This window comes from Mandrillus leucophaeus, unplaced genomic scaffold (genome assembly GCF_000951045.1).
Source record: "Mandrillus leucophaeus isolate KB7577 unplaced genomic scaffold, Mleu.le_1.0 Scaffold210, whole genome shotgun sequence".
Lineage (NCBI taxonomy): Eukaryota > Metazoa > Chordata > Mammalia > Primates > Cercopithecidae > Mandrillus > Mandrillus leucophaeus.
The window spans coordinates 818,938-891,026 of record NW_012102144.1 but is presented as its reverse complement, the minus strand read 5'-3'; the positions used below and the strand labels follow the sequence as shown (position 1 = coordinate 891,026).

At 40.2% G+C, this 72,089-nt stretch overlaps 2 protein-coding genes and 1 long non-coding RNA gene across 3 annotated transcripts; 1 reads left to right on the top strand and 2 right to left on the bottom strand.

Annotated features, from left to right (window-relative positions):
• Nucleotides 1–13,611: 13,611 nt before the first annotated feature.
• On the top strand, nt 13,612–26,205 carry PSMD6 (proteasome (prosome, macropain) 26S subunit, non-ATPase, 6). The gene is given in 10 exon segments (XM_011980345.1): nt 13,612–13,936; nt 14,413–14,528; nt 14,530–14,572; nt 14,692–14,897; nt 17,767–17,912; nt 18,171–18,390; nt 18,503–18,611; nt 23,214–23,382; nt 25,769–25,846; nt 25,997–26,205. Coding segments are annotated over 10 exon segments (1,329 nt in total). The 5' UTR covers nt 13,612–13,791; the 3' UTR covers nt 26,094–26,205.
• On the bottom strand, nt 24,555–32,981 carry LOC105539887. Its single transcript, XR_001006115.1, has 3 exons — nt 30,566–32,981; nt 26,926–26,981; nt 24,555–24,962 (listed from the first exon to the last, which is right to left on the bottom strand). It is a non-coding gene; the product is annotated as an uncharacterized LOC105539887 (long non-coding RNA).
• Nucleotides 32,982–33,167: 186 nt separating this feature from the next.
• ATXN7 (ataxin 7) lies at nt 33,168–68,970 on the bottom strand. Its single transcript, XM_011980344.1, has 9 exons — nt 68,739–68,970; nt 56,525–56,777; nt 54,241–54,500; nt 53,684–53,766; nt 48,326–48,591; nt 46,281–46,479; nt 45,795–45,916; nt 40,234–41,212; nt 33,168–37,184 (listed from the first exon to the last, which is right to left on the bottom strand). Exons 1-9 carry the CDS (start codon nt 68,800–68,802, stop codon nt 37,167–37,169), a joined length of 2,244 nt encoding a protein of 747 aa, XP_011835734.1. The 5' UTR covers nt 68,803–68,970; the 3' UTR covers nt 33,168–37,166.
• Between the last annotated feature and the right edge of the window lie 3,119 nt (nt 68,971–72,089).

Here is a 72,089-nt window from a genome sequence, read left to right as displayed (position 1 = left end):
TTAATACTGCTTTCCCACCCAAGCTTGTTAAATGGAACTCAAGTAGGATCACACCCTCTAAGGAAGAATTAATCACCCAGTTGTGCAAAGACTCCAAGCAGAACACTGACAGCGGTGATCACAGTCGTTCTTCCCTGGCCAGCATCACCCCTTCTTTTTCTGGCCACACACCCTGATACCTTTAGAAGCAATGACCTTCCTCCCTAAAGTGCATGCTCCTGGAGGATTGTCAGTCAGGGGGCTTGCCTTGCCAAGGACAAGCATGGGACCCAAATGGACCAATTGGATTCTCTCTCCCGACTCTGAATCTTGAAGGGGGTGGTATAAGGTAGAACAAATGCTAGAATTAATTCATCTCAACTTTGGCTCCCTAAAGTGGCCAAATTGCTAGAGTTCCTTGGAGATATCATAATAAAACTGGTTCTCCAGGCTTGACTTGCATCCTGTAGGCATCCATATCTCCCTTGAATAAATTTCCTTTTGCCTTCAGTCTGCCAGAGTCTATTTCTGTGGCTTTCAACCACAAAAGAGCCCTAGGTAATATAATGCCTGCGGAAGCAGACTCTGAAAACTAAGATGGAAGCAGCAAATATGGTACATTGGTTCTCACTCTTTTGGAAAGGTGTGTGTGCCTGTTGTGTGTTGAGATTTTGAGCCACCCATTTTGATATCCATTTGTTCCAGTACCATTTATTGAAAAGTGACTCATGTCCTTCATACGTAGCCTTTTCACCCTTGTCAAAAATCAGTTGTCTATATCTAGTTTCTTTCTGGACTCTCTAGTCGGCTTCACTGAACACTTTGTCTTCACACTAATATTACGCTGTTTTGATCACTATAGTTTTATAATGATATTGTTATATTTGGGGGTGTGTGTGTGGATATGTGGGTGTGGGGGAGAAGAAAGTTGCAGTCATCAGGACATTTCTTCCTTAAATGCTTTAGTATGCAAGTTTTAAGAATAAGGGCTTTGTCATACTTAACTTGTCACAGCAAAGAAAATTAGTAATAATCCCCAAATATCATTTAACATACAGTCCATATTCAAATATCTCTAATGTCTCCAAAACATCTATGGCTGTTTTTAAAAAAATATATGATAGATCTTTTATTAATATCTCTAGTTTGTCTTTGATGATTTAGAATTTTAAACTTTTTTCCTTGGGTCAATTTTCATAATTTATAATATTACTAGGAATTAATCCTTCCAAGTTTTGAAAACTGTTACATAGAGTTGCTTATCATAGTCTCTTAAATGATTTTAATCACTTCTATATCTATGGTTATTTCTCCTTTCACATTTCTAATCTAGCCTGTTTTTGTTCACACTTACTGTCTTTATCTCTCTTGCTCACTCTTTCCTTAACCAGGATTTGAAGCGGCTTATCTGTAGATGTCACTGGTCTTTGCCAAGAAGCAATATTTGAGTTTATTTTTCCTCTTTGTAGATATGCTATTTTATTACCTTTGTATTTTATTTTTATTTCATCCCCCTTCTTAGTTCCTTTGGGTTTAGTATGTTGTTCTTTCTAAAAAACTATAGAAGTGAGTCTTTAGCACCTTTTTGGTTGTTCTTTGGCAGTGAAGGCATTTAAGGCTGTAAACTCTCGTCCAGGCTGGGTCTCATTATGTCTGACGGACTTTGTATGTTGTGCACACCTTTTCATAGCTTTTTAGAAAGCTGGTGATTTTTCTTTTGATTTTCTTTTTAATCCAAAGGTTATCAACAGCTACCTTTAGTTTCCAAATGGGTAAAATGCTTGGCTATTTTTAAATTGCTTATGTCTTATTTTGTTAGACTGTGTATTGGAAAATCATGTCTTATAAAATCTCAATGTTTTTGAATTTTTAAGGTTTTATTTGTGGATTTACATCACTTCTTATGATCACTTTTTATAGATATTCCTGGACATTTGAAATAATGGAGAAATATACTGCTATTCAATGGATGTAAGGTTCTATAGTACAAGTTACATTTAGTTTACTGATTATATTTTTAAATCCTCTATGTTCTTGCTTACTTTTTTTTCTGCTGCATGTGCTAAGGGAACTATATAGCAGCCCCTGATTACAATAGTACTTTCATCAAGTTATCCTTGGATTTATAATAGTTTTGCTTGAGACATTGGGCTTCTACAGTTTGGTACATAAATGTTTTGTTGGTTGCATTGTTTTAATAAATGTCAGTATTGTGGTTCCACAATGGCCCTCTACACCCTGTTGAGTGATTTTACCTCTTCTGTTCATCTTCTTCCATCTTCAGATGCCTCTTCTGGTTCACCTGTGGTTGGTTTTCAGTCTTAATTATTACCTTGGAAAGGGGTTTTGGAGTGCTATAGTTTCTATTTGCTTATCTTCAAATGTCTTTCAGCCTGACAGATGGAAGATATCTTAGCTGGGTATAGGATTTCTAGGTTGCTGTCCTTCTCCCTTTGATGTGACTCCATCACGTTTTAGCTGTCAGTATTGCAGTTGAGAAATCTTAGGCCACTCCCATGAGTTTTTTGCTGTATGTATATGTCTGTTGCGGATGAGAGGAGTGGTTTGAAGGATGGGAAAACAATGTCAACCAGGTGTCACTACACACAATTTCAGGAGGCACCATCAACATCAACTTTCATCATGAGTCGTGGATGACTGCAGGTCAAATTCTTTCCAGCATCTTCCACTGTCTTGTGCTCATCCTAGGCTATTGGAAGCCTGGTCTCCAGGTACTTCCCCAGCCTATAGGGAAAAAATACTTCCACCAGTTTTCAGTTTTCTCCACCTGGGCTTCCAGAGAGTTAAAGGTCTCCCCTGAACCTCACTTCCCTTAGGCCTCAGTAGAAAGACTTCATGAGATGCAGAGGCAGAACTGAGCATGGAGGTAAAGAGGGTTGCTTTCGGGCAGCCATGGCCCCAGAATGCCCCTCATCCCTCTCTTAGAGCGGAATTCTTTAAGCAAGTCTTGCTTATAACTGTTCCTCTAGAGACGTGAGCTCTTCAAATTGAGATCTCTCTCAGTGACAACGAAGTGGCTATACAATAACTATAACATCATTTTAAACAGATTAGGCACTAAATTAGGCCAGGCACCATGGCTCACACCTGTAATCCCAGCATTTTGGGAGGCCGAGATGGGTGGATCACTTGAGGTCAGGCATTCTAGACCAACGTTGTGAACTCTGTCTCTACTAAAAATACAAAAATTAGCCAGGCATGGTGGCATGTGCCTGTAATCCCCACTACTCAGGAGGCTGAGACAGGAGAATGGCTTGAACCCGGGAGGCGGAGGCTGCAATGAGCCAAGATCACACCACTGCCTGGGCCACAGAGCAAGACTCTGTCTCTAAATCAATAAATAAAATAAAAATAACAGGGTAGGTGCTAAATTATTTCTTCCTAAAATGAAGCTGAATGTGTGGGAATCAGTGTTCTCTATTAATAAAAAAGAAGAATATTAAACATTTTAAACAAAAATTTGGCTTGTACAAGGTTTAGGAAACCTACCAGGCAGACTGCTTTTGAAAAGAAGATAAGGCTTCACAGCACATGGTGTGACAACCATTTATGACCTCCCCAGAGACAACATTCCATAAGAGACCATCTGATTAGAAAGCAGAGTCCATGAAATAGACTTGTCTTTCTATTTCTGTGTGCTTTTAGGAAGCCTATGCTCACTGAGAAGAAAGAAAAGAATGTTCCTATAAACTTGCGATGGAAAAGCAATAAAAGTCACCAGAGATATTCTGAAATTTTTATTCTGATATTTCACTGACCAGAAGGAAGAAGCAGGAAACCTTGCAAGGTTCGAGAAATAGTTGTCAGCAATAAGGAGAGACCATATTTTCCTGCCTCATATAAAGCTTAAAAAGCAGGGGAATGGGGTTCAGAGAGAATAGAGCAATTGATCGAATTGGGCTAGAATAAAGTATACTTTTTAAACTTTTTATTATGGTAAAAATGCACAAAATTTGGCATTTTAACCATTTTCTTATTTCTTATTTTTTACAGACAGGGTGTTGCTCTGTCACCCAGGCTGGAGTACCGTGGTACAATCATGGCTCACTGCAGTCTCAACTTTCTGGGTTCAAGCCATTCTCCTCCCTTGGCCTCCAGTGTAGCTAGGACTACAGGTGCAAGCCACCACGCCTGGCTAATTTTATTTTTACCATTTTCAAGCATATAATTCACAGGGATTAATTGCAACCATCACTACTATCTTTCTGCAAAACATTCTCATCACTCCCCACAGAAACTCTGTACCCGTTAAGCACTAACTCCTTGTTCTCCTTTCCCCAGCCGCTGGTAACCTCTGTTCTACTTTTGTGTGTGTGTCTTTATGAATTTACCTATAGAAGGAAGTATTTTTGTGTACCAGGGAGCAGTAAAACTAAGTCAGTGAAAAGACTACCTCTTAATTGATTCAGTACTGAATTCCATAGACAAGCGAAGCCATGCAAGGTTTCAGAGCATAAAATACAACCCGGCCGCAGCACTGCTTTCAGAAACTTCATCTGGCAGTGGTTTGTAGGATGGATCGGGGTCTGGAGACCAGTTGAGAGGTTGTTATAAAAGCCCAGGCTGGGGGTAAGAAGCACTTGGAGTCACTACTGAAATAGGAAAGAAGATTTAGGAGACATTTTAGGGAATATACAGGATGAAGCAGCCACAGGACCTGGAAAAATTACCTCGGGGAAAAAAGGGAGGGAGGATGACAGATGTTTTGAGTCTGGGTGACTTGGGTGATTAATTTTTAAACTATGCATTTTTAATTAGGCTTCTATAAAAAGTCACAAAGTAGTCATTTAAATTATCAACAAAGGGTTCCAAAAAAAGATCAGAATCGAGTGTGATGTTCCTTGAGCAAAAAGACTTGAATCAAACAAAAGAATTCTATCTTCTAAATGTCAAGGTTCATGTGACACGGCATGGCATTTCATAGGAAAGGAGGGAGGTAGGGAGGACCAGGGTAATCAATCAATCTAGAATGCTCGAAAGTAGGAATTCAAGGGAGGGAGAAGGAACTGACTCTATATGGAAGGCCATTATTCGTGGAGAGCATGTTGTGGCTAATATTTAATAATAAGAATACAATATCATGTCTAGAAACATGAAGTCTGAATCCAGACTTTTTGAGTTCAAATCCTACTCTGTCATGAACTAGCTGTGTGACCTTGGTCAAATTGCTTAACCTCTCTGAACCTCTGTAATATGGGGTAATATAATATCTATCTGATCCAGTTGTTAAATTTATTAAATGACTTAATATACAAGGAAAGCTTAAGTACCTAGCACATAGCAAGTGCTATACAAGATTTTGGCACCATTACTATTATTAGGCTAATTTAAAAGAGCAAAGTAAAATTTAAAAAGTTTCCCTGTAAGGTTGAATAACTTACTAAGGAAATCGGAAATAAAGAAATCACAAAGTCCTACATACAGCCACAGTCGAAATATGTTTTCTGTGATTTAAAAACATTGCCTTCTTAGGCCAATGCTAATTATTCACCTGCTTATTAAACATTATTTTAAAAATATCTACATTGGTATGATACTAACTCACTTTTTAAAACTCATTGACTTGGAATTTTTCAAACCAAGTGTAAATTTATTTGTTTCAATGGTCGGGGTCCATTCGCTTTTTTTGCCCACGACAAGGGATGCTGAGTTGAGCAGGAAGTAGGGGTTAAATCAATAGGTAGTTGACTAAATGAAGGAAATAATGATTTTCATGTTTTCCGAGGCGATCGTCGAGGTCAAGGTCTAAATTTAGGAACATAGATCATTAAGGATTTTTTGCTTCATTTGTAACTAAAATCGGGGCAGGAGTTCAAAGGATAGACTCAGCTTTTACACTAGTGATTTTTCTCCTGTGAGATTTAGAAAATACTGTGCTTACCATCCAGTGCCTCTGTCGTGCGCCCCTGTCCTTTGCTAGGGCTGCATGTCCCCGCACCCACCTGGCCTAGAATTCCCGAAGCCCGGTGGGCCGGGAAGACAATCTACACCAGCACGTCGTGCTCTGCGGGAAGCGGTGGATACTGCTGCCCTCTGCTGGTCACCACTTAAAACACTTCTCTTGGGCTTTTCCGAGGAAAAGGACTGTGAATAAGCAAAAATCGCAGCTCGAGAAGAGGGATGGATTCCAAACCTCTGTAACCCGAAACCCTCCGCTCACCCACCCACCAACCTCCTGTGCGCCTGGCCAAAAAAAAAAAAAAAAATTCAAAATAAAAACAGGCCAGGCGCAGTGGCTCACACCTATAATCCCAGAACTTTGTGGGGCAGAGGCAGGTGGGTTGCTTGAGCCTGGGAGTTCCAGACCGGCCTAGGCAATATAGCGAGACCTCGTCTTTACAAAACCTACCCAAAAAAGCCAGGTGTGGTGGCAAACCCCGTAAGCCCAGTTACTAGGGAGCTGACGTGGAAGAATAATTTGATCCCAGGAGGTCGAGGCTGCAGTGAGTTGAGATTGCCCCGCTGCACTCCAGCCTGGGCGACAGAGGAAAACCCTATCTCCAGAAAAGTATTAATTAATTAGTTAAAATAAAAACAGTACTAAGTAGTACAGATGAGTGATAGGAAGTCCAATACGGTTCCGATTCGTCCCATGATTAGACCACACCTCTTGGTGAAATGTTTACTAGTTCATTCTTTCCCAATGTTCACTTTCTTGTTCCTATGCTTTGCTGCATCAGCGGGTGGTTGAGACAGCGCTGTTTCAATGCATGCAGGGTAGTTTCTTCAAGTTTATCTTAAGAAATTGCAAGGTACTTACTGCGTGTGTTACCATAGCGCTCTGTGGTTGTGTCGTAGTTTCACTTGTTTACTTACACAAATCAGAGACTCACTCTTCTTTTTTGTTTTTCTTTCAATATTCCATATTCCAGTGGTTACTTTTGAATTTACGCTTTTTATAGTGTCTCTCCTCTAGTCCTCTTTATCATTTTTTGTTGTTAAATAATTGCATTTGATTTCTGGAAATTGCTCCATATCAGCTCATAAAGATTTTCTCTTTCTTTCTTTCTTTCTTTCTTTCTTTCTTTCTTTCTTTTTTTTTAACAGCTGCATAATACCCCATCGTGTGTTAAGTACCATCGTCTATACAAACATTTTCCTATATTTGGGCATTTACATTGCTTCCAATATTTTACAATTTTAAACAATGCTGCAATGAATAACTTTGTGCATGTATATTTTTGAATTTTTGGAGGTGAAGCTTCAGGATAAGTTACCAGAAGCAGGATTGCTGGGTCAAAGGGTGAATGCATGGGTACTGTTGTTAAATTGCAGAAAATTGTTCTTCTTAGGAGCAGAGACCCCCTAGGCGACTGTAAGTGACTAGTATTTATTGTGAGTATAATTTAACAAGTTCTTAAAATTACTGGAATATTAGTACTCAAGAAAATAGGGTGGTCAGCGAAGGCAAGAGGTATAAACTGAAAGCATTGGGAAGAGCAGGAATAGGAGCATGGATTGGTGTTGTAAAGATGGTTTCGCTGCTGGATTTGCACGTAAGGTTGACTTAAGTTCTTTTGCCACATAGGCTGATGATGATCCACCCGGGTTTGCCATCATTTTCTGTGGCTAGGCTCTTTTCTGTCTGTCTGCTTCTCCTCAGATCCCCTCTGGGCTCCCTTTGCTCAGTAAGGCGTACCTCTGTTTCTCCTGCCCCTCCTTGCCCATGATTTCAGCCTGCTATTCCATCTCTGACATATCCCGGGCTGCTCTCCTCGAACATCTTCCCCTCTATTTCACGACCCTATGGTGTCTACACCCACTACTAACTGGTGATTCTAGCCACAGTTTCTAATTCAAATTCTGAAAAGTAAAAGTCTGAGTGTCCCCGATCTTCCCTTTGGAACAACACTTCTCATGCCAAGACCCTTCGTAGGCTTCAGGTAGATGGTTACTTGCAGTTCAAACTGCTTCCTTGGGTGTCATGTGTCTACCTAGGACGAGCCCTACAGATGGGCTGTGGGTGGAACTAGAGGTATGACAGGTTAACATGATTGATATGTACATTTTAGGCAATTTACCAGAAATGGGAGGATGGCCGCTTCTCAATGGCTGCCCTGGTTCAGCTGCAAGTTCCTGATTTTTCACATCGTGTTCCCAGGATCATTGTATCCTTAGCACCCTGCAGATGACTATGTGCTGATTTTCAAAACACAAAGAGGAAAACGAGCTAGAAAAACCTCTTCATCACCACTTATTTTATACACAAAGTGGGGTAATTATTAAACGAACTAAGGAAATTGGCACAAAGTAACTGTCTTTAAAAATGACCCTAACCCAAGCCCATCATTTTCATCTAATCTCAAATACCACCTCATAAAAAAAAAAAAAAAAAACCTTTCCTATTCCATTCATGCGTTCATGTCTTCACTAATTTTGCCACTCACTGAATAATTTAGTTAATGGTGTATTGCTTCTCTGTCTTTTTCTACCCTTTCCCCGCCAGAATGTGAACCCCATAAATTTTGTGACCACTGCTCTGTCTGGTACCCCCAGCACGTAGTAAGAGGTCTACGCTGATGGTGGGGTTGCATGAAGTGTGTCATCCTGGGGGACACATTTCACTCTCCCTGCCTTGTGCAACTGTCTTCTCATCATGGAAAAAGAAAACTGACACTGCTTACAGCAATTACCCAGACTGCTCCAGAAACAACAGTGTTCGTAAGCACTCTTTTTCCTTCAAAATACTCTCTTGGAAAGGAGTAATTTAGTGAGGAAGAAATGAGCGTGCTACATCAATTGATCATTATGCTACAATCACCCTGAAATTTCTGTGCGTTCCAAGCAGATGCTCTATGGAAAGTTTCCATCCAGTGTGGTGTGATCAATAACTGCCTAACAGGAAGGATGCTGGCAGCAGCAGAGATAACTCTGCCTGCACGAACCCATCTTGGACATATACAGGGAAGCTATCATCAGGGCCGGGCACATAAAGTATTTGAAATTCAATGAAAAAGCTGAAAGTGCATGTAATTAAAAGTGAGCAAAGCAGATAAAGTTAATTATACACTCAGAGGAACATTTTTTTTATGCAGTGGGCATGGTAGTCATCACAATCAACAGCCCGTGGGGCTTGTACAGAGAGCTGACGACGCTCTGCTCACAATGAAGGAATCCAGTGCCCTAAATCAGAGCAGCCTTTTCAGAGCCATATAATCTCACATAAAGGAAAAGTACAAAGGCTGAAAAGGAGGAGGGCCCTGCTTGGTGAGATCTCAAAATAAAACCAGGTTCTAATAGCAAAGGGCTTGTAACACAGATTTTAAAAAATGAGGAAAAAGTGATTTTTAAAATAAACCCTAGAACCAGAGCAAAAAAGAAAACTATGTCCTTAGCTCATGATAGCCTGTTTCCATTAAACATTTTAATTTCCATGGGGCAGGATATATATCTACCAAGAAGATACATATTTGTTTTTCCTCCCTGAGATTACAAAAACCTCAGATTTCAAGCTATAAGAAGGGTCTTTGTAAAACTAGTTAATCCAGTCAAATTGAGTTAATGGCTACAAAGAGATTGATGGAATGGGCAATTTACTGTTCAATAATGAGTTGTCAATATGGGGCAAAGAGCTGCTTTGATCAGCTGGGCAATCAAATCACAGCAACAGTTCAGGGTTCGATTGATGCCTCAGCAATTAATGGTTACGACAGTAAAAAGAGAAGAAGAAGACAGATCTGACCGGGAATTTGTCTCCTCTGTGCTGAGTGGAGGGACCGACAGCAGGGCATTGTGCGCCTTGAAGCTCATTTGCACCTGGAATAATGATGAGTCACAGAATCCCCTGCAATTGAGATCTTCTGGCAATTGCAACCTTAATTTGATGATGCATCTATACTAGGACAAACTGGAAACCAGAACATACCAGTCACATACACTTTAAACTACGAGCCAACTTTTACAGGTTTCCCCCTAAACTTCAACATGAGTTTTGGATCATATATCCAACTCTTGTCACAAATATTAACAGGCTGATACATTTAACTATTTAAACATTGTAAGCTTTTATGTTGAAGAAAAACCCCTAAAAATGTAGAAAAATAAATGAGGGGGGAAGCTGTGATACTTAACAAAGTTAATTTCCTTAAAATATGAAGATTGCTTACTAGTCAGTGAGGAAAGATTACATAGAGAATTGACAAAGCCAAACGAGAATTTCATAAAACAGGAAATATATCTGGTCAGTAAAATGTGAAAAAAAAAATTAACCTCACTAATCATAAAAGGAATGCAAAGGAAAAGCAACTGTTAGCAAAGCTTAAAATGGTCGATGAAAGTACACTGGGAGACAGGTCTGATGGGGTTCAGGACACGCAACCTCAAAATATCACACCTTGTGCTTTGAGGAAGTGGTAGAAGCACGAAGGTCACTCTCACCTTCTCTGGGCCCTTCTCGCTTGAAGCCAGTTATAAAAGAATTCCCTGAACTTCCTATAAGGTAGGTCGTAAGACTCTCATTCCAAAGATATTATCCCTATGCTCAAAGGAAAGAAATACCCTTATTTATGAAGATACAGGGACACAGAGAAGAATCCGAAAAAACAGACCTTACTAAGTCCCCCTAATTTATTACCATCACATCACACTCCCTTTGACCAATCATACTCCTACACAACTGTCCACTCTTCATCAAACTTACCTTACAAATATACAGATGTCTTCATTTCTTTGGGTCTTCATTTCCAAAGGCTCTCATGTCACCTAAAATTTATATTAAATATATTTGTGTGCTTTTCTCCTGTTATTTTATTTTTATTTATTTATTTTTTTGAGACAAAGTCTTGCTGCACTTGCACCCAGGCTGGAGTGCAGTGGTGCAGTCTCAGCTCACTGCAACCTCCTCCTGCTGGGTTCAAGCAATTCTCCTGCCTCAGCCTCCTAAGTAACTGGGATTACAGGTGTGCGCCACCATGCCTGGCTAATGGGGTTTCACCATGCTGACCAGGCTGGTCTCAAATTCCTGACCTGGTGATCTGCCTGCCTCAGCCTCCTAAAATGCTGGGATTACAGGTGTGAGACACCTCTCCTCGCCCTGTTATTCTGTCTTTTATTATAGGTGCCTCAGCCATGAACCTTGCAGTAGGTGAGGAAAAGATACTACTTTTTCTCCCCTGCAGGCTCTCTGTTCACTATTAGTGGGAATGTAAATAGATTTATCATTTGTGGAAAATAATTCATAAAATCCTTACAGAATATATCAAAATATAAAATATTAATGCCCTCTTATTCAGCAATTGCACGTCTAGAGATTTAGATTGAGAAATAACTATGTAAGTGTGAAAATATATATGCACACAGATAACTGACACTGTAATATTAATAAGAGTGAAAAAAACAAAAATAACCCAAATCAGTTAGCAGTTAAGGATTCATGAGGAAAAAGTTGGTATATAAATACAATGGACTGGGTGTGGTGGCTCACACTGTAATCTCAGCATTTTGGGAGGCTGAGGCAGGCAGATCTCCTGAGGTCAGGAGTTTGAGACTAGCCTGGCCAACATGGTGAAACCCCATCTCTACTAAAAATACAAAAATTAGCCAGGCTTGGTGGCACATGCCTGTAATCCCAGCTACTAAGGAGGCCAACGCAGGAGAATCGCTTGAACCTGGGAGGCGGAGGTTGCAGTGAGCCAAGATCACCCCACTGTACTCCAGCCTGGGTAATAGAGTGATATCTGTCTCAAAAATAACCAACAAACAAACAAATAAATATAATGGAATCCTATATGGTCAATCCATTGTCATCCAAGATATCCACAATACATGGTAGAATGAACAAAACACAGTTTAAAATGTGCGAGTATAGGCTGGGCGCGGTGGCTCACGCCTGTAATCCCAGCACTTTGGGAGGCTGAGGCGGCCGGATCACAAAGTCAGGAGCTCAAGACCAGCCTGGCCAATGTGGTGAAACCCCGCCTCTACTAAACATGCAAAAATTAGCTGGGTGTGGTGGCGGGCGCCTGTAGTCCCAGCTACTTGGGAGGTTGAAGCAGGAGAATTGCTTGAATCCAGGAGGCAGAGGTTGCAGTGAGCCAAGATCACACCACTGCACTCCAGCCTGGGTGACAGAGGGAGACTCCATCCCAAAAAAAATAAATAAATAAAATAAAATGTGAGAGTATAGAATTATCATGTTAATATACTCAGGTGAGTTTTAAAGAAGCTATGCTTCTCTAGAATGTAAGTTTCAAAGACAGGGCTTTGTGCTCTTCACTGCTGAGTCCTTGAGGCCTAAGCCAGTGCCTGGTACTTTGTAACCATGCAACCATGTTTGTTGAATGACTAAATGAAAGATGTTTAGAAAGTTTTTCACCAAAAGTTTAGCAGTGGTGGAGAGCTATTTAATAGTAATTTTTTTTACTCTTCATATATTCTCTATCATTTGAGTTGTCTTCAAAATGCTTGTTTCATTTTTATAGAAACAAATAATACATTTAAATCATGTGATGATGCCTGCTGCCTTTGAGATGTGGCAGTCTCACCTGTTTCGGAGGCTATGTAAACTGGTTCAGCTCTTTTGGAAAACCATTTAACATTAAATATCCCCAAGTCACAAAATCCTTCTTTCCTTAGTCCATTATTCCTTCTTGGGAATTTATGTTAAGGAAAAAGATGCAAAACATGAAGTGATCTAGACATCCAAAGTCTTCATCTAAGTTTTTATATTACGTAAGTAAAAACTCTGGTCAACCTAAAGATACCTCTAAGAGAGGGAAGAGTGAAAGTAAATTACGGTAAATCCATTAGATGGAATTTAGGCCAGGCAGGGTGGCTCACACCTGTAATCCCAGCACTTTGGGAGGCTGAGGCGGGCGGATCATTTAAGGTCAGAAGGTCAAGACCAGCCTGACCAACATGGTGAAACCCCGTCTCTATTAAAAATACAAAAATTAGCCAGGCGTGGTGGTGCTGGCAGGCAGCACCTCGATTGAAGCTGGGAGGCAGAGGTTGCAGTGAGCCAAGATTGTGCCACTGCACTCCAGCCTGGGTGACAGAGCAAGACTCCGTTTCAAAAAAACAAAACAAAACAAAACGGAATTTAATGTAACCATGACCAACTCTGAAGATCTACAGCAATATAAACAAAAGGAGGCTGAAAATGCAGGCATGTATTGATTTGATTTAATTTATATGTAAACAAAACGACCATGCTGTTGTACTATGACGCAGAATCCTGGGTGCAGTTTTTTTCTTCTAAAAACTGCAGAAAGAATGTGGATTTTAGAGTTCTAGATAGGGGTTTTCATTTAGGCCTTGCATCACGGCTGTTACATGACCTTGGTTGATCAGTTTCCCTAACCTCTTTGTGCCTCAGTTGTCTTACCTACTAAATAGGCTAATAGTACTACCTCGTAGCATGAAGATGATTTTAATGAGATGCATAAGAGTAACGACTCGACAAACTATGGTGATTTTTTATCGATGCTGTTATTACATTTTCAGTTTTCAAAAAATTTTAAGGTCCCATCAGTTACAAACAGAAAGTAAAATAGCTAAAAAGGGAGTGAGAAAGAGATTCAAGAAATTGGGCTTTTGAGTTGGACCGCACCCACTCTGCGACTCCGCCGGGGCCTTGAGCGTGGAAAAGCCCGCGGTGACCACACTGGGGCGCAGGCGCCCAGGCCGGGCGAGGCGTTCCCGGAGGTGTCCAGCAGAGGACGCTGCCGGCGGAGACGGAGCCGGAAGTCGGACCGGAGGCGGCCGGGCGTATTCGCCGACTCCTCCCGCTTCCGCTGCCGTAGCCGGTCGGAACCGAGTTGTCTCCTGTCAGCCGCTGTCCCCATCGCCGCGATGCCGCTGGAGAACCTGGAGGAGGAGGGTCTGCCCAAGAACCCCGACTTGCGCATCGCGCAGCTGCGCTTCCTACTCAGCCTGCCCGAGCACCGCGGAGACGCTGCCGTGCGCGACGAGCTGATGGCGGCCGTCCGCGATAACAGTGAGGCCCGCACGAGCGCCGAGTCAGCGGCCTAGGCCTGGGCCGTCCCCGCGTTCCGGAGCCTGCGGGGACTTTTTTTGATGGAGCTCCAGACCCCGGGGCGTCCCTCTGACGGGGTCTCCGAGACCAGGCCTGGCTTCTCCGGTCCTTAGGGTTTTGCTTTGGTTTGGGGATACCCTGGGGGACCTCGCCTTATCTCGGAGCGGTTGGCATCTCTGTGCGGCCTTCCCCTGTAAGGGCAGCTTGGAGGAGAGTCGTGAGGCATTAATATTTATCCCTGTGCTAGGCACAGAGTAAAGGCCCCGTGACTTACTGTCATTCGGGACTGCTCCCGGGCGCGGGGTATTCCAGCAGGAGAGTTCAGCTTGCCTGTGGAAGGAAATTTGGGTTCGGTTCTTTTTGGCCCTTCTATAGTGAATGTGAGTGTTTGAACATATGTGTGTATGTGTGTATAAAAAGTCTTTCCCTGTTTGAAGACTTTTGGAACAGAATCCGGCAAGAGCAAACCGAGGATTGCCCTCCCTCCAGCCCTAGTAGAGGTTGGCAGTGCCAGAATTGGCCCTCACGCAAACCTCCCACCAGCATACGTTTCATGTTTTGCCAAGTCGATTATTAAGCGCCATCCCATGCCTTCCTGTTAGTGGGGAAGAGACTGGTGGATGACTTATTGGGGGTCGGGGGGTGAAAGACGTGGGCCGACTTTGACTTGAGGGCACAAGTGTCCCCACTCACACATCCCTCTTTTTGCATGTCAGACATGGCTCCTTACTATGAAGCCTTGTGCAGATCCCTCGACTGGCAGATAGACGTGGACCTACTCAATAAAATGAAGAAGGCAAATGAAGACGAGTTGAAGCGTTTGGATGAGGAGCTGGAAGATGCAGAGAAGAATCTAGGAGAGAGCGAAATTCGCGATGCAATGATGGCAAAGGCCGAGTACCTCTGCCGGATAGGTGACAAAGTGAGTGGAGATGGTTTCCCCTCTCTGTAGTTAGTGTGGGCTACAATTGGGGACTATTCCAGATAATCGTTTCTCATTAAAAAAATTAACTTCGTTTTAGAAAAAGTATAAAGGTAATCATGCTTGCTTGTACTAGTGAATCAATGTAAAGATGAAAAAGTCTCCATGAAATGCCTTGTCATTTCCCTAAACAGCAGCTAGGGCTGTATTCTTCCCCATTTCACCCCATGCCAATAAAAACGTAAGTGTAGATCTAGAGAATTTTATTTACTGCTTTTACAAAATTGGGATCATTTTCAGCAGTTTTCTCACTTGGTTGGGAAGCACTGGTCTGGTGTCTTTAGTACTTTACACGAGTAATACTTTCCTTAGCAGAAACTAAGAAACAGTATAGTAAATGCTGAAGTTCTGTTGATCTTTCTTTACTCTGTACCTTATTGTGCATTTATATAAACCTTTTAATATTTTTTTTTTTGAGACGGAGTTTCACTCTTGCCGCCCACGCTGTAGTGCAATGGAGTGATTTTGGCTCACTGCAACCTCCACCTCCTGGGTTCAATCGATTCTCCTCCCTCAGCCTCCCGAGTAGCTGAGGCCGAGGGAGGCGTGCGCCACCGCACCCAGCTAATTTTTTTGTATTATTAGTAGAGACCGGGTTTCACCATGTTGGCCAGGCTAGTCTCGAACTCCTGAACCCCTGACCTCAGGTGATGCACCTGCCTTGGTCTCCGAAAGTGCTGGGATTATAGGCGTGAGCCACTGCACCCGGCCATAAAATCTTTTTTATGTAAAATTTTATATATAAAAATATAAATGCTCAATAAAAGAACAAATTTAAAAAAAAATTAATACCTGCAGAAATTTTTGTCTTTTTTTTTTTTTTTTTTTTTTTTGTACATGGGATCATAGTGTACTAGTGTACGGTCCTGTTTGCCCCTTTCATTCAGCATTATATTTAAGAGGTCTTTCCATATTTAAGAGGTCTTTCCATGCCAGCATACATAAATCTGGCTCATCCTGGTTAACTGCTGCCAAATGTTCCACAGTAGAGCTAGCTCTGGCATAGTTTATTTGCCTGTTCAGCTGTTGTTGGACATGTGTGTTATTTTCATCTATTTTTGCTTTAGCAAACTGCTGCTGTAAAAACATGCTTATGTATGTCTCTGTGTATATATGCTAGTGTTTCCCTAGGGTATAGTATATGAAACAATTGTTGGGATAATGAACTTTTTTTTTTTTTTAAATATGTGTGGCCTGTTGTTCTATATAACAGCCAGCTTACTCCACCATCAGGGCACCAGAGGGGTACCCACCATTACTGGATCTTTGAAATTTGAGTAACTGTGTAATAGTGGTTAAGAAAAAGGGCTTTGAATGTTCTTAATTTTAAATTATTTGCCTGGAAGTATTTAGATGTAGAATGACATGGTGCCAATATAAAAAAATAAAAATAGTGTCAGCTCTTGAATCAGATTGCCTGGGTTCTATTTTCAACCTTGGTAATTATGATTTATGAAACCCTCGGTTTCCTCATATGTAAAATAGGGGTACTGATAGTTTCTACTTAATGCGGATTAAAGATAGGAAAAAGCTTAGGCTGGTACCTAGCACATAATAAGTGCCTAAATGTTCTGTAATGTATATCTAAAATGAGGTTTTTTTCTCTTTTCTGGTTGTAAACTTAAGACTTGGTCATTGTAAAAATTTGGAAAATACATAAAAATTTAGAATTAGCTAGTGGTTTCCATTTACTTTTAAGCTGTGTGTTTGTGGTTTGGTTTTAAAGACTAATATATTACATATGAATGAGAAACTTCAAACTTTTGATTCAGGTTTTGAATAATTTCAACAAGGACATGCTTGAATCAATATCAGGAAGTTGTAAAATGTTCTAATATTATATTTCCTCTGTGTTTATTAAATATCATTCTTCCAAAAAGAACTTTTCCCCTCCTATTTACTCTTTTTTTATATTTTATTTTATTTAGTATTACTAAATACTTAATGGACTTAGTGGGCTTTTATTATTCACTGTTACCACTGATGAGAGTCTTTATTCTTTATGGTGCTAAGTTTGTTGCAAATTTGTTAGTAGAGGCTCTTTCAAGACACTGTCCTTTTGACATATCTCATTAGTCTTATTTTCTGATAAAACAAAATGTCACAGGTTCACCTGTTATTTTCACTCCAATAAACCTAGAATTATCCATTTGTCCCAGGATCCCTGGTTCCTTTTAGTGGGGGATAGTATTTAAAAACCAAGATCTGAGTGCTACGTGTATCCATTGCTCTCTTCCCAGTCCCTTATAAATTTATGAAATATAACTAATAATTACATAAAACAAACCAGGCAGACACATACTGAAAACTACCAAGTGTGAATAAATTATTTTATTCACATTCTTGTCTTTAAAGCAAAGGAAACATCCCACAATGCTTTGAGAGAAGATTATATATTTACAAATTTAGTCATATTCTAATAGCGACTAAGATACAATTTCCAAAACCCTTCAGATATGATTATTTTGAAATAGTATATTGTGATTATTGAAGGGAGAAAACATTGAATATACAGAACAAAGAAAAATACTTAACAATTGTGAATATATTTTTCTTAAATTGTTTTCCAGAATCTAAGTATATGCTTGGGCATTATGTATTTTTTATGCTTTATACAGGTAGAGAAAGTAGAATAATAAACCCTTGTGTACTTACCACCCAGCTTCAACAATTACCAGTTAATGGCCATCTTGCTGTACCTCTACTCCTACCTGTTCCCCCAACTTTTGAAGAAAATCCCAGACAGCTGATAGCTTTTTTTTGGAAACTTGTAGCCTTTTCTCACCTATTGCCTTGGCTTTCTTGACAGGAGGGAGCTCTGACAGCCTTTCGCAAGACATATGACAAAACTGTGGCCCTGGGTCACCGATTGGATATTGTATTCTATCTCCTTAGGATTGGCTTATTTTATATGGATAATGATCTCATCACACGAAACACAGAAAAGGCGAAAAGGTACTTTCTAACAGTGGGATTATATTCTCTCTAAATTATGATGCTACAAATGAGAAGTTGATATAAGAAACTGCCTGTTTTGTTTATAGCCAGTAAGTTTGGTCAAATAATTGATGTACTTATTTAGTAAAATATTTTAAATATTTCCTTTTGGTTCCAGTTGTTAAAAGTTGTTTCCTCATTTCAAATAACAGAAAATTTTTTAAAACATGGCTTTGTCTGTTTCCAGACTGTGATCTTACTGTTTTTATTTCATAGCTTAATAGAAGAAGGAGGAGACTGGGACAGGAGAAACCGCCTAAAAGTGTATCAGGGTCTTTATTGTGTGGCTATTCGTGATTTCAAACAGGCAGCTGAACTCTTCCTTGACACTGTTTCAACATTTACATCCTATGAACTCATGGATTATAAAACATTTGTGACTTACACTGTCTATGTCAGTATGATTGCCTTAGAAAGACCAGATCTCAGGGAAAAGGTAATGACCAAACTTTTATACTCAAATTTAAAGACTTTTTTTTGTTTCAGTACACAAAATCATTAAAGTGTACATTTTTAAATTTTGTATATATGTTTTTTAAAATACCTAGGTCATTAAAGGAGCAGAGATTCTTGAAGTGTTGCACAGTCTTCCAGCAGTTCGGCAGTATCTGTTTTCACTCTATGAATGCCGTTACTCTGTTTTCTTCCAATCATTAGGTAAGGATAGAATTGATATTTTTGATTATCTGTCTTACTCCTGATCCTGTGTGCAAATAACCTCAGAAGATTTTTTACCTATCTGAGAAATGTAGTGTGTAGATAGCTGCATGTCTTTGATCAGTATTCCTAATGTGCCCAGTTTTGTTTAGAAAAGGGGTCATCAGATTGTGGCCTGCTGTATGGCCCAGGAGGTAAGAATGAATTTTGCATTTTTAAAGTGTTGTTTAAAAAAGGAGGATGTGACAGAGAGCTATGTAGCTTGCAAAGCCTAAAAATATTTACTTTCTGGCCCTTTGCTGAGGATATTTGCCAGACCCCTGGTTTAGCGTCATAATGGGGTATAAGGCAAAAGTTAGCAAATGGCTATAAATATTGAACTTCATGGAGAAAGAAGTGAGGGAATTCTGAATGTGATTTGGGTTAGAGATTAATTGAACCTTGAATTCAGGAATAGGTTATTCTGTATGCAATAGCTAAATAGCTAAATCTTTGTGCTGATTTGCAAATCATTTTCAAGGGCTATGGGTTAAGAAAATAATCTGTTGAACATAATTGTATTCCTTCAAAGCTAGTTTATAGTGATCCTGCCTACACACATTTGCTTGTTTTTCCCTCTTGTCCCCATTCTTTCCTGGCTATTTGGTTTCCTAATAATGACCACAAACTATTAAGATGATAGAAGAATTAGCTTGCATCAAGTTGACCCAGGGGTCTTTCCCAAAACTTAAAATTTGACATTGATATAGTCTCTTGTTCATGCTGCAAATTTCAGAAGGTGTTTGGTTTAATAGATAGCATTGGTGAAAAGTGGGAATGGAAGATTCTAAATGATTACTGTTAATGTTTTTGCAGTGGCTTTTGGCCCAGTGTTTTTGGATGCTTTCTCCATGCATATAAATTGGGCTGCTTTGTGAGAATTCATAGTACTTACCTCAGGTAATGTAGGAACAGGTTTCTCCAGCATGATGAGTTACTCACTTGGCCTTATCTTCTCATACATACACATAAAGTTATGTTGCTTTTGTACATAAGGTTATATTGTAGAACTGCTCTTTTCCCTTTTTTATGCTTGGGGTCTCCTGGTCATCACTCAACTCAAATATAGAGCCCTTCCCTGCTTCCCTCAGAACAAATCTCTTACTTCTCTGCATTCCTGGGGCTCTTATTTTATGCCCCCTCCTTTAAAAAAATTGAGGTATAAATCACATACCATAAAATTACCTAAAGTGTACAATTCAGTAGTTTTTAGTATGTTGGCAAGATTTTGAAAATAATGATTCCAGAACATCTTGAGCACCCCAAAAGGAAACCCATACCCATTAGCAGTCACTCCCTATTCCTCCTTTCCCCCAGCCCCTGGCAACCACTGATCTACTTTATGTCTGTACCAATTTGCCTATTCTTGACATATCATCTAAGTGCAGTCATAAAATATGTGGCTTTTTGTTCCTGGCTTTTCACTTGATAATGCTCTCACATTCATCCATGTTGTAGCATGTATCAGTACTTCATTTTGTTTTATAGCCAAATGATAGTCTGTTGTACGTATATACTACATTTTATTTATCCATTCATTAGTTCATAGATTTTTGGATTGATTGCACTTTTTGGCTACTATCAATAATGCTATAGTGAAGATTTGTGTACAGCTTTTTCTGTGGACATATGGAGTGGAATGGCTGCACTTTAATGGTAACCCTCTGATAAACTTTTTGAGTAACTGCCAGTTTTCCAAAGCAGGTGCCTGCACCATTTGACATTCGCATCAGCAGTGTGTGAGGGTCCCAGTGTTCCCACATCCAGTACTTACTATTTTCTGTCTTTTTGATTATAGGTATCATTGTGGGTGTGAAATGATATCTCATTGTAATTTTGTGTTTCTCTAATGACTAGTTTCGTTGAGCATCTTTTCATATACTTACTGGCCACATGCCCCACTTGCTAAAACTTAGCACACGGTTTTGTGATAATTTCCTAGTTTGCCTCCTTTGCTAACTAGAATTTCTGGGAGCAGACCTTATGCTTTTTTTTTAATCTTCATAATGACCTGACAGCAGGATAGTACTTGGTACTAATGTGCTCTAAAATAATTCAATTGGAAAAGGAAGTAGTGTCCTTTTCTAGGTAATACCTGACTATATTTAGAAATCAAAAATAAACTGAGAAAGTGAAAGGTTTTGTATCTCACCTCACTCCCAAATCCATACACACATTCACTCACATAAAATTCTTCCCGAGACAATGATTTTAATATTTTGTTATATATCCTTGTAGACCTTTTATTCATTTATTATATGCACTTTAAAAAAGAAAAACATTTAAAAACCAAAGCTATATGTACACATATACACTATATGTATACTTTATATGATACAGTTGTAAACAGTATCATATAAAGAAGAAAAAGGCTTTCTCTAATGTATGATCACCAGTGTCCTTTCTCTAGAGGCAACTGCTGTTAATCAGGTTTTCAAGTGTGTCCTTCAGGGGTACTGTTACCCAGAGATACAGGCATGTAACACTTTTATGTATTGTGGATGTATTTTATACGCTGTTTTGTAAGTACCTTTTTTTCTCTTCACAAGTAATGTATCTTTTCATGTCACTATATATATAATTGGTCATTTAGTTTTTGAGTGGCTGTCGTGTACTAACATTGAGAATAGCAGCAAATTGAACAGGTAGTGTTCCTAGGAGCTTCACGTTATCCTTTCTTAAGGACTTCCTAGTATTTCAGTGTATTGGCTATGCCATAATTTATCCTCTACTGACAGAAAACTAGGTTGTTTCCAGTTTTGCCCTATTATAAGCAACTCTGTTTTGAACACTCCAACAATGCATCCTTCCCACTTGTTATTTCCTTGGGAAAAAAGTCTAAGAAATTGAACTTTCCAAAGGTTAAATATATTGTGTCTTGACCAGTGTTGCCCTCCAGAAATATGCCAGTTTATATTTACACAATTTATACTTCTCTCAATCTATAGCATTTGAGAGAGCCTGTCCCACCCTCTCCATACTCTTTGCCAGTCTGAGAGGACAGAAATAATTTTATTGATGTGTTATGCATTTCTCTTATTAGTGAGAATACGTACCATCTCATGGTTAGTGGCCATGGAACTCCATGTTGCTAAATCGTGTTCCCTTGCTCATCTTTATCTGCCTTGATGTTGACCATCCTTTGCTTCTCACCACAGCTTTCTCTTGGTTCTGCAGTAACATGCTCTTGTTTTCTCTGGACCTACCTCCTCATCCACTGTTACACCTCTCAGTGACTGACTGCCTTAGACTGAGTTATTGCCCTTGTCTCTTATCTTCATTATGTGCCATCAGATAACGTTTGGATGGCAGTGATTGACAAAGTCATGTCTCCAGCCCCAAACTGGAGCACCAGACTCATGCCTTAATGCCTCCTTAGTGTCCTCACTTGGCTGTTTAATAGGCATATCCACTGGAACACTGCCAGCGTATGCTTAAATCCCACCCTGACCCCCAACACTAAAAACAACTATTCTCCTTCTCCAGGGATTTCCATCTTGTTGAAACCACAAACATAAGTGTACTGTAGAGTCTCTTTTCTTGCTCACCTTCTGTATCCCTGTAGTTGTCTTCCTACTTGCATTACTGAGTCTGCCATCCTTTCTGTTCCTGGGCTTAACCATGCTTTTCCTGCCTTCAGACTTTTTTTATCATTTACATTGCTCTGTGCTTAGCCAACCCCTCAAAGAGATATTCCCTGTCCACTCCAATCCAGTGGAGGACTTGCTCGTCACTCTATCATGTTACTTTTATTTTCTTCACAGGATTTATCTTGTGTATTTGTTGATCTGTCGCTGCCCTTTGAAAATTTAGTCTTTGTGGCAGCAAGGATCTTGTCTTTTGGTTCACTGCTATATAACTATCTAGAGCAGTGATATACAGGAGTTATTCAGTAAAATAATTTATATTTGTGTGGATTGCTCATTAATCCTCTACATACATTTTACTGTTTAACTGACTTCTAAAGACCTCTTTCTGGATCAAGGCCATTAACTCATCATTGTAAATAAATTTTCTAGTTTATCATTTGTCTTCAAACCTTGTTCATAGTGTTTTGTTATGTAGACTATTTACATGAACAAATAAACAGGAAATAGGAGTCATCAGTCTTTGCTTTCTTGCTTCTGAGTTTTGTTGCTGTTTGAAAATGTCTGGTTTATACCTTTTTCTGGTCTATATAAATCATTTTTCACTGCACCTGCTGTTTCTCTGTTAGAATTGTTTAAAAAATGAATTTTACTTTATTTTACTTAAGGCATAAGAAGTTCTCCATGGTTAAAATGTTAGTACGTGAACTTTGTCATCTGTGAACAGGTTCCTTTAGAAGCTGAGCTCTTTCTGATGGTGATGTCAAATAGCCACCTGCTACTTAAGGATGATGTTTACATACCTGGCCTTCTTTATCACTGCTGTTGCTGCCATTGTTGATGACATGATGTGGCAGGGCAGTGAGAAGTTTGATACTTCTTCATCTATCTGTTGGACTCAACTAGTGTTGCTTTAGTTTTTAATCTTTTTATCTGAAAAGGAGAGTCTTATAATTTGTCATTTTATTCATTGCAGCGGTTGTGGAACAGGAAATGAAAAAGGACTGGCTTTTTGCCCCTCATTATCGATACTATGTAAGAGAAATGAGAATTCATGCATACAGTCAGCTGCTGGAATCATACAGGTCATTAACCCTTGGCTATATGGCAGAAGCATTTGGTGTTGGTGTGGAATTCATTGATCAGTAAGTCTGAATAATGCCATGTTAATTGAAATTTTAAAGTTGCCTTTTAATACGTGAACTTGGTACAGTTTACTTGTTTACATTGGTTCCCTCAACCTTGACGGGGAGGGGGGAGGTTTTTTCCTCAGTATTATCAAAACATATATATCCTGTCGCCTCTGCCTTCCTCGTATCTGCCCCTTGCATTAACAGATAGGAAAATGAGTTGTAGTGACTCTAAGTGATTTGTTAAAGGTCATTAGACCAGTTGTTACCAGAGCTGTCTTCTGTTACTTCTACATTGTAGACCACACTGCAGCTATAGTAATGACTCTTAGATCTCGTATTTTACAGTTGGTCATATCCCCTCTGATAATTCCTTCCAGTTTTTAGGTTGCTGCTGCAATTCTGGTCAAATTGGTTGTTAAATGTGGGACTTTTAGTACTTGCATCAGTGATTGAACAACTACTTAATGAGCCATTACTGTATGTTTGGTATTGTTTTACAGCTCCCTCTTCACAGACTTTCATTGTAGTAGTAGGGAAGAGATGGCAAGGAAGCAAATATAAAAGGTAATTTCACATAGAAATGAACCTATGGAGATGAGAAAATGCTATCCTTACATATGGCATGCTTGAGGAGGTGAGGGTTGCTTTGAGATTTGAATTGAGAAGAGTCAGCCATATGGAGTCCTTCTGCATGCAGAAAAGGGGATAGAAAAGGCTAAGGCTTTGAGTCAGGAATAAGCTTGGATGTTGTAGGAACACAAAATGTCAGTGTGGCTCCAGCATCGTCGAGGGAGCAGTAGGAGATTGTGAAGATAATATATGGAGAGTTAGGTGATTTGTGTAGGGGCCTTGTAGGTCATGGAATGGAGTTTGAGTTTTAATTTAGGTTTGATAGGGAGCCACTGGAAGATTTTGAGCCCAAGTTACATGGTCCTATGCAGTGTCTTATATAGAGTAAGGTAGCAGAGAGACCAGTTGTGCTGTTTAGTAGCTCTTGGAGGAGATGTTACTGTGGCTTGGACGAGGGTGGTGAGAGTAGAGTTGGGGAAGAGACATACACAATATGGGATGTCCAGATGGTATCTAGATCGGTGGCTCCCACATGTAGGCGTTTTTAAATGTTGATGATGGTGTTTTCAGTGGTCCGCAGTGGAAACTTTAAATGAAGATGCATTTCTTTTAAATAAGACCATTTTCTTTTTACTATTTAAATTTCAAACATCCATAACATTCTAAAGAATTGTACAGTACCTGTTAACATATTGTCACAATCTATACATTTTATGTTTTTTAACCACTTCAAGGTAAGTTTCAGACACCAACACATTTTTTAAATGATCCTTACCAAAATAGCAGGCAGGTATCCCAAGATTTTGTTCCATTTCTGAATTCTAGTCTGTGAAATTGAAGTCAGATGACCACTCTCCAAGAGGGTTGTTCATTAGGGTGCAGGCTGGGCCTTATGAGTGTGTTTTTCATGAGTCAGTGGAAGGAGTGGCTTGTTGTGAGCAGTGCATGAGAAAAAGGGTTTGGCTTTCCTTCTTTTTCCAACTCTGTGGCCTTGGTCAGGTTATGTCTCTTCAGTATCTTAACTGTGATGTGAAGATGATAAAGCCTTAATTAGTTAGGGGCACACACAGCAGTATTCCTTAAGTCATCTTGATGACAAGTGAATGCAAGGCAGCTGGTACCTTTCAGGTAGTAGCTGAATTCAGGTAGTATTTGAATTGTTCAGTTTTTTTTCCTTCACGTTCTAAGACAAGCTTAAGAGGCAAGGGGTTGCACCACTGAGCTCTAGTTGTTGTTACCTAAAAAGCCCTTGTTTTAAATTTCTGTGATACCTAAGAATTTCAAATCTGGGTTGTCATGGATTCTTCTTTTTTTCTCCCTTAAAAAATTACATTTTAGATGAAATCCCCTTTTTAAAAATGGGCAAAGCAATAATTCTGCATCATTTCTCGCCTCCCACTTGTTTAGACTAAGATATGTTGGAGAGGGAAGGGGTCGTTGTTTTAGTAAATACTACTGCTGTTGATGTGTTTACCCATGGGCTGTGTTCCATAATTTTGTTTTAGGTCTTTTGTTTGAAACAGTTTATTACTTTATTACTTTGATCAGTTTTATTCCCTAATTTTTCCTAACCTACAGTTTTTCTCAGAGTACATATGAATGGTTTCATTGTTTGATCTACTTTCTATCTGAATAGGAACTTCTAGGATCATGTTTATTCTAGATGACTTAAAGCCTGCAATACATCAGGGACAACCTCAACTACTGCATATGCAATAACAAGCTTGAAGGGACGCTAAATGTTACAATTTTAAGATAGTATTATAATGCAGTTTGCATTTTTCTAAGAATTTTCTATAAAGCTAATGCTGTTATTTTTTTTCTCTAGGGAACTGTCCAGGTTTATTGCTGCTGGGAGACTACACTGCAAAATAGATAAAGTGAATGAAATAGTAGAAACCAACAGGTACTCTCATTTTGTGTATCATTTGTTACATTGCTTAGAATAAGGGGCATTCCTAAATTTTAAGTGCCTTAAATGTTAAAAGTAGGTCAACTATTGTCATGGAGTAATGTGACTGATAAATAATTCATTTTTTCTTGAATTTATTTATAGACCTGATAGCAAGAACTGGCAGTACCAAGAAACTATCAAGAAAGGAGATCTGCTACTAAACAGAGTTCAAAAACTTTCCAGAGTAATTAATATGTAAAGCCATGTAACAAAGGATTTCCTTTAGAGATAATTATTTGGAATTTTTATAGCTTACTTCACTATGTGCCCAGGTCACCTGTATAAAATAAATATGCATTGTTGTTTCTTTCCACTTATTTTTTCTTAAACACATATGCCTTGTAGAATGGGGTCCACTTATGTTAAAATACTGTCACTTGAATTATTCATTATTGAAAGTCTGGTTTATAGTGTTAAGATTGCAGCTGGGTTCAGATCCTAAATGCCTCAGATGGTGACACAGCCCATTATTTCTTACCTGTAAGCTTCCTGATTTTTTAGAAAAGTACATACTATATAGTGGCCTACAATTAAACAGTGTCTCCCACTTAGTATACAAAAGATAGAAGATAATAAAATGTGTAATAAGCTTTCCCTCAGAAACAAGTAACCATATAGGACAGGAAGTTACCCTATTTTAGGACGCCGACATAACCTGGATTACAGAATCTACCAAGGCCGATCTGAGTTTTCTAAAACCTTGTATGTAAATATTAGCAAACTGAATCTTTTTTCCAAAAGTAGGACCATAGTAATAGCAGTGAGGAAAACAAAGTTGTTCCCCTGTTTGAAACAAGTTATTACTTTATTAGTTTTATCAGATTTTTTTCAGTGTGTCAGATAGGAATAAGTACTATAAGAAATATAAAACCAGATAGAGATACAGGGTATAGGCTCTCTTCTGTGAGGTGTTGTGGAAGGCTTCTATGGTAAGGTGACATTTAAGTGAAAAGGAGGGAGAGCCCATGCACATATGGAGGGAAGAAAGACAGGGAAAGTCACTGGTAATTTTAAGTGCAGATTTGGCTTACCTTTTAAGTCTCACTATGGCATTTGGTGGCATGGATTGTAGAGGCAGCTGGATTTGCTAAAAGATTAGAATGGGGTGAGGAGGATGAGGGGGAGAAAATTTATCAGAGGAGATCCTAAGCTTTTTGGCTTAAGTGAAAGATGCCAGAGATACTAGTGACCTTAATGAGCAGTTTTGGTAGAGGTGAGTTCAGAAGAGAATGGCAAATGGCATTTTACTGTAAAAGGCAGGGGAAGGAAAGAAGAGTTTTGAGTGTTTTTGTTTTAAAGAGCATTTACTGATGGGAATGATCCCTGTTAACATATTAGTAGAAAAAAACACATGATCTCATTTGATTGAAAATTATTTGATACAATTCAACATTTCTTCATGCTAAAAACTCTTCAGTAGACTATGAATAATAGGCTGGGAAATCAAAGCCCTATCACAAGGTAATTAATGGCAAAATATTAGAAGCATTATCTTAAAAGTGAAGACAGTGGCTCTCATCGCTGGAAGAAGAGCCGTTGGTTAAGGAAAGCAATGTGGCCAGAGCGCTGTTTTCAAAGGAGTTTCCTGTAGGCACTATGGTGGAGGGAAGGCTTTTAAAATGCTGAATATGCCTAAAGTATTTGAGAATATCCACCTATGAATTTCTAAAAATGCTTATCTAGAAAACATTTCTTGAAGAAAAAACCCTCAGCTTTTTGGGTTTCTACAGAAAACCAAAGCTAGTCAGGAATGCAAAGGTGGCTTCTGAATGTTACAAAGTTGCAGTTGGTCACCCACAGGCTGCAACTGGCACACCCTAAATACTTTTTTCAAGAAAAAAATTTATAGTCACCACGTAAAAGTTGATAGTTTAAAAACCACATATCTAGCTTCTCTGGAAAAAGGAAAGATTAGGCTAACTCTGGACTCATGCTCCAATAAGCTAAGCGACAAGCATAGCTTGTTTTCCAGTGTGCCCCAGTCCACCCAGTCTGTTCATATACACTGCCTGTCTGCCTGGCCCCTGTTGGCATTTGAGTTTGTTATTCCTGCACTATCCCCAATATTGTACATGTGAGGTTGATGGTTAAAAGTCTCCTGTGTTAATCAACTAGGACAGGGGTGTCCAATATTCTGGTTTCCCTGGGCCACACTGGAAGAACTGTCTTGGGTGCCACACAAAATACACTTAGTTGATGAGCTCAAAACAAAACAAGAAAGAAACACCTCAAATGTTTTAAGAAAATTTACACATGTGTTGGGCCACATTCAAAGCTGTCGTGGGCTGTGGGTTGGACAAGCTTGAGCTAGGAGAAACTATCCAAATAATTCTTAACCATCTTGTCTCTAGTAGCTTTAATTGATACAGCTTGTTTTTTGAAAGTCTTACTTTTCTGCTTTTATTCAAGAAGGGTACTTCACAATATGAAAATAAGATTATGAAATGATAGTTATATTTGCAGAGCAACAGAGCTAAAACAGTTATACATAGTTCCTTTTTCATGTTGGTAAATGTTTTCTTTTTCATGTTGGTAAATGTTTTCTTTTGAAGTTGGAAACAGTCTTATTTTTAACCCTGGTTTCAGTCAAAATTATCCTAGTGTGAAATGACATCACCAGGATAAACTATCTTTTGTGGTTATTTTTAAAGCAAAAATGCCAGTTTCTCTTACTTCAATAAAATTTGATTTTATAGCAAATCTATCCAGTAAGAGATAAATATTTTAAAGCTATGTCAAAGTATAGTAATCTATTTCCTGTATTAGAAATAATAGCTTTAGGTCAATTTTTAACTTACTAAATAGCAGTGTCTCTTAGGACAGAAACAGCGTAAAAACCACTTTTGTTAAGCACCCAGCTTTTACCTGCCCCAGACAGCTAGAAGGATACCTACAACTTGATCACTGAGCATGCAATACTCCAATACACTTAGGATTTTGTGACTGAATACATTTGGTCTTTTATAACCTGACCAAACATTAATTGATAAAAGGCTACTAATCATTAGCAAATCATTTCTGTAATTTCATATTCTGAATTAGTCCTTGGTGCTGCCGTTAACCTAATGTTTTTAAGAGGATGAATAGTTGACAGTTGAAATACCTGCCCCCATGATTATGGGGAAAAAGGGTGGAGGGAACTATGATAATCCCTGGCCTTCCCAATGCTACATAAACTTGTAGTTGCTGGTAACAAACCTGTGCCTCCACAGTGGCAATGGGGCAGTGAGGTAAAATCCCCATCTGGAAAACATGAAAAGCTCTGACAATCACTAGTTTTGGTTTCAAAGCTATAGAGCCACAGATTTGCATTATGCTTGTGTTTCTGAAGGAATATAAAGGCTATCAGGAATTTGTAGCAATCTGATCCAGGCCATTTTAACCTTGACATACATGGTCAAAGGGTGTAACCTTTTTTTTTTTTTCCATTTAAAAATCTCTTACAGTGGCATAACTTTCCCTGTACAAATTGGGTTTAAGAAACAAGAGGGACAATCTGCTATTCAATGAGCCTTTAATCCAACCATTATATATCCCCTTTCCCTTGAAGAGACCATTTAGTTAAGACTACCAGCAGGTGGCACCTTGACAACTTTACCAACCTTGCCTTTTAGAGGTGACCAGAGACCTGTGCTTTTCCAAAGTACTGTTATACGTGTAATTAGTGTAATATCAATGTGGGGAAACTCTTACCTTTGGTTTTTGAGGACTCTGCTTTTCTTGAAATCCTCTGGGTTAGAGATTGTTTATTCATATGCACCTCAGTTCACTGTTTCCTAGTCCTTTGCTTGTTCTCCTGGTCATTATGTCTCCACCTTCTTTCAAAATACCATCTCTTTGAAGCTGCTTACAACCCAGCAACACCATCAACTCACTGTGCTCACTGTCCTCAATCACACATCTCCAAGTCACTCTGCCCTCTTCCATGCAGATCATCCCAGAACCAAGTAGCTGCCTCAGTCTTCCTCCCAACCCTAACTAATTTGAAATGGACAACCTATACAACACCCTTGGCTTCACAGTTCCTCAACCTGAATTCCAGTGCTCTTTTCCTTCATGCTGCTTCTGTCCACTGCCATGGTTTCCACCCAGGAATCACAAGCACATCTAGCCAGTTCTGCTTTTGAAAATAATACTGGAATTCCAATTCCTCCATTCCCTGTCCTATTCCTAAAAGTGCTGTATCACTTTGATAACTCTGGCCCCTGGATCCCACCTTGTAGCCCCTCACTTTTATTGGCCACTTGGAATTGAATATGGACTTTGCTCTGTGACCCTGAACAAATCAATTGTCTAATCATAGAAAAAGTTACCTGGAAGGAGATTCCTAAGATCTAACAGGAAGGTAATTCCAATCAAACCAGTGTCTTAAGAGCACCTGCATAGATTCTACGTGGTGGGCTTCCAGTTCTCTTCCCTGAATACCCAATTCAGACCATCATCAATCACTCAGTCACATCTTCACTCATACTCTTCTTTGGCAATCTCCCTGCCCAAGTTCTAACTTTTCCACCCAACCCAATACATGCTGTTCCAATTATCCTGGACTAAACAGCAGGATAATAAAACATTACCTAAATGGGTAGATGGCATTGATAATTATAATGGAATCGACTCTAAACTTCTAACCCTGTAACCATCTCAATCTCACCCTTGTCTGCCTTTCCTTACCTCTCTGACTTTTTACTCTAGTGCTCTTCTCCGTTTGTCTTCATGAAAATAGTCTTCTCCAAGGTCTTGTCCTGGGTTTTCTCTCTGGGCCATGGAGGATGGGCTTCAGGTTTGTGATATCCTGGAGGCGGAATATAAACATGTAGTGTGCCTGTGCCTCGGTCAGACAGAATCCATAACTTCACGTGATTCCTGGAGCCTAAGGAGGGGAAAAATTAAGAATCACTGTTCTGACAGGCTTGAATTATCCTGGATCTGCCACCTATTTGTCATGGGACCTTAAACAAGATACCTTCTTAGGAGTTCCTCATCAGTATGATTGGAATCAAAATACCTGCCCTATGAGGGCTTCGTAAAAGAGAGGATATATATAAAATGCTTGGCACAGTGTCGGGCATATTAAGTACTTAACTAGAGAAGTATTATTTTAACATAATAAGTCAAATCGAATAGCTACCTAATTTCCCCAGGTAAACTCATCTACCCTTATGACCTCACTGATCATCTAAAAGTGAAAGAAAACTCTCCATCTTTATTTTCCAGCTCAAACCTCCCTCCTAAGGTCCATCCAGCCTGTACAGCCAGCTGGGCACTAAACCACAATTTCCCACCAGCAGCTCAAATCTATCGTTATGTCTTTTTCCTTCTCTATTGCCATATCACACATTTCACTTAAAGCTCAATTGGTTTGGCCAAGCTAAAAACCTGAGTCTTCTTAGACTCACTCTTCCCTTTAATGTTGAATAGAATTAGACCTCAAGGCCTGTTGGTTCTACTTTTAAAAGATTTCTGAAATCAGTATCAGGTATCCTCATGGTCAGTCTTAGTTTGGAAACTTAATAGCTCTTACCTGGATTACAATGGCTTTGTAACTTATTTTTGTCCGAGGTTCTCACCTGTTGATTCTGTCTTCCATTGTTACTGGGGAGCCATAGGTGGCAGAGATGTTTTTTTGACAGAGTATTAAATTACAAGTGATTCTCCCCTTCCCTCTGGAGACTTTTTCTTCGGCTGATAGCCTCACTCTTCCTTACCTCCTAAGAGATATTCTAGTTCACGGGTTTTGGATGTAGAAAATGAGGATAACAAGTGCCAAGAATTACAGCCCTACAAGGTGAAAGACTACTTTAATTAACTTCCATTAACAACAGAAGCAAGAACTTCTTACAAGAAAGAGGAGACTAAGAAAGGAGTGAGAAGGGAGAGGAACTTAGACTTGATTTAGGGGAGTGCTTTTTGTTAGGACCGGGGACAGGGGCAGGTAAAGACAGATCTTTGAGGCAAGAGAGAGTGAGAATTCAAGAGATGGGGAAAGAGACTTAAGTGCTGCTTTGATTTTCCAAAGTTTTCAGTACAGATTTGAATGGCTTTGACTTTTGGCAGCTGCACGGTGCTAGGACTGGACCATGAAGTATCTCTGGGCTCTGAGAGTTACATTTGGGTTAATCTAAGCCTGATCCCATGTGTTCCTGGATGAGGCCCCATGACATTTAAGGTCCTTGACAGTCTGACACCAGCTTTTCTAACCCTATAAGGCCCTTCCATCCAGCAGAATTCCTGCAGAATTATTCTCTATCCCTCAACATCTTCATACCCACGTTCGACGCATTTGCTCCATCTGCCTAGAATCTTACTCTTGTCTGCCTTTCTGCCTGGTGAAATCCCACATACGCCAAGATCCAACACTGCTAAACCCTTTTCCTTGAGTTGGGATCATCTTGTTATGCAGGGCCGGGATACCTGCAAGGGAATGGAATTAAAAAAGGTAAGAGATTGACTTAGCAGTTGAACCTTTTCTTGGGAGGTTTGAGGACATCCATGGTGAAAGGATTTACCTACAGAGAGCACCTCATGATTAGATTTGTGGCAAGTACTGAGTGGGTGGCTGACTTAAGTTAAGGAGGGAATAGGAAGTCCATAAGGCAGTAGGAACTGAAGCCAACATGACTCTCTCATATCAGGTATGAACATTTTTGCTAATATACAAAGCAGTTGCTCCTCTTATTTTAAGCAACAAAAATAATTTATCAGAATGATTTGCAAACAGTAAAAATGTCTGGATTTCTAGAGGTAAATGATTATGCTGTGTTCCAAATAATACTAAAATGCACTTGTATTGCCAGCAAGGAAGATATGTAAAAGGAAGAGATTAGACCAGGTCTGGATAAAAAGCTTATCTTAAATCAAAACTACATGTCATCAATTTTGCACCTAAATACAAACAGAATGTGTTTCTCAATCCATCAACTCCCTCTTGTTTCCTTCACAAACATGCAAGGCCAGAATACAGCAGTGTTCACTGTTTACAGAGTTGCTAGTTTATCCAAGGCAAAGCTTTGTGCCTGCAAATGGAAACATCCCCTGGTCTTAGAATTATTTAGCTTATGTAAGAGGGAGGCTAAAGTGAAGGGGCTTCACAAGGGTGTTCAATGCCAAAAGTGATGAAAAGTCAGAGTAGACTGAAAGGGTTTAGTATCACGAGGCAGAAACATGTAAAATATTTCATGCAGCCAACCTTATTTATTGAGAAGTCCTAATTTTATTGCCCGTTAAGTAACATGTTTGTTCCACAAGCTAATTTCTTATAAAGCAAAGCACAACCTTTTCTTATAAATAGTATAAATTATTTTATTTACAGAAACTTGTTACAAAACAAATAGACTATATATTTCTTCTCTTTTAAATATCCAAAGTAATTTTCTATCCCTTGACATTTGTTCATGTTCTATACAGCAGCCAACACAAAGTCCAGCTGAGATGCTCTTGATTATGTGTACAAATTATCAAACTATTCACACGTTTTTAACACAGGAGATTGCTTTTATAACCAAGCTCAAAAAAAAAAAAAAGCAAAATGCTTTCAAGGCCCTACATTCACACTGACAGTATGTAGTGCTCATTTAAATGATCTGAAAATGTAAAATGTTTTGCACAAAATGTAAAAATGATTATTTTCTGCTAACCAAACTTTTTAACAATATTTTTTCAAAGCCCAATCCCCCCAAACCCCCTGGACAGAATGAGCGACATTAAGAAATTCCTTGGCAACAGAACTCTTACAGGAAGACAGCTGCCTTTATAAGTTACATGTTTCAAATTATACATTTTTTTCATGTTCTCAGAGGTACTTGTTTGTATTATATTTTTGGAATACAAAATATTTTAAATATTTTATTTTAAATTGTATTTCATGAGTGAATAACAAAATGGACACATCGTGTAAGTTGCTGGCTGACAAAAAGATCTGCAACCCTTGGTGCCACCAGGCAATCCATCACCAGTTGAATTACTATGAACCAAAAGGTCTTAATTTTAAAATACCTTATAAAATTACCAGCATGGGTGGTTTTCAGCTCCTCCCCTAAAATTTTAGAAACAATATTTACGTGGAAAAAAGCAAACTCCAAAAGTTCAACTGAACATTCAAGTCTTTTTAAAGAGATTCTGTCTAAGCTTAAAACTAGGTTCAGGCACTTTCAGTTTTTTCCATTAGTTTTAAACCACATCACATACTAACATACATGTGCTCAGAGTATACACACACACACACACACACACACACAATCACACACTCTCACACATAAAATACTAACAAAAGAAAAGCAGTGTGTCACTTAGTTACATGTAGTCTATCGGGAAACCAGGCAACCAGGAAGAAGCAATGCCCACTTCATCTGTATGAATCCACTCCCGAGACACTAAAAGGGACAAAGACTTTTCACAGAACAGAGGCATCCCTTAAAACTGTAAAGGAGGCAGGTTCTAGAACTATTGGCTTGGCAGTGAACCACTTCAAATTATAAAAAGGTATTTACTTTTATTAATTAATAAATAAATACTAGATGATCTCAATTGTACCAAAACAGGATATCAGAAAAAAAGACCTGTGCAAAAATACATATTTAAATATGTACAATTCATTTTTAACAAAATATGTCTTCTGAAATAGGGATACTTCCATATTTATAATAGAACAAGAAATTCCAAAATAAAGATACAAAAGTAGGTTTTGTATAATTCTTTGTTCATCATTGCAGCACTTTTTTTTTTTTTTGTAGGTTAAGAAAACTGCAGGAGTTGTCATGAAATTCTATTGGAAAGAATATAAAAATTATCTTGGTTTTAAATTGATACCAAAGTCTGTCTAGAAACAACCCAACCACTGTAAATTTGGTTTTTGCAAGTTAATTTAATTCAAAAAAATACTTGTACTCCCGTGTTTTAAATGGTCTTAATTGTTCATCATCATAAAAAGTAGTTGTAGGAGAAAATAAAATATTTGAACAGTCTAAAATTTAATAGCACTGTTTAGAATAGGTCTGTTTGTGGCAGGCAGAATCCAAAATGGCTAATTTCCTAATCCCGATGCTCTGTGTATTACCGGGAGACATAATGAAATTCAATTAAAACCTCAGTCTAAGAAATCAAATGTTCAATACTTGCTAATCTAAATATCTACATTGTTCTGAATCAACTTGTTATCATGGATCCTATTCACATCTTTCGGAACAACATGATCTCTCTGTAAATTCCATTGCTAAAGGCAACTTTATTTATAACCATCAAGTCCTCTTGGCTCTGAAAATAAATTCTACCCATACCCCATTGCACTTGTCACCAAGGAATCAACTAGGTACGTTCTGATTCCCTCTCACCTCCTCTCTCTTCCCCGACTGGGATGGAAACCACATTGATTTATCCTAACTATGCCAAACTGGCCCATCCATGCCCTCTCCTTACTAAGCTCTCCTGTAGTATCATTTTAAAAACATTTACTGATTGATTGCATAATAATTGAACAAGATACTGTTCTCTCCTTCCTTTAAAAAAAATCAGTATTTTACATCAATTTATAGCTAAAGTATCTGCATAAAGTTTTTGTTTTCTTACATAATAAGAATAATTCTGTAGCAATTCACATTATTAGGCTGGTAACCAAGTTTATTCATTCTACCTGTTGTTGACTTGAAATTCCCTGAAACTGAAGTTTGAAACCCAAGAACTGTAGGGAAAAAAGGATGTACTGACTGGCTCTCATCAGGCCCTGGCCAGGGCAATGATCAGTGCCGTGGAAATTTTACCCTGTGTTCGGCAACTTTTGTGTGTTCTTCTAAGCAACAGTGCCTGGTTCTCGTGTCAGAAGCCTGTAGTGGTGGAAGCCCCCATTTAAAGGCTCTGGCTCATACCCGAATTCAATGACACCTTCTCCAAGCAATGCTGTTTTAACGTATTAAGGTCTTTCTTTAGGGTTGGGGTACTAGAAAAAAAATCCTAGAGGGCTCCAAAACTCTCAGGAAGATGGCTGGTATAATCCCAAGAAAGGAGGGTGTGGGTCAGGGCAATCCTATACACACATCACAAAAGACCTTCAGATCGGGACTTACATGTTCTCCAACTCCCTTCCCTTGGTGTCTGCTCTCGTCCCCAACCACATCCAAATAAACATCTGGAGTGGCATGAAGGGGAGTGCATACAAAACCACACAATGCCAGAAGTGCTTGAAGTGGAAACCTACATTTAGTCCCAGGACAGTATCCAAAGAGGAAAACAAGGGTAATGCAGAGAGTGCCTTGGAAACATTTAAATGTATCTAATAATGTCACTTTAAAAGGTGACTTTCAAAAATAGACTAGGTAGGACAACCAACCCAATCTGACATACTGTTTACCATGAAAACTTAATGGATTAAGAAAATTTCTTCTCTTTGGAAATCTTGAAAAAAGTTTTTTCTCCCTATAGTGATTTTAACTTCCTCATTCCCACCCTCCCCCGACCCAATTTGGCCTTCCTTTCTCAAAACTAGCTTGCATTCTCTTTCTTAAAAAAAAAAAAAAAAAAAAAAAAATCACACAGAATTGCTTTTGTATCATGAAAAGTAAGTCTCCAAAATAATTTATGCTTGTTGTCTGGGCATCGAAAATCTCAAACCAGTTTGTAAGTTAGAAACTTCTGACAGTTTCTTTTCCCAAATTACTCTCAAAAGGCTGGGCTACTTTGTCATGGTGCCTTGGGCTAACATCCGTATTTCATTCCTGGAACACTGCTATCAAAATCTAAAGCCTAATTCCCTTCTTCAGAGGGTTGCTCAGGATGCAGCCCTCTGTCCTCTGGAAGGTTTCTGGTCTCCAGTTAAGGTGCCTAACTGCTGGAGAGTGACCTACAGACGACAGTGTTTAAAAAAAAAAAAAAGGTAGTAAAAGGAAGGAGGGAGAAAGGTCTACAGTAACGCTCTTGCCAAAACATTCTTTTGCCCAGCCAATCTACTTGAAGAGTGGCTCCGTGATATACTGCAAGTTAAAAAACAAAACAAAAACAAAAACTTCTCACAGATTGGTACAAGCAGTCCAGACCACTTTAACACTGATAAAAGCAATTCGGTGGCTGAACTTGATCCAGTGTCCTTTATGAGTACTCACTGCTAGAGACATAGCTTCAGGGAAATCCTCTGTTAAAACAACAGCCAGGCAGGTTTCTACCCTTGAGGCCCACAGGAGGTTGGGAAAACAGACTCAAAGGCATCGTGGAGTCCAGAGTGCTGAGTGGAGGTGTAACTTGTCCTCAAAAGTGTCCGCATTATTCCTCCCCGTGCTATTTTCAGCTGTCAGGGACGTGCCTTTGGCTTTCAAAAAAGAGGGGGTGGGGAAATAATGAAAAGGTAAGTAAGCGTTTACACACTGCACTCTCTTGATTCTAAACAAGAATATTCCAAAGGCTGCACACTACTAAAGTCTCCATTGACTGAGTGACACCAGGAACAGTCAGCTATAGAATTTGGCCTTAGCTTTCAAATGCCTTCACTATTACTGGGCACAATCATTGCAAAGATTTACTTCTAGGCAACTGGTTAGAAGAGATGCAGGCATGGGTTTCTAGCTTAGAGAAAAGGCTCTTATGTTTGCCTGTTAGTTTTATTTACTGATTTTGTGTCCTTGAAGGTATTCCAGGTTGTTAACTGAGAAGGGAACAAGGTCAAGGGCCAGCACACACAGGTGTGACAGTTCGCACTCAGGGCAGTGCCCATGCTGGGGGAGAGGAAACTCTGGCATTCACAGTAGGCTTTTACATCTTTGGTGGCAGAGGCCATGAATAGACTCTTGGGGGTCACTACCCAACCCCATCATCTCCCAGACTTGCTAGCGTGTCCCACTCTTCATCCCCTTGTTTAGAAAACTTCAACTAGCCCAGTTATTTTTGTTTTAAAGGCAGCTCCACAAGGAACAGCAAGTAGAGATCCCTACTTTTGTAACAGCAGCATTCTTTAAAGTATTTTGGGGTCATGAGTCCCTTTGAGATTCTTATGAAAGCTATAAGATAAATGAACAAAGACATAAAAATGTGCAACACTTCTTGGGGTTCAATGATCCTTTGATCTCTAAGCAAGCACCCCCACTCCTGCCCCAGGATTTGTGCAGCATAAAAAAAAAGTACTCCTCTGCAGAGAAACTCTCTCTCAAACACAAACTTAAGTGGAAACTGATTTTAAGGAAAAAGCCCAAAGTTAGGCTGTCTGCATTGTTCTAGTAAGACACAGTGCCACTATATGGTAAAAATCAAAGGTGGCAAAATGGCAGGTCATGAGCCAAAGATGGCCCACAGATACATAGTCTATACCAGATTTAAGAAGAGAAAAAAACGTGTATGTGTGTGTGTATTTATGTATGTGGATATATATATCCACATACATAATATATATATACATTATGTATGTGGATATATATATCCACATACATTTAGTCGAGATATATGTGTGTGTGTGCGCGTATATATATACACACACACACACACATATATCTCGACTAAATTTCACATGCAAGTCCAGATCTGCAGCCTCTCTTTAAAGCTGGTAACAAATGTCTGGAAGCAGCTGCTCCATGTCGCCCTATTTCTAGTAGGCACTGTCAAATCTCTGCTGTGCCCTACCTGGCCCCCTTCTGTCCTTTTTGTTACTTGTGGGCATTAAGATCTACACTCCTGTCTAAATGAAGACAGTGTGCTCACTAATACAGATGTGAGATGGACATTACAGCACAATGGGATGCCCCTCCCATGGGGATCATGTCTCCTGGGGACTCTACTCTCAACGACGGTGTGTTGAATAATGGGTACACCATGTCTTCTGTGTTTATATTGGATTATTATGCTTATAAACTGTAATGAGTAACTACAAACCAAGAAGGAAAAGCACACTTCTCATTTGTCCAGGAATTCCCTGATCAGAATGCCAAACAACACATAATAACCCATAATGTATGCAGCTGGTTAAATTCACAAATATTTTCCCCATAGCTTTGGCACTGGGTGTTAATTCACCCAAATATTAGAGGAAAATTACATCACACTAAGAAAATACTAAGAAACTTCTTGGTATTTTCTGAAAAAGTTCTAACCTGGCTGGCATTTGAGTTAAGTTCTGAAGACAAGGAAGGGGAAAAAAAACCATGAAAAAGAGCCTCACATTTTAATTCAGGGCTCAGGGGTGATGTTGCTGAAATTCCTGTTCGTAAGCAAGGTGAGGAGATATCCTGATGAATAAAATAACAAGATGAGAGATGAGCTGGAAGTTAGAGCAAAGGAAGCTGGAAGAAACAGCTACAGGTGAGGTCAGTAACAGGCAGAAGAGCTGGGACGAGACAAGAATACAGCCTAAGAGAGAAAGTCATGGTTAATTATGAATCCCACAACCACTTAGCCACTTCTCTACTGATGGGTTCATATGCAGACTTCTTTTTAACTATGAGCTTGGAATGAGATTTCAATCTTCTGCTATGCCCATGCTGAATCCTGTTTTTCCTGCCTCCCTCAAAAACGGGAAGAGAAAATAAGGGGTGAGATTTAACCAGAATATCTGAAATTCTTTTGAGAGGGAAAAATAATAATTTTTTTTTTTTTTTGAGATATAGTCTTGTTCCGTTGCCCAGGCTGGATGGAGTACAGTGGTGTGATCTTGGCTCACTGGAACCTCCACCTCCCGTGTTCAAGCAATTCTCCTGCCTACACCTCCTGAGTAGCTGGGATTACAGGCGTGCACCACCACACCCAGCTAATCTTTTTATGTTTAGTAGAGACGGGGGTTTCACCATGTTGGCCAGGCTGGTCTCAAACTCCTGACCTCAGGTGATCCGCCTGCTTCAGCTTCCCAAAGTGCTGGGATTATAGGCATGAGCCGCTGCGCCCGGCCTCATTTTAAATCTTAAATCACCCCTTTCTAGATCAGTTTGATTTTAGCCCAGCTTTCCTCAGAGGAACATACTGAAGAACCACTATCCAGGAAACAATGCCTGCTTCCTTACTTAAAGCCTTGAATGGCACACACTTCACAGCATTGGGATAACATATTATTGGCTATCTCATAAAGGGACTCCCCTCCAATTATGATTTTGCTGTCATGCCTGATGCTTTCTGCAGCTCTATCTACTAAAAACGCATTACTATACTTTCTTTCCGAAGAGCATCTTCCAAAGGCACCAGAAATTCTGGCAGAAGAGCCTGTTTTACCTTCATATGGCTGTGAGCTGTTTTGTTTTTTTTTTTTTTTTAAAGACACCATGAAGCTGAATATCTGTTTACAAACCAACCAACCAATCCAACCAAACACATTTCTGAGCTGGCAAAAGATCCTAAGGGAGAGGAAATGGGCATTCCCATGGGGGTCATAGTCCATTTCCTACCTGATGAAGGAGAGAATTGTTCGTCAGTCCTTGTGCCCCTGCGATGGTGCCTGTATGTTTCATGTGGACGTTGTTCATGGCTGGCACTTTGGCAACCTTTGTGGGTTTGCTGCTGCTGTTGTTGATGCTGCTCGAGCTGGGTGAGCACTTTCTTTTCTTTCCTATGAGTTTGTCTAGAGGAGTGTGTGAGTGGGAAAAACTGCCATGGGAGTTGACAGGCAGTTCATTGGACTGGTGAATGAAGGGCCCAAGAGAAAGAGTGGAATCACTGCTGTTCACCATCACACTCATCCTCTTGATGGATTCAGCAGGGCTCCCGCTGGGGGGGCCCCTCCCTGACTGGTCATGCCGGACGTTCACCGCATTTGCTTTATTCGTCACACAGTTGAGGCCGATGCTATGGGAAGATGTTACCGTTGAGGGGTAGGGAGGCCCAGAGTGAGCCACACAGTTTTTCCTAAAAGACTCCATGGAATGAGAAGAAGAGGAGGAGGAGGAAGAGGAGGAGGAAGAGTGAACCAACAGTGGGGAAGTGTTTTTGCGTTTCTTTCCTGAGCCGCCACTGGTACTGCTACTGGTATTTTGACAGTTAGTGCTGTTACCAGAAGACTCCTTGGGCCTCAAAGATTTGCTGGATTTCAATTTCTGAGGTTTCCTGGACATAGGGGAGGAGGGAACCGAGGAAAGGCCAGAGGGCGTGGAAGGGGATGAGGATGAAGAGGACACTTGTCTGGATTGCATACTGCACACAGGATCCATCGCCCCTGAAGCAGCAGGCTGTGCATTTAGTGTGGTTCCATGAGCTGGTACCGATTTGCTATTTGGGGAGATGCAGGTAGATGAGAGCAGGACTGGGGATGTAGAGACGGTGGCTGCTGCCAGATAGCTGACTCCACATTGTGATGTCGGCACAGAGTTTGTCCGGTGAGGAATACGTGTGGAGATGGGTGAGGTGGTACTGGGCACTGGTGGGATTTTCCTGAAAAAATGAGAGGATAGTGAATGACACTGACCACAGCCATTCACGGAGACTTTCAGATGGCACCCTCTTTGCTTATGACAGAGAAATCATCCACATCAAAGCGATCACTCTGAACTACAAAGCCAATTCTGTCACCTCTCTCCTTCAAATTCTTTAATGCCTTCCTGGGGCTCTTAGAGTAACTATATGTGTGCAACTCCCCGCTGCTACTACCCCAGCCTCTAACTCCACCTCCCACCCCCAATGCCCTGTTCCCTGCTTCCAGCCGTTCCTTATATTCTGAGAAAATGCCATGACCCAATACCCCAACTTCTGCTCATCCTTTAAGTGTCGGATTGCTAATCACCAAATCCTCTGCAGAGAGTCATCCCCAGCTTATTTACCATTGTAGTCCTAGTGTTCAGCACAGTGCAGGAAACACAGAAGAGAGAATTCAGGAACGAGTGAGAGAAAAGGAAGGGTGCAGCTAATTAACAGCAACTGCTAGGTCATAACTATTGGCCTGAACAAGGGACTAAAGCCCCACAGTATCAAGGGATATTCAGCATGATGTTGTAACAATGGATTCTGTTAAGAATGTGTGGGCAAGGTATTTATTAGGGGATGCGGAAACCGTCTAAATTCAAACCAGGGAGGGTCTCCTTTTATTTTAGCTCTGAATGTTAAATGTGACAGTAACAAAATTTCAAAAACTTCTTCGGCAGAATTTAAACTGAGTTGACAGAAGAGAAAAAGACCTGACTGGAAGGCAAGTGCCAGGACTGCCTTGATCCTGACTTACAGGGTAGCCCTGGCTGACCCAACCACTACCCCAGTGAGAGAGCTGGCCTAGACTTCTGCCTAGGTGATTTCCAGATGCTTTTAAAGACTACTGTTATTAATAAAATGAATTAATGACTGCAAGTATTTGCAAATGCTTTAAAAATCCCATTAGGCCAGGCACGGTGGCTCATACCTGTAATCCCAGCACTGTGGGAGGCTGAGGCTGGTGGATCACTTGAGTTCAGGAGTTTTGAGACCAGCCTGGCCAATATGGTGAAACCCCGTCTCTACTAAAAATACAAAAATTAGCCGGGCATGGTGGTGTGCACCTGTAATCCCAGCTGCTCAGAAGGCTGAGGCAAGAGAATCGCTTGAACCCGGGAGGTGGAGGTTGCAGTGAGCTGAGATCACACTACAGCACTCCAGCCTTGGTGACTCAGTGACACCCTGTTTCAAAAAACAAAAAACAAAAAACAAAACCCAAAACCCCATTCAAGGGTGCAGCTCTGGCCTGATGTTAGTGCTTCTCAACTCCAGCTGTTGCACACTACAGTCACCTGTGGAGCCTAAGCCACATCCATACCGATTACACCAGAGTCTCTGCGGGGAGTGGGGACAGACACTAGTAATTTCTAAATCTCTCCAGGGGATTCTAATGTCACGGGATTCTAATGTGGAACCAAGGTTGAGAGGCTAGGCTCTCTCTCTGCACTACTCATAGAGGAGGGTGGCAGGCACTGTCATTAATTACCTGAGAGACTGGTTAGGAAAGCTGAGTTCCTGGGCCCCACCCCAGAATGACTGCATCAGAAGCTGTATGGCAACAAGGCCCCTGGGTGATTCTGGGGCATCCAGAATCCCTGCTCTAAATGAAGTCCAAGCCCTACTGCTCACTGGGAGCAGTGGCTTCTCATGACCACCAGGTGGCTCAGGAAGCCAGGGCCTAAAGACCAGGCTGCCTGGAACCAAATCTTCCCTTCCAGAGCAGGGAAGGATGTGGATCTCTCCGAGAGGCAATTACAAGTTCCTCTTAGAAAAGTTCTTTTAAGTAGTTATTCTTTTGTGTATAAAGAGGCAAAATAACACTATGTAGAGATACATAAAAAATAGTAACGTCTGTGGGGGCTGGGTGGAAAACAAGCATGTAGGAGACAGGAGGACTCAGGATTTTCAATGTATGCCTCTTTATACTCGTTTTTCCTTTGTTTTTTGAGACGTAGTCTTGCTCTGTTGCCCAGGCTGGAGTGCAGTGGCGCGATCTAGGCTCACTGCAAGCTCTGCCTCCCAGGTTCATGCCATTCTTCTGCCTCAGCCTTGTTTTTCCTTTTTTAAGCCCAGTGACTGTATTACCATTTCAAAAAGTTAAAAAAAAATAACACCAACAAAAACCTTTGAAAACCATCCCAGCCCCTTCTTAGGGAATATGGGATACTGGTCGCAAATCAACAGAGGACAAGCAGTTCACAGAAATCACAGGAGGTGGGCAGTGGCCTTTCAGGTTATGGCCATGCTGCAGAGAAAGTGCTGGTCAAATTTCACCACTGGCCAGAGACTCCACAAACTGAAGTTTACTCATTTCATACTCAATTCCCACTTCACTTACCTCCAATTTCACCACAATAACCCTGTAAGGAAGGATTTTGGGCTGAGCCAGTAGGATGGGACCTGGATCACTTTGAAAGTTTCCTTGAGGGCTTTAATGATGCCAGGTGAGAACAGTTCTCTGGATGAGAAGTGCTGAGCTCCCCAGAGCAAATCTCAAGGGCTGCCTGAAAAGGCTGCCAGCACTCCTATGTTGGGGGGCATCATGCACCAAGGTCTCATCTGCCCCAAGCCTATGTGCTAGCTCATTACTGAGCAACACGTCCCTTGTTGCTGTAGACTTTTTAAAAACCAGTGGTCATGCTAATGGAAAGGGTCAGTTTCCTTCTTGCTGGAAGCAAGTAGGCAGCCTTCAGACAGAACAGAGAGTAGACAGGAGAGTTGACCTTATGATCCTACTTTTTAAAAAGTTCACAACATCCAAGAGGAAAGTCTCACCGTACAAGTCACTAGGAACTGAAACTATCTTTGCTCAAACTGTTGGCCATGAGCCACATACCAACATAATGCGGATAAAACATTCAGAAGTCCATTCTAAACTCTCAGGAGTACATTAAACCCATAGTTTCATGAGCTCAATGTGCTTTCCAAGTCCCAGTGGGTAGTCGGAAGAAACATGAAGTTGAGATTTCACGTATCTTAGGGAGTTCTGGTGTGGAAAAACCCCTGCAGAACCCCCAAAACCAGTCCCCTGATTCTGTGTCTAGCCAGGGACAATGTTCCTTCATAAAGAAGAAACTCTTATCCAGCAAGAACCAGAAAGAAACATGAAAAAGAAAAGCAGAGTAACAGTGCTCTGGATCTGGTCTTCTAAGGAAACAAATGTCCTACTAATGATCATGGAGATGGTTCTTTGGGTTGCAGACAATCCAAAGCCTCTGACCAGCGTCTGACTTTATTAGAAAACCAAGGCAGGGAGGCAAATGAATGTACTGGCAGAGTCCATTTAAGGAGGCCCTAGTAAATGATGCCCAAACAGAGGATCTGGGATGGCCTGGGGATTACTGGACAGTCACTTTAGTAAAGCTTACTATTCACCAAAGTCGCTCCCACCGAATACTAGTTCTCCAAGATGTTCCCCTAAGAAAGGTTCTGAGGTGAAAAGAGTTTGGGACGTATTCCACATTATACATGACATTCCCTGCTTCAACAGTTACAAAGCACAGTGCCCATTAAAGGCTCTGAGAAGTTCTGCAGTAAAAAATAGAACAGTTTTTTTTTTTTTTTTTTTTTTTTTTTTTGCTGAATTTTTTTTTTTTTTTTTTTTTTTTTACAGGAAAGGCTGAGTTAAACCTTTTTGGCCAGGAACTCTTCTTCCACTTAAAATCCTGTTTGGGAAGCATTAAGTACATAATATCACACAAAGTGTCTTAAATTGCAAACTGGAGCACATGGCTCCTCTACCTAAAACCTTCAACACTGAAGCAATTTCAGTGTCACCTGGCCCCTGCTGGTTTCCTGGACCTCATCTTGTACCATGCTCACTTTCTTGCTCTCTCTCCAAAAAGCTGTCATTTCTGACTCAAGACCTTGACACAGGTGCCTCCTTCTGCCCAGAACTCACTCCTCCCCACCATCCCAGTGACTGCTCTTTCTCATCCATCTGCCTCTTCACAGAGGCTTTCCCTGAATCCCTCTGGCCTGTATATTTTCAGCTGTTTACTTGAAAACATGTTACCTCTAGGTTCAATTCCTGGCCCTACCACTAACTTGCTGCATGACACTGTATCTCAGTTTTGTCATCTATTAAAAAAAAAAAAACCACACACACACACAAAAACAAACAGGGGTGTGGGGGAGGGTATAATCATGGTCAACTGACAAGAGAATTGTGAATGTTAAGTATATCTAAGCTGTTTGGTGTATAGTTGGCTCTCAGTAAGACTTGGTGATTGTTATTGTTTCCATTCTCTCACTTAGGACAAGCTATCATCTCCTTATTCTTCTGTAGACTAGTTTTTTTCTCCCCTCAGCCAATCCCAACTAGACTGTGAGTTCCATACACATAAGAGTCCTTCTGCTTTGAACCCCAGGACCCAGAACAACATGTAGTTGTGGAGTAAATGAATGAATGAATGACAAGGCACCTTCTCAGGGCCAAAGGCCAGCTTCGTTTAGATAAGCCTATCTTCATAACATCAGTCTCACAGGAAACAAAAGACAACGCAGCACTGTGTAAAGTCAGCTCCTCTCCCCAAGAACAACAGGCACTCACTTCCATAGCTGTGCATTCAGATGCTTCTCCACCATGAGGTTGAGGGCACAGCGAAGCCGGTTCCACCTGGAGTCAAACACGTAATAGCCTCTTCCAATCTGCCGGCTCCCAAATGTGCAAAACTGCAAGAGAGAACATAGCCGCGTGCTTGCTGACTCCCACACTGGCATGCCCAGTCAGGGTTCTCACTCCTTCAGGAAAGGAGCTAATCAGGAAAGACAGAACTGCCTCTGAGTACCGGAGGCAGTGAAGCATGAGAGTGACAATGCCTAGCCCTGAGTGTCATGGAAGAGAAAGGGAAAAAAGCATGAGATGTCCCCCATACAGAGTGCGTGCTGCCTCTGGGGCACCCTGTTCTGAGCTTCTCTCACACCTTGACCGCGTCCCACACATAATGGGCATGCCAAGATCCCTGGCGCGCCCCCCTACAATGCCCTGTCCATGCTGTGTGGGGAGGGTCAATGCGGGGGTGGACGTGGAACTTACAGATGCTGGCTGAGGATGATGACCTGAATAATGACAGTCCAGTTTTTCAACAGACTCTTCTTTGTCATCGCCTTCGCCCTCCTCACTGGATAACCGAGAAGCTGGCTCAGTGGCAGGCAGGGGAGGGTGTGGAGATTCATGGACTGGAGGAGGGTCAATGGGGGCACTCCCACCTTGCTGAGCAGGGCAGCCTGGAGGCCTTGGTGAGTAGAAAGTGCAGCACGGATCAGATCACACACCTGGGAATCAGCCACCTTAACTGAGATATAACAATGTATCCAAAACAACCTAGGGGAGGCCTGAGTTCCACCTGTAGCACTGGGGGAAAACAGATGCCGATCCAGGTGGCTTGGGATTAAAGGAACCTCTCTCCTGAACTGAAGGATGTTAAGTTCAGCTGTTTGCCAGATACAATCAAGGTAACTTAGAACGAATCCTTTCTATTGCCATTTGGGTGGTTCAGGTCCCTCTTCTATTCTCCCCCAAAGAAGGGGAAATACATATGGAATTTAACAGAATTCTTTGATTTCTCTTCAAATTTCAACTGGATTTGGTTTACTAAGACAATAAATGAAACACAGTCTTCTCTCCGTATCCATGGGGAATTGAGTCCAGGACCTCCCGGGGATAGCCAAATCTGCAAATCCACAAATGTACAAAGTGGCCTGATATAAAATGGTGTAGTATTTGCATAAAACCTATGCGCATCCTCCCATATACTTTAAATAATCTCTAGATTACTTTTAGTACCTAATACAATGTAAATGCTATGTAATGTAATGTTTAGGGAACACTGAGACAAGAAAAAAGCCTATACATGATCAGTATGATACAATTTTTCTTTCCCCAAATAGTTTCAATCTGCAATTGGTTTAAACCATAGATGTGAAACCCATGGATACAGAGGGCTGACTGTAATTCACAAAGTGCTCTAAGATAACCTAGGAGAGACAGGAGGTGATACAAGAATAAGGTGGTATTACCACTTTATGGGGATAGCCTACAGCCTCTTACTTAAGGCAGTATTTTTCCTACACCTATAATGGCCTCTGGAATTAAGCTTACATTTTTCTAGATGCAAAAACTTCAACGAGAAGATGACCAAAGAAAGGACTTGGGGAGGAATCTCTGGCCAGGTCCTGACCACACTCTGAGGAGCCTCCTCTGATGGCTCCTCCAGCATACTGCATAGAAACCACAAAGCTCATGTTGGGACAGGCTCAAACAGACACCTGGGTTTCCATGAGGGAGGTGCTTCCACCTTTATGCAACCATTTTAAAGATCAGACACATGAGGGTGAAATGGTAAGCAATAGCAACCAAGGGCTGGCACATTCCTCAGCAGAAGCTCTTGCTGCCAATAAATGAACGGCTAACATGGAAGCCCCTCTTTCTCTACGCCTTTCTTTTTCCCTTCCCTCTGGAAATTAGGTACAGTCTTTACTTCAACTTGGTTCAGTATATAAGCACACACACACACATATTCCACCATCACTGTCTCTGAGGTATGTGTTTAAGTTCTCATTAAAACACTCTGATTCACTGTTTACTCTGCTACTAAAATGCTAATACATGCTCGGGGCCAAAGCCCCAAATGAATGAATGAAAAAACACATTAATAAACGGATGCTGTAAAAACTCAGGCTGAATGCCTGTCCCCAGCAAGAATTCCCACTGCTATATAAAGACAAATGAAAGGGAAACTGCGGCCATAGCCAGTGAAGAGTTCCTGTCACTAACCCGCAGGAAGGACCAATTTCTGCCTGGTCAACAGGGTTGAGACACTTGATGTTGAGCAAGTATAGAGCAGATAACTCTAGCTTTATTTTGCTGCTTGCATTTACGACCAAGAGAAGCCCTGGTTGAAACTTACTGATGAACTCAACTTTTTTTTTTTTTTTTTTCCTAGTAAAACTCCCTTAAGAAAATTATCTCCACAGTGAGCCTGAGGTATGTTTCTCAACATCATGACCATACTGAGATTTTACAGTATGTGCAAGTCTCATCTCCGAAGGTGGAAGAAAGAGTTGGAGGGCTTGACTTACCTTGGAAGACTGGGGGTGTGAGGTTTAGGTTTACTAGCTACAAAAGGCTTTGATTCGGAAGGAATCACTCCGTGAGGGTTTTGGTGCGGCTCCTGTGACGTTCTAGGAGGGGCGGGATGCGGGTCCCTGAGAGGCTGCGGTGGTTGCTGAGAGTCCGGATGGCGAATCAATTCCTTTTCCCTGGTTTTGTTTTTGTGCTCGGCTAATAACACATCAAATCGCTTTCTTCTACCCTGGACAGCCCTGCGCTGGGTTAAGGAATGTGTCTGTGGACCAAAAAAATACAGAAACTGAAGAATCTCATAATTAATTTTTGGTCTGCCTTATATTCCCAAACACCACTCCCAATAAAAAAGCAACCTAGACCATAAGCATAGTGAAAGGGTACTCAGCATTTGATAAGCTAAAAACCTTAAGAGCCCAATATTTTCTCCCTAGCTAGACTAGAAGCATACATTCTAGGCTCTAAATGCAGAAGAATCTGGAAATCTTATTTCCATCAGAAGAAAGAAGAAATGTGAGCGGTGACACCTGGTATGTAACTAAGTGCAACCATTAGTGCCATATGACAAGTACTCACGTTTTGTGACACAATAGCAATTTGGATTTGGGGGCTCTTATCAACTCCATTAGAAAAACCCTCTTTGAACCATTTAAAATTTTGAATGTTAAAGGGAAGAAACAATTATTCCATAAAACATGTATCAGAAAGTGTTCTTTTAGTAACTTCCAGAGAATAAAAATTCAACGCAATTGCATCTCTCTTTTCCAATGAAAATGCCATGTAAAAACGTAAAGTGGCCCAAAGCATTCTGCAGACAGACTGCCACAGCCAAGAAGCACTGGACAGATGAGGCTGAGAAGAAATGCTATGAACAGGAAGGGAGACAAAGTAATCCCTATAGACAGACACTGGCTATGGAAATCAAGGAAATGGGATGGACAATACCCCTGGGTCTTCAGACAATGTCTAATTTCAAAATTAAGAAATGGGCACACAGAGGAAAAAGAAAAGTCAAATTATGGCAGTGTTTGTCTTAAGGCAACCAATACAAACCTGTGATTGAAGCAAATCTTGTAAGAAAATGTGCCTGTAGTCCAAACACATTTCATAGTTACTGGCATTAAAACAAAACAAAACAAATAAGCCTAATACTACTGCTAACAGAAGATACAGTCGAATGTACCAGTGTAAACTGGTCATCGAGTTGGGCAAATCTTATCGGCAGTCAAGTCCAATTACTCAAGTTAAACCTGACCATTCCATACTGCTGAGATCTCAGTCTGTAAAAATGCAAGGAGATGCTAATCCTGAGGAATGGACGAGTTTACATAAGCTACAGTGGCCCCAATCACATATCCATAAACATACACGAATTTACCTACGTTTCCTTCTTTTATATTACAAAATACTGTAAATGTGTGCATACCCCTATACATAATACAAATGTATTGGCATATTTGCTACAACTTTAGGGACTTAAAAAGGGAATTATGCTTCTAACTACCATTTTCAGTTGAATAACACAACCCACCTCCTTATGAGACACACCGCAAACTGTGTCTACCTAAATAATCTAACCTGGCACAGATAAATGTGTTTAGCTTTTTACATTTTTACTTGATTTTCTTTAATATGAAAAATATCCATAAGAAAGTAACCTAAATGAAGACAAGGAACTTTGTTTTGTTTGTGTTGTACCAGCTTCTAGAAGAATACCTGGCACTCAAATGCTTTGAACAAAAAGTTGATAAAAATAATGGCCCTCCAACATGTGTTGAAAGAACAAATGAACATACATTACTGGTCTACCTGCCTGTCTCTCCAATCAGATGTATAAACCTCTCCTCAGCCTGAATGTCCCCAGTGCCTAGCACAGTACAGCCAAATGAAGAAAGCAGGCAGATACATTTTCCCAGCTCAGTTTGAAGAGTAAGTAGGGTTTCCACTGAGCTGTGAAGAACATTCCAAACAGAAATCTGATAGAGGTTGCCCAAGGCTCACAGGATAAAGACTGACTGTGTAACTAGGCTCCGGGGCCCTGCACACTCTTAAGACCCTTGCTTACTGATCCCTGCTCCTTTGGTCCTGCGTACCTCTTCCTCCCTCTTTCTGTTCAGCCATCTGGTTGGCTTTAAGGTTCTAAGGAATTTGCTCTGTCCCTGTCACAGAGCCTTCACACATATTGTTTCCTCCACTTCTCCTACCTCTCCCATCCCTCTCTGCCCAGATAAATCATCATATTGATTTCAGCCCAATGTTCCTATGGCAAGAAAGCCTTCCCTGGCCAAACTTCATTTTTGCAGGCTTTCATAATGTAGTCCTCTCATCTTTTTATAACTAATCAGTGGTAATTTTACACTTATTTTGGTGATCAATAATCTCCATCTCTTTCATCAGACTGTAAGCGCCACAATTACAGGGAACATGCGGTTATTGTGCTAAACCCTTTATTCCCTGGGACCTAGAATGAGCGAGGTCGGTGTTCACAGATGTATGTAATAAAAAGTTCTACAATGAGTGAATGGACAAAGGCTACAGGAGTCACAAATCTCTCTGCATGGAAGGCAAAGAGGAAATTCGACGGGATATTAGACAGATGAAGAAGTGAGGAGGGGCAGTAAGGGTGGCAGACGGACAACAGAGAATGAGTAATGGGAACGAAGAGCAGCAAATCCCCTGATGGTGAAGAGAACAGATAACGTTCTAAGTCTAAGACAGAAGACACCTGGCAGCAACTTGGGAAACACTCAGGGTAGGGACACGCAGGCATGTTTAGCCCTACCGAGCTTAACAGATTCAGACCAAAGTGAAGGCAAGGAAAAGGAAAAGAACTGACTAAACAATGAAAAAAAGTCAACGCATCCTGTAAAAGGGCAGGCCTGGTGGATGCTGCATTTTCTGCTAGTTCTATGCCGATCTCATGACGAGCTGGGTCTGAAGACATATTAATGCAATAACAGGCTTAGCCCAATGCCACAGAGTGTAATGACACCCTTAAAGAAGGACAAGGGGAGCACATATCATTTGAAAAGGAAGATGGGAGAAAAATGCAGACCCATTCAAAGTCAGTCCACCTAGCAATAAAGGCACAGGAAGAATGTTTGTCAAGCTCCTTGAAGATTTTGAGTCAAAAAAAAAAAAAATGTTTGGCAACCTCACTTCTGGGTATTTATCCAAAATAACTGAAATCAGAATTTCAAAGAGCTATTAGAACTCCTATTTTCACTGAAGTACTAGTTACAATAGACAAGATGTAGAAAAAATATAAATGTCTGTCAACAGGTGACTGGATGAAGGCAACGCAGTATATACATACACTGGAATATTATTCAGCCCTTAAAAAGAAGGAAATTCTACTATATGCTACAACAAGTATGAACCTTGAGGACATTATACTAAGATAAATAACCCAGTCACAGAAATATTAAACACTGCATGATTCCACTTATATGAGCTCTAAAATCAAACTCACAGACTCAAAGACTAGAGTGGTGGTTGCCAACAGCTGAAGGGAGAGTGAAATAGGGAGTTACTAATCAATGAGCATAAAGTTTCAGTTATAGCAAGACGAACAAGTTCTAGACATCTGCTGTACAATATTCTGCTGTACAACAATACTGTCTTGCACGCTTGAAAAGTTGTTACAAGAGGAGATCTCAAGTTAAGTGTTCTCATCACAACAAAATTTAAAAGAAAGAAAAAAGGTGTGGTTCCCTGCCACGCTTTGTAAACGACTGAAAAAGAACATCTTGGGTTTGAGAAAAGCAAACCTCATTGCCCACAGGTACTATATTACTGAGAAATCCATGTTACTGAGAGCCAGGGAGGCAGGAAGAAGGCAAAAGGAGAATGGCAAGTTGTGATCATGATGTGGACAAGGTTGAGGCATGCTTTCACACATTCTCTCAGGGGCAGCTGAAACTGACATAATTCTACAGAGCTCAGATGGCTATCTTCATACACCACCCCGACTACACCACTGTGTGTCCAATTAGTACCCTATACAAAACAAAAGCAGTTTGTTTTAAGAGAGTTTTTAACCTAGAAATCCAAGGATGGGCTTGGATTAATCCAAGATAAAAATTCAGAATGTATATGTATATGCACTATTTTATTCTGGAAAGATGGACCGTGTTTTTTTTTTTTAAATGAGATATTTGAAGGCACTCTTGACCAATCCTTTTCCCCAAAAAGGTTCTGAACCACTGCTGTAAGACAAAATCTATACACTAAAATTAAATTAGAAGCTTAAATTAAAGTAAGAACCATTTAAAAATTTCCCACTCCAGAAGACTGTAACATGCCTCCACTGGGTGGGGCCTGGGGCAGGGCCTGAAGTCCTTTATTCAAATACACTTTAATAAAATCTAAAATAAAACACTAACCATTTTATTAATTTTTAGAAGAAAACGCTAACTTTTATCATTTTTACCCCCTCCCTCTAAGGTTTTAAAATTACATACTTCAAAGCAGTGACTCTGAATGCTTTTTGAACCTTTCTGGGGGTAGCTGGGGACACCCTCCAGAGAAATGCACATCAACACATAAGCTCATTTATGTAGAGGTGTTCACTGATGACCTGAAGCCACCCCCCACATCAATAACCCTTACTTTTCAGCAAATATACCTTATTAACATACTGGCATTTTAAAGGAAATAAGGAAGACCCCAGAGCAAAAAGGAAGACCAATTACATTTTCTTAGCTTGTGTATAAATTATTTATATATTTTATCTAGTTTTTTCTCTTAAAACAGATGGGTCTCGTAATGTTGTCCAGGCCGGACTCGAACGCCTAGGCTCAAGCAACCCTTCTGCCTCAGCCTCCCCACTAGCTGGGACTTACAGGCACGCCTGGCTTGCAGTATTTTTTTTTTAAACTAGAAAACAGGGCTATCTCAAAGTCACAGATTTTTTTAAAAAGTGGTTTTTTAAAATTTAAGAACCATGGGTGACACATTTGTTAAATGTTCATACACATGCAAAGGAAATTTCTAGACTTGCTTTAAGTCAGTATAATTTACAGCACAGTCAAGGGTAGCCTCTCATATTACATTTCCATATGGAAATATTAAAAGTCTTTAAAAATAACAGACTGACTTGGAAAGAACACTATTCCTGTGGATACAACACTGCTCAATAGAAACAAAACCTCTGTCAAGATTGTAATTTATAACAACATACTTCACATTTTGTCAATCTGAGGCTTTCTTCCAAGTTATTCCTTCACCTACACAATTCAGAACAATCCACAGAGCACCCTCTCTGGGTCAGAGAGACTTTGCGAGCAGTGTGGTACATCCCGGTCACCCATGTTTATCAGGATAGTTGGCTTGACTTTCAGAAGTCCACCCACCTTGCATGTCAAAGACCGGGTGCAGGGTTTCTTGGTATCGAGATCAATAACCCCACAGTGGATGTCAGGATCAAACTCTCTTTCTGTCAAAAGAACACAGGCATTACATGTGGCCTGACAAACTCTCCTCCATGTATTTTGTAAGTAAGAAAATAGAAGAAATCAACAGTTAGACAAATTATAGCTGGAATAAAATCCACATTATCAATAAATAAAAATATATACAATGTGTGAGCGCCGCAACAAAGCAGCAACATCACTAAGACGGGGTGACTATTACCATCAGATGACGGAAAAGATATTAAGTATTACTTCCTTCAGAAATACACCACTAGAAAGCTACTTTTACATGACCTACACACATACACTCTCATGCTCTTTAAAAACCAAGAGTGAAGAGAACAAACACATTAACTAAGGAACTTCCTCCTAAAGCTGAAGGTGACCAGTTTTAAAAATAGGAATTCTAGACTGCAGTTGATTTGCTCCCCATGAATGCCCATTTAATGCTCTCTCTATATAGAGAAGCATTATGAAGAAAGAAAATTTGAAGTTACCTGATAATCTCTTATTTAAAAATTTCCTATTATTGGAATTGTCTTCAGGTTTCTTTTCCAGAGAGAGCGGTGCAGGAAGCCCTTTGCCATTCAGAATCTGTCCAGGTGAAGGCAAGGTTGGCTTTGGTATTGAGGGGCAGTTAAGGCCAGGCTTGACTAAGGAACTCACAGTAGCAGGACAGGTTGGCCCCACCGCGGATTTCAGTAGTGTGCCATCCATTTTCGGATGAATCTTTTCCACTTTCACAGAGGGCGTCATGCTGTCATAGGACAAAGTGAGAAAACCAGTGACTGAGTGCCTCAGCAGCCCCCAGGTGAATGGTGAGCCAGAGGGATGAGGGTAGAGCCTGGGCCTACCCAAGCGCTGCACAGGGCCAGCCTCTTAGAAGGCTCCTTATGAATTCTGTTAGTAAGGTTCATATATATTAAGCCTATAAGCCCTTCTGGTGAGGCAAAACCCTCAGTAGACCATCAGATTTGCCTGGTCTTTTATCATTTCAAAAAATTTTACACAGGAGCCAATGGGAGACTTAGACCTGATACCCAATGCAGCAATGCAATTTTTGTAAGAAGCAAAACATGAGAAGGTCTAAAAGAACCAAAGACTATCTGCAGAACCCTTAGAGACTATCTTTTGAGGACTGCCATTTGTAATAAAGGATTCATCAAAACAAAGTAAACTTCTGAGTGAGCAAATATTTCCAATAAATGTCACTACAGACTTATGAGAACTCAAACATGCTTAATAACATATCTCCAAGAGGAGGTTCTTTGCTTCTGTCAATAAGGGAGACTAGTGTTTAATAAATATATGTTGTGTCACTAAAGTGGTAATTCTCCAGTCCTTGAAAAATGTTTCTATGACAGGAGCTTAGGGAATACCTGTGCCACTAACAAAGGAATGAATCTTGGAATCTTATTGACACTATCATTTTGCTTGGTAAAACTGAAAATACTGGTAGGAAGCTAACAACTGGCCTGGTTCCTATCTAAAGGCCTAGCTCTAAGTAAAGAAGATTTGAATCAATGTGGTTGTATAAACTTTGTTCAGTGGAGTCAGTGCTCTAACAGCTGTTAACCTAGCCAGTGACTTATACACTACCACTGGTACCTTTTTTGGCTTTCGGACAGCTCCCAGAACAAAAACCAAGCTTGCTGTACTGTACTTCTGACAGAAGAACAGGGGCTGGGGGCTTAGCAACCAGGACAAACAGCCCCAAACAGCTGTACCTGGAATAGCCTGAGAGCAGTAGAGAGACTGCAAGATGTCACATCCTCTCCCAGCTGACAAGGTCCTTAGGCAGCAGCAGGTGCTGGACCCTGCCCTGAGATTAACCAGGTTACCAGATCTTGGACCTACGATGTGTGCTATACCCTCCAAAGGCAGGTTGGCCTGAGAAAAGCCATCCGCCACTTGGCTGAGGGATACCCCAACAATGCGAAGTATGTTTCTATTGGAGTGCATGGCTGTTCCCTCACATGACCTCAAGAAGCCTGCCAATCTACTGAGTGACCATAGAAACTTGCCAAAGACATGCCTGGAAGGTGTGAACTTCCTTCAGTCTTCCCTCATCACTGCTGTGATGTGAACCTAAGGCTGAAGGGAGGAAGCACTGCTTCCCTATTTGCTCTGCAGATCCCAGAAAATTCTACAGCGGCATCTAGGAATCTCTGCATCTTTTTATCATTACTATTACCAATAGCAGCAGTAGCAGGAGTGCCAGTATCCATTTGTTAACCGTCTCCTATGGCCAGAGACTATGCCAGGTGCTAGACATATATTAACTAGAATATTCTCAATAACCCAGCACAGTGGCTGTTATTCTTAGACTCAGAGAGAAACCATGCCTTGCCCAAACCCCTACAGCTAAGAAATGACAGACGTGGGACATAAATCCAGGCCTATGTGACTTAAGGCCTTCTTGGACAAAACTCCCCCACCTCATGAAGCTTCCTTCTCTTCATCTGGAAAACGAGGATAGTAACAGTACCTATTCCATAGGGTTGTTGTGATAAGTGACATAGTATACACCCAGAGTTAGGTTTCAGCAGCTAGCACACAAGAATGGATCAATAAATATTAGTAACCTTATTATCACCACTATTACTACTCTGAAAAGTTTCCTATGACATGATAGGGAAACATCAAGAAACAATATAACATACATTTGAATTCTTCCCCAAGTGGGCTCTCTTCTATATTATTCACAGGCACTCTCGGATGCCACTGGTGTACACAGCTCTATTTCCAGCAGGTAAGCAAAACCCTCTTGGCCATACTCACATTCTACCATGGGGGACTCTACTTTGCTGAATGGGATGCATTGGCCTGGTGTTCCCCCTGAGCTGCAGTTTCTCTTTGGGTGATTTCAACAACTTGGAACTCGATGAGGATGCGCTAAGAACACCTCCACTGGAAGAACGGTTGCTTCCACTTGCACTGCCTCCTTTGCTTTTGGACAGAGAAGGGAAGAAGGAAAATACTGAAGTGGGAGGAACGGCCAAAGAAGGCTTGCTGGATGAGCTATGTCTTCTTTCTGAAAAGGAAAATGAAGAAAAAAAGACACCATGTTTCAGGCAAATCTCGAATGTAATTCTGGAAGAATTCCCTGAGATCAATATATTCAGGTTAAAACACGTATCATTAAGTGAAGATATGTTAAACTCAGCAGCCTTCAGAAATGGCTCATCCAAGCCCCACAGACTTACTTAACATTCTAGGAACGGGTCCTTCTGTTTCTGAAGTATCTCAGCATAAAGCGTTTTATCACATCAGGAAATTAAACAACCATCGTAAACATGAGAATATTGCCTTTTGGGTTTTGCATGCTAGCAATGAACCTCATTGGCTCCCACTTGCACTGACAGAGAGGAAAATTATTCATTCATCTGCAGAGCTCTGCTAATTGACACTGCAAGCAATTCTTCCTTCCTTTCTAACATAGCACCTCTCTGATTTTCAAAATAGCAAAATCTTAAGAAACAAGTTGTACCTTCTTTTTTTTCCCTGTCACTACCCACCAGCATATGACACAAATAAGAATGTTTCTAGGGTTATCTTATCGTTCCCTAAGAATTTGTGCTGAAATTTTCCAGTGAATCATTTCACTTCCCACCCCCCTTTTTTTAATAATCTCACTTGACTACAGATGGCATAGCTCTGGTTCACACCACTAAGATGCCAAAGGCGCAAGACAAAAATACCACAAATAGCTACGCCTGTTTTTTAAACCAGGAAGTAAATTCATGGTTAAGTATAGACTACAAAGGTTTAGCTGAAAATAAATCTATCCACTGGAGAATCAGGTTTTCTTAGAGTGAGGTAATCCATACTAACATAAATCAAGAGCTATTGAAGAATGTTACCATCAGAAACAAATAAATTATTTGGTAACTTTATCCGCTCAAGTACCTTAGTGGCTGCCTTTAATTAATTAATTTAAAATTACACATTTGCTTAACTCTAAGTTTTAAAATGCATGTGATCCAACATTGACTTATCACAATACAGGAGCTATATGAGTATTTAAAACATTAGGCACATGATAATCAGTGACCACAAGTAAGACTTCAATGGTTTATTTCCAAAGATCTTCTTATAGCAGTCCTGAGTTTCTTGGTAAAACTGTGGTGACTTATTTCTGGAAGGGCATTACTTCAATGATGGCTTATGAAGTACTTAAGAGTGTGTTCCACACCAGAACAAAATTATTATCCTAGCTATCTACAGACAAAATTCAAATTTCTATTCTCCAACTCAACTACACAAAGGCTACAATCAAGTTAGGAAGGTTAAATTAATAGTGATTTATAAGTGCCTTTTGCTTTTTGTTCATTCCAAAATGAAAGTTGTGTATAAGGAAGAAAAAACTAAAATAAATTCAGTTTAACAGTTTTCCAAATTTGGCATCTGAAGATTTTTTTTAAATTTAGTTTTTCTCTCTTTTATGACCCCAAAACACTCTGAACATACTTTTAAGCATCAGCACTTGTCAGCCAGGATTGTAAACATGCGTTTGCATTTGTCACCTGCCTTAGACGATACAGCTTCTGTGGGCCATGTCTCCATCGTCTTTCTCTGTAAGGCATGGGACAGAGGTCTTCAATTAACTTCTGCATGACTAGTAAAGCTTTTCTTGTGAAAAGGAGTGATTTTTAAAAAGCCCCAAAACAAGGGCCGGCAAACTGGCCAACCAACGGAAAAAAAAAAGGAACCTTAAAAAAAACGAAGCATAGGTCCCTCCCTCAGAGACTGTGATTTAATTGGTTTGGGGTGTGGACTAGGCATCCAGAGTTTTGACAAGTTTCCCTGTCTGATTCTACTGTGCAGCCACGGTTGAGACACTACAGTAGACTAGGCTAATGCCTCAAGAACCATTAACCACAGCTGAGTAAGTTAGCATGTGCATGGCACTGAGAATACTGTCTGCTACAAGGCACTAAAGGGTTTGTCAAATGAAGCTCGCCACTACTACTTGTCCTCAATTAGTGTTTTCCAAACTTTAATCAACTGCAAACTATTTTCATCGTTCTTACCAAAGCTACATAAAATACTATTTTTTTAAACTCAACATTTTAATTTACATTATCAATTCTATTATCTCCTCCTCCTCCTCCTCTTTACTCTAATACTAACCAGTCTCTCATGGGGACATCATTGGCATTTTGGAAAGGACAGTTCTTCATACAGGATTTCAGAATGGTTGGCATTCCTAGTCTCCTACTGCTTCTTCACCAGTAGTGCCCATCTGCCAAAGACAACCTGAAACCACCTCCCAATCCATTTCCAGATGGGCCCCAGGATGAAGCAGGGCACCTCTACCCTCAGCTGAGATAGGTTTTTCCAAAACAATAGTATCTGTGAAACAGTAAGTTCAATAAGCTTATTATATAAACTAAACATTAAAATATTCATCCATGTTTATCTACAAAAATCACCTTGTGTACCCCCTGAAACAGTGCACTAAAGGATGGGCATATCTGTGATATGAAGAAGACAGAGAAAACCCTCAACTAGAACTTTAACTTTTAAGAAGTACACTCTAGGTATCAGAATTCTCAAGCAGGTGTCTCAGAGCAAATGTGTGATGTATTTTCTTTGAAGATCAAATGATTAGATAAAATTCTCAATCAAATTAAATACCCTCAGTTCCACTATGAAGCCTGTTTTGAGAATGCAAATGTATTCCAAAGCCACCGATATAGTAAGAAACAATTTGAACATATTGAAATTTTGCATTCACTTTTTCATGATTTTTGTCTGAAAGAAATACCAGGTGAACACAGAAAACTATACCTGGCTGAAATGAGCCACGTGGGAAAACACAAAATGCACACTCCCTCAACCTTCCACCATCTACCTCGTTCACCACCATGGGTGTTATTAACCACACCCAAACACATCTGATGCTACAATTTGTTATCCAATTTCAGATAACCTCCTTCCATCACTTCACAGTCAAGCTGCAACCCTTCTCACGCCTTCCACAAGCAAATGCCAGGTCTTTTCAAGGTAACTGCCATGTTTATTCTAGTATTTATGTATTTTTTTTTTTTTTTGAGCATTTAACATTTGTAAGACTGTGCTACCCTTTTCATTAGGTTCCTATGTTTTTCTGTGTGTGTCACTGATGAGGTCTTTGAATGTTGTGCCATTACCCCGTTTTCCCAATAAGCCTCATGTGGTTTTTGTTGCGTAATGTTGCATTGTGCAGTAATTTTTTAGGAATGCATGTTGTGTTATAGCAGAACTAACTGTAACTTTAAGCTTGTCCTTCCAATTTTCTATTCCCATCATTGTCCACCCTCCCCGTTTTCTTTGGTTAAAATCTTCTTGTCTTATCTATTAACTCTTAATATGGGATTCAGCACTAGAAAATCAAGGTTCAAAGCTTCCTAACATTAAAAGTCTACTGATGTATCGATAATATTTCAAAAAAATTATATTTTCTACTTCAGTAACAATAAAAACTATTTAAAAACTAAGAATGACAATCTATCATGTGAATTTTTCATTCACTAAAATTTAAAACAGATTGTGTGTGTGTAGTGTGTGTAAGTAACTGAGATTCTGGCTGAAAAGTGTCAGCTCAAATTCTTGTCATGCTACTGAATTAAGCTGTTCCTTAACATCATGGACTGGTAACTTATTCTGTGAAAAGGACAGCATCTGGCTTTCCCCCGACAAGAAAGCAAGAAGGAAAAACCAAATTTAATTATAGTCGAGTTGGACTCCCCTTATCCTTCCACTGTGAGTTCTTATTTTTCATAAGATTCTAAACTGGGCATCTAGCTTTAAAAAAGTGTTTGCTCCCAGATCAGAAGAGAAGTGGGCAAATTATAGGTGGGGTTAGGGACCCTATATTAAGTGGACAAAGCGGTGGCCAGATGCTGAGAACAACTGCAATGTGGTCTGCTGAGGAGGCCAAGTTGAGTTTTCAAAGCGCTCCTCTCTCCAGGATCTGGCACCAGCCCAGAGAGAGCACACTCTGTCCCTGAATGAGGAGGGCATGATGAATGGCTCCAGCAAGGGAGAGACAGGCCGACTGACAGACAAGTACAGACACAAGGAAAGAGCAGAGACAAGGAAAGACAAACATGCCTAAGTGTGTACGTGTGTGTTGTGCTGGGGAGAAGCGAGGGAGATGGAGTTTCATGGGGCTCTTTTCCCTTGTGGCTTTAATACGTCACATGGCAAGGGCAGGATATTAGTGGGTATAGGAGGGTGGACAGCTCTGTATAGGTCTTCCAAAATGGAATGCAACCGAGAATACTAAGCTTATAATTCTGAATTCATTCTGAGATTTAAAAAAAAATTTTAAGTATTAACACCCAGGTACACACCAAAAAGGAGTTCAAAGCAAATAATTAGATCTTTTTATATCATAAATATTGCTTTGAAAACAACTAAAAATAATTTATAATGAGCAAGTGTCAAAATTAGGGCACAAATCTAAACAGCAGTCAAAACAAATTGTAACTCCAAATGCTAACATTCATACTTGAAAATAATCTAGAAGGATATATGTCAAGCTTTTTAAAAAGTGGTTATTCCTGGGATTATAGCTCTATTTTTTAATACATTTGTGTATTGTTTTTCTACAATGAATAGTTTACTCGGTTATTAAATACATACTTCTAAAGAAGAAAAATCTGGTGTTCTGGTCTCAATTTTATACATGCCAAAATAAAGCAAGGCATACTATCATTCCTGAGCACAGTATCAATTTGTTCTATTCTCAACGGGTATCATGCAAGTGGCTAACTACTAAGAAACCCCCACAGAACCTGAATTAAATATCCTCAGTTCTGCTATAAAGCTTGTTTTGAGAATGCAAAAGCATTCCAAAGCCACCGATATACTAAGAAACAATTTGAACATATTGAAATTTTGCATTCACTTTTCATGATTTTTATCTGTAAGAAATACCAGGTGAACACAGAAAACTGGCTGAAAAGAGCCAAATGGGAAGATTCAAAATGCACACCCCTCAAACTTCTACCATCTACCTCAGTTCACCACCATGTGTGTTATTAACCACACCCAAACACATCTGATGCTACAATTTTTCATCCAATTTCAGATAACCTCCTTCCACCATCTCATGGTAACTCACAAGCTGCAACCCATCCCATAGCCTTTATTCAGGGCTCTTTTCTTACATCTTATTAAACCTTTTACTAATCTTTTATAATCCAAACAACTAGCTGATGAGAAATCTCACCTTCAAGAACAACAACATCAACAACAGCTGCTACTGTGTATTGCGTAGAAACCACATGCCAGGCACCATGCTACGGGATTTACATGGATTATCTCATTCAATCCTGACCATCTTTCTAACAAAGTAGATACTATTATTATCCTCACTTTCCAGATGAGGAAGCCAAGGCTTTAAAGGACTCAAGTCAGTTGTCCAACATCACATGGTTACTTAAGAGGCAAAGATGGGTGCAATCCCAGGCAGGCTGACTCCAGCACCTGGGTGAAAGCACAAGGCAACCTGCCTGCTCTGAAATGGCATTATTAGCAAGTCATAATACATCACGGAGGGGCAGGGATAAAGGTGAGGGTTGGGGCATAAATCAGTAAGAAGGCCATCTTCCCCAAGTGCTCGGCAAAAGCAGGTTGTTAGTGTACAAGTCTGCATAGGCTGAACATCTGTCATCGATGACAGTTTTTTGGTATATTCAGGGTGGGATCCAGAATATGTTTAAGGGAAATCCAGACTGTTTTCGATTTCACCTTTCCATTTTGGAAGTTGCTAAGCTAAAAATCAGCTATGAGTGTGTCAGCCAGTGTAGCAGTTCTCTGCTTGGAGGGTTTTAAAGCATCCAAGATGGTTTTGATAGAGGCAGACAAGTGCCTAGACAGACAGGGTAGGGTCTCCGACGAAAACCCACCTCCAAGTTGAAGACAGTTTAAAGCCTGAAAGTCAAGCTACAAGTTAAATCCTAGGACTGGATTGAGAATTTGTCTCCCCGTTTGGGATGCTTTCCTCTGGTCCCCATCCTTCACCTGTTTTTATATATACCTACCATTTCCAAATTGGTTTTTCTACACTGTCATGCCCACCTTTGAGTTGTGCCTTCGTTTTAAAGCTTTTTGAATACTCGCAAACCAATCAGACTCCCCATTCTGAGTCCATAAAGGGCCCTAGACCCAGCCACATGGGGGAAATATTCCCCTCTCCCCAAATTCTCTCTGCTGAAAGCCGTTGCCATCAGTCAATAAAATTGTTCTCCACTTTTCTCACTCTCCAATGTTCCACGTATCCTCATTCTTCTTGGGTGCAATACAAGAGCTCAGGAACCGCCAAACGCAGGTACAACCTATAACACAGGCAAGCTGCGGCACACCCAGCGTGGCCGAGGGAGGCCCAAGCATGGCATCGCTGGCCGGGCATCCCTGGCTTGCAGTGTGACCAAGAAGAAAAATCCTGCATCAGTTTGAAGAGTAAACTGTGACAGAACGTGCCAATTGGGGCTGTCTTTATAGCTTGGTTAAAAGGAATCAACTTAAACACAGTTTCCAGATGAGGATGCTCTACAAAAGACCATCAGCAAACATCTGCTCAACAGGGTAAGGCTGGACCCACCAACCAGTAGACAATACAATATGCGTGCTTCCAGTCACTCTCAGGTTGTTTACGGTCACCTTCCCAGCAGAGGCTCAGGGCTGTTGGGCACAGTCTTGATATGTATGGGTTGAGTAATCAGCCTGAATAGAATCCAAATCAAATAAAAATACTTTTTAAAAGATTACCTGAAAAGGGTAAGAACTTTAGAGTCAGGGATATGTGGGTTCATATCCTTGCTCTGCCAGTTACTAGTTGGGTGAACCTGGGCAACCAGCTCACTCCATCCTCGTTGGCAGTGTCTTCAACTGCCAAGCCTACTTTGCAGGGCTGCTGTGGATTAAATGATAAAGAGTTGCAAAGACTGCAGCACAGAGCCTACTATGGACCAAGTACTGGGAACTCAACAGCACATAAGACAGATACCCCATTAGCTTGGCTGATGCCAGCTACAGGCTTATTTCTTTAGACAGAAAAGTACTCGCCAATAACACCTCCTGACTTCTAAAGAAAGTAGAAATCACTTAAGAACAAACCAAACCCTCTTTACTGTAAGTTATCTTCTCCAGTGTGATAAGGATTTAGTATACATATTTTTACATGCCATTTCAGGAAGATATCAGGAAGATAAGATAGGAGCTCAGGGGAGCAACTTTAAGAATTCATTTAAAAATTAGCATATTCATACTAAACAAAAAGAAAATTCATTCAAGATAAAGTTATTTTACAAATAAAAGGTTGGCTCATTTTCCTCACAGAATTCAGAAGACACTCACGAAAAACTGCAAATAGAATAAAATGAAGATCAAGTCTCAAATTCAGTTTACAGATCCAAAGGTGGAAATTTTGGGCAGATTTTCTAAGTAAAACCCACAAATTTTTCTTTAAATGAAACTCACTCATACTTTCAGATAGACTCAGTCAGTTCAGTCAGTTAAGGTTAAATAGAGTGTGCACTCGGCATGGACGGGCCTTATGAGAAATACCAATGCATGCTTCAAGAAATGCACGACTTCATGCCTTCTGACAGCTCCATTCCACAAACATCCCATAATGACGGTCATTTAAAGCAAGGACTTTCAATAATGAAGGTTATACATGGCTATAAAATGTAAAACACAGGTAAACATGCACACAGTCTTTGGCCAGTCATAGTAAGCAACAATGCACATATCAAAAGCTCAGTTTTGAAACTTTAGGTCATTCATCAAGCTGTCCCTTCACAAAATTATTTATTGTTTATTTTTATGTCCAGGTTGAAAAATAACTGCAGCTTGCTATTACACGGCTCCCAATTAATCCAAACTGTCATACTCCATTTCCAGGCCACCAAACACAACTCATGTGGTGTCAACTGGCATTATGTGTCTTTCACAAGGATTATAACTCCTTAAGAAAACATCCAAGAGCAGGACCTGAGGCAGACTAGAAATAAAGACTGCATTAAACAAACAAACAAACAAACAAACTCAGCACTTTTTTCTTACACATGTACTTTGCTCCCAACTAGTGTTTTCCCTAAACTTCTGTTATTCACAACTGAATCATACTTTGGATCCTTTTCCAAATCTGCACAATATCTAGACGATTATTTACTTAATATATTTTTAAAAATTCAGTGGCCCACTAGGTACTAATTTAGCATTATCCTAAGCAATAATATCTCTGAAAGAATGACTTTGTATTTGATGTAGGAGTTTCATATATATATATATTTTTTCCTAATGAATATTAAAAAATACTTGGCATACCACTGCAAATCACTACACATGGACTACATATCACTACATATGGATTACACATGAACATTAAGCATTTCATATTTCCTCACTACTTTCATTGTTGTCAACTTTTCCCTCTAAATTTTCTTAATCTTCTTAAAAGCACTCACACATGGCCTGACAACCAAACATGGTCCTACTCCATCCACTCTTTGTAGTCACAGGTTCTTTTTAATTCTAAATCTGCTTTATCTTTGATCCAATTTCTTTATGTTCCCCAGGCACTTGATGAAACTATTCCAGAGAGAGCTGAGTGTAGTCTAATTGCTTAAAAGGAAGCAAGTCGGTGGGACTGTCCCTGGAACATTCAAATCTCAAGTTGGGGAATTCAGAACTGACCTCTGACATGCAGTGCCTCAAAGGACAATTAGCCAAAATTGGGGCTGGGAGGCAACTTCAGAGCATGCTTAGGTGGGTTACAAATGGCACTGGAAAACACTAAGAAAGAAAAAGTCCTTGCCACAAAGCACTCGGCATCATTTCCACTAGAGAGATTTAACTGAAAAGGATGATTTCAACACTGGCTGCCCTAACAAATTAGTCTCCAACTGCTACCTCTGCCAAATGCATCTCTCCTCCCCTTAATGCGGAGGTGCTTTTAAATTAAAACATAAGGGGAAAGTGCAGAAAAGAGAGTCATTTATAGCACTTGGGCCACTTGAAACAACTTTTCACCAAAGGTCCTAATCAAATTATCAAGCTCTTCAAGTCAGTGCTTTATGACAGAAATAAAGGCCCAACTAAAGTATTCGGGTCTCTTGGCATTTCCACGTCTCTGGGCAGAGCGCACACTGCAGCATACCCATTCACACTGGCTGCATGAAAGAGAACAGATCACAAAGGGCAGATTACAAGGGAGAACGACTCCACTTCAGTGGGGGAAGGGACAGGCGTGAATGGATTGTAAATAATGTTGCTAAGAAAGGAGCAGAAATATGGCAACCTCAAATAATCCTCTTGCCAGGAATTCTTCCCAAGAGGACTGTTCTTTCTGAACTCTGCTTTCAAGTATGTGAGAAATATGAAAAACTTACTGAATATCTGGGGGATACTCCTTCCCTGCCTGCTTAACTTGCAGCTCTTTGCAAACATTTGTAAAAGGGCTTAAAAAAAATCCAAAAATTTTATTGAAAAAGATGGAATGATAGGGAAAAAGAGGAGGTACAGAGTGTTGTAACAGTTGATCACCTCAGCTACGAGTATAACACCCTTTTTTTTTTCTTTCATGAAACAGCTTGTCTTAAGTAAAACCGAGTGGTCTGAGTGATCCGTTCAGTTCCTGAAGGACGCCCTTTCTATGCTCCTGCAACCCCGTTCAAGGTGCAGACTTTCGACCCGAGGGTTATCATCCTCTCTAACGCATACACACACTTAGGGAAAGTACCTTTTGGGAAAAGGATGCTGTTGCTTTTGAGCGTAACACAACCATCCAACTGTTTATGCCACCTCTGTGATCTTGCTGTCACCGTTTCTAACTACAGATACCACACAATGAATGACATGCTGGCTGACACTTCTGCTCTGCTAACAGCCATAAGGACTTCTCTCTGCTATCATCAGAGAGCACAGTGTTACCCAAATGATGCTGACAGACTACAGCAATAAATCACCCTGGCTGAAACAAACATGACCTCACCATCTGAGTGATGCACATCATTTTGTAAAATTTCACTCCCCTTTCTCGCTCTCACACCATCATTCACTTGAACTGTTTCTATACCTCAGGTACCAACATGTGAGAAGAAAAGTGAGCCAAAACAAAAATCCACTAGTCTCTAGCTACTTTTGATTTAATCCTCTATATGTTAGGGAAAAGAACACCTTAGAATTTCAGCTATTTACCTTTTTAAGTATAGCCTTCCAATTTGTTACACTATCTGTAGTTCAAGCATCAAACATACTCAGTCTTTACACAAGTATCTCTATAGTCTCATTTTGGTCTAGGTCACTGTCTTTCCCAAATGAAATATATGGGCTATTACCAAAATGCTAAAAGACAATTTAAAAGAACAAAACAAAACTACGCCGTTACCACTCCAATCCAATTTTTACATATACACAAAAAGAGAGAGAATAAAAGGAAACTGGTAAAACTCAAATTAGAGGAGCTGTCTTGTTTTTGTTTGATTTCTGTTTTGTCTTTTAAAATAGAAATTTCTGTGTAGGAATCCCAACAGGGAGCATCATCTTCCCAGTCCAACAAACAAGAGCAACTCTGCAAGGTACAACGAAAGGACAAAATCATCTGCTAAAAAGTGCTACACTGAGCCAGTCACAATCCTTATTGTTATTATCCACTAGTTTTATATCCTTTTTCTATCACCTTATTCTGGGTGGGGCAGGGCAGAATACCTGAAGACCAAAACATGGAAATAAGAAAAACCTCACATTTTGAACACAGCCTAACAGCTTCCTTCATTATGCATTCTTTTAATAAGGAATGAGTGATTAATTACTCAGGAATGCCAATGTTTTCAATGAGTCTGCAACACGCATTTATTTTTTCTGAAGAGAAACAGTATCTGCTCCACCTGCAGGCCAGGGCTGTCAACTAATAAAACATCAGAAGTGACATGCAAAAACGAAAGCAGAAATAGCAAACCTAAAACTGTCTGACAAGAGTTTTCAGAAAAATCAGTTATAGAGAATCAACAGCAATTTGATTAAAGGTTTAAGATCTTTTCATATTTAAAGTCCTACAACTGGGGAGCTAAATTTCAACCTCAATTAAAATCATCCGGTCAAGCTCATTATTGCAGAAGGCATGAAATCTGAATCCCCTGAAAACTAAAGAACTCAACTGACACCTCACTTCCTGCATGAAGACAGAAGGTCTGAGACAGGTAAGGTAACATTGAGAACAGCCTCCACATCCACCCAAGAAGAATCAGCTTAGCTCTGTTGGCTACCTTAATAACACAACTGAAAAAAATCATCTTTTCTGGCAGTCAGTCCATAATTAAATTTTTATACACTCAATTTAAGTTACTGAATGACTTCCCAGGGTTACTGGTTGTATTTTGAAGTTGTTCTTCCTCTTGACGCAGTGTTTTGTTTGAAACTTTGTTGTGGAACTGAAGTATCTGACAAAACAGCTTTCAAACACATTCTACAGGAAACACTGCAAACTGCCTGTCATGAAACCTCACTTACCACAAGTAAGATAAAAAACAAACAGTTAAAGCATGTTACAACGTTCCTCCATTTTTAGAGAGCAACGTAACCAATACTCTCTCTGTTTTGAGATATGGGAACTGTTTGGTGCAAACCTCAGCATTTTGTTGGAGTTAATAACAAACTCGACTCCTGTCTGCATCTGAACTTTGGCCAGATCACTCAAATGACATTTCAGAATGGCTCCTGTGGACAGCTTGCAGCAGCTAATCCCTGTGGCTGCGATTAACCACGCTGATCCCCTAGCTCTGCAGGCTCCCTCCCTCCACTACTTGAGCAGCGAAGCCCTCCTGGCCTGCTGGCAGGGCAAGACAAACGCCAGGAGGAAAGAGGCCTGCATAAACTCTTCCCAACTCTGCTTGGTTCTACGTACGGTTAGCAAAGACCTACCCCACCGTCCACAGGCTCATCCAGAGCTGGGCCCTGAGCCAAGCCCAGCCTCTGAAAACTGTCTCAGAAAACTTACCCAGTGGAGCTTTCAGCTCCTGCGCAGAAGGGCTGCTTTGGAGAGGCGTCTTGCTACCTTCCATTCACAGAATTTGGTTGTGCTTCATTGCACACTTGCTACTGCAGGCTTGCATCATGATTTGGGTCTGCCCACCAACTCCAAATATGCTCCATGTTTGGGCTTATGTAACATTTGCTACTACTGTAAAAAGCACTTGAATTACAAAGGTCCTGGCAGATCAACAGAAAACAGGGGGTGGAGTCTAATTTCATCTAATATGGTCATACCAGGCGTCCTGGACGGTGTAAATTAATCTTTCTATTTGAAAGGCAACTTGTCAAAACTGGGGAAGATGGAATACTATAAGTTTAACCTGCTAAAATACAAATTACTTATACTTTGTGAATTTTTTTCTGAATGCCTTTAAACTGACACAGTTACTACCAGGTATATTACAAAACTTACATGATTTATTTAAAAACTTACATTTTAAGTCTCAGTAGACCTAAAGGTCTTAAAATTAAACATTTCTATAAAATGCCTGCAGCATTTTTCCGGTTTTATTTCCCCTATACTATCTATAGTTGCTAAACTTTACAAAAAAAGTTTATTATTCCTAAGCATACTTTTCCTTCCTAAATCTAGTAACAAAAAAACTTAACCCACTTTCTGTGAAATATATGAATATTTGTAAAATGTGTAATTTCATATCCACATGTTTGTCCAGTTTGTTGTTCAATCACTGGAGGACTGACTAAAGCTTTCATACTTTTAAATCCAAGAATTTCTCTCACTGAGTGCCCCCTTGAAAATAGTGTCTTCCTGGACTGTTTCCCTATCATCCCTATCATGCTCCCTCTCTCTGGCCAATCAACAAATCTACTGTCAAATAGACATGGAATGGGGTGTAATGGCTCACACCTGTAATCCCAACTACCTGGGAGGGTAAGGCAAGAGTCCAGGAGTTTGAGGCTGCAGTGAGCTATGACTGCGCCACTGCACTCCAGCCCAGGTGACAGAGTTCTAATAAAAACAAAACAACAAAAAATCACAAGTGACACAGAAAGAACCGCCAAGTGATCTGAGTTTTATAAAAATGACTTAGAAATCTGATAGTTCAAAATGAACTCTTTTAAATGTCAAAAGAAGCGGGAAAAGATTCTTCTACAAAATCCTATCACCCCACACAGAATATTGGGCAGAAGTCATGAGTTACGTATGTGGAAATGATTTAGCCTGAAACGGGTGGGGAAGAGTTTTTAGACAAGCATGAAAACGTCTTCTATCGGGCCAAATTCTAAATTGACTCTAAAGCAAAAGAATAATAGCTGCACTGCCCTATTTTCACAAGGATTCAGATCCCAACAATGTCAGCAATACCAAGACCCAGGGGATTTTCTGAAACCCACTTTCCCCCAAGCCCTCCCCCACCACCGAGATTCCTTACAATAACGTTCATACAATCCAAAACTATGGTAGCCCTTAAAAGACACTAGGAGAACCCAAGGGAAGAGTCATCAGCAAGCCTTAGAAGCACAGGATGCGGATACATCTCCCAAATCTTTTCAAAAGCTCATTAGTGAAAATAAGAATTTTAAGTTAATTCACTGAAGCTTTTCTTAAGCTAGAAAAAAAAAAAAAAAAAAAAAAATTCCATGGCTGTACAACCTGATTGCCGCAGGTCTTAGTAGTATTTACTCTACTTCAACTGCCCTCCCTGCAGGGGTAGCCAAGGAATCTCCTTAACGTCATCAATAGCAGAAAAGAACAGGGTAGGAGGATTCTTCTTGAGCTAAACCACACTTCCCTATCACTACACTTGTACGACAGGACACCAGACTTCTTGCTGGCCTCCCAAGGACAAATGCTTGCTTTTCTAATATTCCCTTTTGTACACAGTGATTGTACCAGTGGGGAAAAATATCATTATGAGAGTCAGCCAATCCAAGACAGTTCTAAGAATCAAGTCATTCTGCGACACTGAAGAAAACCAGGGTGAATTTTAGCAAATGTTCTTAAATGCTACAAACACACGTCTATATTTAAGTTCAGAAATAAGAGAAAAACAATTTTAACATTTCTAAGACCTACATCAGAAAAGGGATGAATGAATGGCTGTGTAAGCCAGGAAAACATAATTTTGTATACCAATAACACAAATACATAGAAACTGAGAAAAAAGTTCAATTTTAAACACTCACATGTGCCCCTCTTAATGCCCTGAATAAAATGTTTAAGCAAATACTGCTTTGTTCTGCTTGTAAAGCATTATCACAATTTTCTTCAAATCATTTCTCAATATCCTATCCAAATAAAGTTTATTTTGATATTAAATATCCCAGTGATGGCTCAGATATAAGTGTTTAGGTCTGGGGACATGGTCATATTTCTTTTTTCCTAAGAAAAAAAATTAAGACTACAGACTAAAAAAAAACTACAGACTAAAATAACATTTTAATAGAATAACATCCGTGCCTCACTGACCAAAAATTATATGTATCAGCTGTGGTTTGGATGGTGTACACATGTCAATTTTACTCTAGTGCACAAAGGGAGTTCTGAACTGTGCATTAGCCTATTCGCAGCAAACAAGCAAACTTGCAGGAGGCTAGGAGAAGCACTCAAGGTTTGGGTTCAGGGGGCAGCCAGCCTGCAGTCTGAGCACTTCTAGTTGTGCAGCCATGGGCAAGAGACTCTGGAGAGCTAAGGACTGATACTCCCTCCTGCCACAAGCCTGGGTTGAGGAGTAAATTTGAGATAACGCAGGTAATGCAGCGTCCAGCACTTGTTAAACGTTCAGCAAATGTTAGCTATTATGATTACAGTCAAGGAGAAACTGGATGGATGATAGAAAAGAAGAGTTAAACAGAAACAGAAAAACTGAGGTTTCTATTACAGAAATTAGTCAAGTCCCCCACAAATCTTGGGATTTCCTAAACGGAATCCTTGAGAAGCCAGCAGAGGTGTCATTCAGTGTTCTGGAGGGCAACAAACAAGCTGCTGGCAGTTATGAAATACTGTGTTCCTGTCATTGGTGAAAGCCAGTTCTCCATTTTACAGGAATACAAGTCTCCACTAACTCCACTTCACTGTCTCAGCAGGCCAGGCGAGTTATAATTGGCCTTAATTGGCACTTACAGGAGCTTTAACATTCCTTACCTGCTGCCAAGGAGCACTTGAAAGGGGAAAAAAGTATTTTCAAACTTGGAAATACCAAGCAATTCATTCGGCTGTGGGCCTGGAAGCCTGCTATCCAGAATCAGATTAGCTTCACCTAGAAATGTTGCTATGTTATTATCCAGCGCTCATTAGGTACTCACACTGGATTAGGAGAGGTGGGAGATGAAATTTAAATGGGAATAATTCACC

Coding starts and splice junctions, on each gene's coding strand:
- ATXN7 (XM_011980344.1), bottom strand. CDS start 68,802: ATGGAAGGTAGCAAGACGCCTCTCCAAAGCAGCCCTTCTGCGCAGGAG. Junction 54,501..56,524: donor AGAGTCCCCCATGGTAGAAT/GTGAGTATGGCC, acceptor GTCCTATGACAG/CATGACGCCCTCTGTGAAAG. Junction 45,917..46,280: donor ATCATCCTCAGCCAGCATCT/GTAAGTTCCACG, acceptor TCTCTCTTGCAG/TTTTGCACATTTGGGAGCCG.